General features: G+C 41.0%; 2 protein-coding genes across 2 annotated transcripts in view; one reads left to right on the top strand and one right to left on the bottom strand.

The window, feature by feature from the left end:
• Nucleotides 1-20,890: 20,890 nt before the first annotated feature.
• USP12 (ubiquitin specific peptidase 12) lies at nucleotides 20,891-57,177 on the bottom strand. The gene is made up of 9 exons (XM_084287176.1): nucleotides 56,927-57,177; nucleotides 45,966-46,046; nucleotides 39,880-40,093; nucleotides 36,620-36,846; nucleotides 31,671-31,747; nucleotides 31,382-31,465; nucleotides 27,671-27,868; nucleotides 25,587-25,665; nucleotides 20,891-23,592 (listed from the first exon to the last, which is right to left on the bottom strand). Exons 1-9 carry the CDS (start codon nucleotides 56,972-56,974, stop codon nucleotides 23,491-23,493), a joined length of 1,110 nt encoding a protein of 369 aa, XP_084143302.1. The 5' UTR covers nucleotides 56,975-57,177; the 3' UTR covers nucleotides 20,891-23,490.
• A 14,512-nt stretch (nucleotides 57,178-71,689) lies between these two features.
• The window catches only part of RPL21 (ribosomal protein L21), a 4,522-nt gene continuing 4,122 nt past the window's right edge, over nucleotides 71,690-72,089 (top strand). Inside the window, exon 1 of the mRNA XM_084282934.1 lies at nucleotides 71,690-71,775. The gene's annotated coding sequence lies outside the window, so the exon portion shown is untranslated. The remainder of the gene's footprint in view (nucleotides 71,776-72,089) is intronic.

The raw sequence follows: 72,089 nt of genomic DNA on the forward strand, positions 1-72,089 counted from the left end.
TATCCTTGGATGAACTTATTTCTGTCGGGCACGCTAACAAAGATATTTCCTTTCCCTTGCAGGAAAAATGTCAAAAGCGGAGGATTGAGAGGCTTTCTGGCCTCTGCTCCGTGGCACGCAGCGGAGGAAGTCCTGCTCAGACGTTGACCTGTGGAGGAAGCATGCGTCATTGTCCCCCTTAGACAGCCTGTGTGCAGGATGATCAATGCACCAGGGACACAGCAGGGCACAGCAGGCTTGGTGCAGGCATAAAATATCCCCAGATATGCTGATTTCTAAGAAATCTCTGGGGAACATGAGGAATGAGAAATCAGAGGCTAATAAATTTCAAAAACATTGATGATTTGTGGTGGTGTTATGAGCCCAGGACCTCTCCTGTTACGTCCTGCAATGTACAAAACAGCCATCTGCAAAACATTTCCTCCTACTTTAGTTCTTGGAAACAGCCGAAACACCACAACCCTGTTAATAACAATAAGCTCAAGGCAGACCACCAGCAAGGGAAAAATCCGTTCGAGTGGTGGCTTCTTTGCAAAATTGTAAAGCCACTAAAATCCCTGTGATGGTGTAAATGAGAGCCTAAGCTACAGGTGGCAGCGCTTAAAACATGCTCTGAAGTGACAGCCACAAGTCTGCTAGATAAGCTAGTGCCATAATGCTCACTTCATCCTTGACATCCACTAGCAATGAGTCAGTAACAGCAATTATTTAAGTAAATAAAACAAAAAAAGAAAACAACAACAAAACAACACAATACACACACACACACAAAATAACCCACACAGCTAAGCATCCCTTTATTAAGTCATCAAAAAGCACATTTTCCCCAGCTGAGTCACCCCTGAATGACTGTCCTTCTGACTAATGAGGTTCTTATGCCACAGCCCCTGCTGCAGGATCCCTGCTCCACAGATCTTTCTGCTGGTTTATCCTCTGCTGGCTTTCATGTGCAATGAAAACCGAAGCGAGGCCGGGTGAAAGCCGTGTCTGCACTGAACACCAAACATGGTGTGGTTTGTGGTGGTGCTTATCAGCAGTGTGAGGTATGCTTTCTGGATGGGAACAAGAAAGAAGCAAATAGAAAGAAAATAAAGCTAGTTCAATTCTGTGTCTGTTTACTTACTCAAGACAAAACACAGTGCTCTTATTCATTTCCAAAAAATGACATTTTCCAAGGCAAAATGTCGTTCCCAATCTGCACCACTGCAATCTGCTTCGTCCCCCTCCTTGTTTGAGAAGAGATGTGCCACAGCTCGGGACAGTCCTTTGCAGGCAAGGCTGGGCCTTTCCCCACTGTATAGACAATTCCTGTTGGGAAGCTTTTATTTGTGTCTCAGTTTACCAGCTTTAACTCTGTGCTGATTTTTTTTTTTTCAGGGTAGGTATTAGATTCAGGAACAGATTGAGCTAAAATTGCTTCTCCTCATTTCCAAGCATGAAACAAGGGAACTATCACAGTCTGCACCATTACCAGCTTCACAGAACCTGCTTCTGGAGAAACTTTTGCACCCCTGAGGCTGCTAGATGTGACCTGCATGTCAGGGGTATTTATATGGCTTTAAAACACCAGGCTGGTGGGGTTGTGGGGTTCTGAGAAGGAACATGAGCACACTGAGAGGAACAGGGTCTGCCAAGAGTTATTGGCACAGACAGCCTTCAAGCTGATGATTGCTCGCTTCTCGGTAACCTGCGTGTTCTTCTACCTGAGTGGCTTCAGTACGCGGTGTTTTTGCATAACAAATTTTCTCAGATGATCTCTTATGGTATTTCCTGTAAGGGCTGAGCGTAATGGTCTGAGTGCCGTTTAATAGGACCAGCTTTTGAAGGGATAAGATGTACCTTCAACTAATTGCTTGTGTGCTCAAATTCTCTCCTCATTTCCAAGCTCCTCGAGCAGTGGCCTTATCGGGAGGGCAGAAGTACTCGTTAGAGTTTTCAAGGAAATGATACAAGGAACCGGCTGACACACGCACACACAAACACCCCCTAGAAAAACCTGCTTCAAATAACATCATTAAGGGCTCCAATTACTAATTATACTTTATTTGTTGGTGGGTACAAGTTTTTGAAAGAGGCAGCACAGGTAGAAACATTGCTTACACCAAGGCCAGAAGCACTGCTGTGAATATTCTGTTAGCACATGCAGTGTATGGCTGAAGGTTAGCAGCAGCAAATGAGAATGGGGTCTTTGTTTGAAAACAAACAAATCTTTTTATTCTTTTTCTCCATTTTCCCCTGTGCAGTGAAAACATCAGTAGGAGTGTCACACTTCTGTTAACATGTATGTTCACCAGCAGAGGTTTGAAAACCTTTGCTCATCTAAAGATACAGAAAGGTACCCGGTGCTTATGCATAAAAACTTGTACATAAAAAGTCCTGCTCCCGTGGATGTGTGTGCAATCACATCATCTGTATCTTTAGGTACTGAAATATCTTGGAGGACTGAGCCTTGGAAGGCTCATACAACCTATTTGAGGTTGGAAGGGATGTCCAAAGGCCACCTGGTCCAACCCCTCTTCTCAAGCAGGGACAACCAGAGCAGGTTTCCCAGGACCATGTTTTTTTCCAGTTTCTCCCACTAAAGTTGTTTCATTTTGCAGCAGAAATCTTAAACATTCCCTTGGGTTGGTAAAAACGGAAAGAAGAAGCATAACCCTCTCCCCCTGAGCTTTGGGTGATTGCCTCAGAGAAAGATAGGTGTGGTGCTAACCCCATGAAGGTAAAAGTATCTGTGAAATGTCTGCCGGACTCCCTGAGTATGCACATCTTTAATCTTATGACACTTAATAAATAAATAAATATGAATCTTTTGAACATCTGAGGCAAATTTGACAAGAGATCTGGGAAATTCAGAGGTCACAAGTGATTTTCATGTCCTGAGTATTTCCAAGCTCTGAAGCAGCTTGGTCAAAGAGCCACAATGGATGTGTCTTCCTGAGTGAGAACCGGTGGCCTTGGCTCTGAGCTTGGGGAGCTTGGAAGTAGCGGGACATGGGCTGTGAGATTATTCAGTATCATTTCAATATCAATATATGTATTATATATATATATTAGGTAATATTTCATATCAGTATCAGCTGCTGGTGGCATTGCCTCCAGACCAAGTGAGGACAACCCGTGTAAGCCAGCCAGTGCTTCGGGTGCCACCTGAAGGAACAAAAACATTAAGCTAAGGAAAGACTTGAAGTTGCTTGTATAATTTGTTTTTCAGGTTTCCTTTCTCATCAGATCATACCATAAAAGGTTCATTGACTTATGCACTGGGACTTCTCTGGAGGAAGGTATTTTCAGAGAAAGAATTGGCCATGGTTGTGGGCAGGCATCCCTGGATTCCCCCCAGCATTTCTCTGCCTGCCTCCGCACAAGCAAATCAGCAAAAGAGGAAGCTGGCTGCTTACTGGGTGTGCTCAATAAGCCCAGCACCTCACACATAAATCTCTGCCCTTGTATGATTTAACAATATTTTCCATACAAGCAATAAGGGCACATCCTCTGTGTAAGGCAGCAGAGCTGCTGGAAGCCTGCATCTCGCACACGTCACGGGAGCAGGCACGGCTCTGCCGTTCCCACACATCCCCAGTGGGTGATCCTATCCCACGCTGCTGGTGTCCCCATGGGCAAGGAGGGCTCTGGAGACCCAGGAGAGCTGATGTGGGGTTTTCCCTTCCCCAAGGGAAGGATGAAAGAGGTGTGGTGAGGAAGAAAAGAGAGGGTCCCTGCTGCCTGCAGCAAAGCGGGTTTGCCTGCACAGCTCTGAGCCAGCTCTGGCGTTTCTGAAGCTGCTGAGAAGCAGTTTCTTGTTGAATAGATGTGCTTATGAAAGCAAAACCATTACCCAGATCCCTGAGGGTGGGGAGACACAGGCACATTTTAAAGTCCACCAGCTAAGAGCGATGTGCTTCACACCTCCAAATACAACTCCGGGCTTGTTCCTGAACCCAGCAACCTCACAGTAATATTTTCTGTGGCATCATATTTTCAAGAGAGCCACTCCAACCCTCCCCCCTGCCACACACACACTCTTTGCTAATTCTCTTTCTGCTGGTGCAAATCATTAGTTAAAATGCAGCTTTAAAAAATTCTAAACAGATGAATGGAAAAAAAAAAAAAACACTACCCATGACATCAGCAAAACATACTAATAGACAGATATCAAAGGGATGCTGCCTTCAGCTACACACTTGAAATCCTGCTGACGTCAATCTGGGGCACATTTTAGCCTCCTGTGCTTTGCGTTTAGGAAGCTGAAGCCCATTACCTATAATTGGTTCCACCTACATGTAATTTGTTGAGGAGAGAAAGCAACAAGATGCAGATTCTCCCTGGGATCATGGGCATGAGGTGTGTTCCTGATGGCCTCGCAGCTCTCCTGCAGAGAGGCTTTGGGTGGGTGCCCGTGGGGAATGCTCCAAGGAGATGTTGCAGTTCCCAGAGCCGGTCCTGAGCCATGGGCAGGGGCTGACTTCAGTGTGCACCCCCTATGTACCCACACCACACACAGCAAGTGGAAGGGGGATGTAGTTTTCACTTGTGTTTTCAGCCTAGAAGCGGAGCAGGTAGTATCTCAAACATTACAGGTCCCTGAAGAAGGTCCCAGTGCCTGCTGGCACTGATGTCCTGGCTTGGACTGGGGACAGGGGGTATCTGGTGGGCACAGGACCAAGAAGAAGGCACACTTTGGGCACCTTGGTGCATGGATCCCAGGTCTCTGTGACTCAGCTAACAGCATTAGTGATGGAAAAAATGTGCTGAGGGCCTTGCTGATGAGGTGTGTTGGTCACTCTCAACAGGAAACAGGTTCATGGCACTAAATACTATGGCTATTGTATTTATAGCTGTGCTAATGCCATCCCAGCTGGCAGGTCAAGATCCTGTGTGAGGTGATGGGAGGAAAGGGAGGCAGGCAGGAGCATGCTGTTCTGGTGGTGGAGAGGAGCAGGGATTGCTCTTAGCCAGGGGATTTATGCTGGAAGGGATCTGGAAAATACTCTGGCTTGCTAATGTCCCCCAATTTTAGGGGGTCAGGGCATAAATGGTATATATATTTACAATATATATCTATATAGATGTTGGATTGCTCTGAAACTGGCAGAGGAGTAGGAGAGTCCGTGATAACCGTGAATTTGTTGCTGAATTGGGTGAACCCTTTGCTTCATATGGATCTGGTGGGGATGTGGTAAGGCTTGGTGTGGTATGTACCAAGGTATGTGCCTTAAAATAAACATGCTGGTTTAGCAGATTTGGGCTAAATCTGACCATCTCTTCAGGGAAATGATCGCCACTGCGCAGGAAGGGAACACCACTGCTGCCCTGTCCGTGGAGGGGAGATGCTCGCCCTCCTCCAGAGGAAAGCTTGGAGACTGAGGCATGGGCACAGGGCAGCAACAGGGATTTTAGGGGGCTGTAGAAATATGTGCCTGCCTGTGGATGGCCCCTGCTGTCCCCTGTGGGCACTCCCTGCCTCAGCACCAGACCTCTCATTTTTTAATTAAGCTCTCTCATCACATACCTGAAGTAAGGATGTTTCATGCACAGTGGAAATAACTCATGGAAAGGTCCCGTGAGTGCCCAAGGCGGTTGCAATCTGGGCTCCCAGCATCTGTCCCCGCTTCTCTCTCTTCTCCCAGAGGAACAAAATTTGCTCTGTGGTGGCAGAGGAGAGCAGGGAAAAGGCTCTCAGACACGGGGCTGCAGGTCCTGCCCTCCCAGCAGGCAGCTGCATCACACAAACTAGTAAAAAAGGCTGCAGGGAGCAGCTTTTAGCATTTCCAATACAAACTGATCCTCAGAGAGGCTCTGTCATGGGAGAACACGGCTAGCAGCTGTGTCAAAGGCCGTCCGTGTTACCAATGCTGGGATCAGCCCAGAGACCTTTTCTTGCCATCGCTGTAGTATTGCCACCTTGAGCAGCAGATTCATCCATCTCTACGTTCTGGTCATTTGGAAAACATCCGTCAGTTAACTAGAAGGTGGGTTAACCACAAGGACCTAAGACGTGCCAGGCTGTCGTATCGCTGCCTGCAGCACTTCCCAGCACCCGCTGATCCTCTGCGAGTGTTTGCCAGATGAACGGGTTACGTTTTCCAGAGTGAAAGAGGGGAAAAGTCAGCTCTGCTAACAGCAGCACACAGCCCTCAGCTGCTTGGAGAGCTACCAGGGGCCCCGGTCTCTGCTTCTGCTGCATATCACCATCTGTCTGTCTATCTGTCCCTAGCTGGTGCTCCTCTGAGTGCCTGTGGGGCTGGTGTGACCCCGCAGATGTTGGGTGTGCCAGGAGAGATCCTCAGACACGGCCAGTGAGGATTTATGGCTGGAAGTCCGAGTCACTGCTTACTCCAAACGAGCCAGCTGTGGAAAAGTGGCTGAATAATTCATATTAAGTGGAAAGATATTCATGGATGCAGAATCCCTTCTGTGGGTTTATCATCAGCTCTAAAAATAAATAACTGCCTCCTGGGGTCTTTTTTTTTTTTTTTTCCTTTGATTACGGCTGTAATATTTTGGGATGTGTACCTACGTTTAGCCTCAGAGCAGGAGGTGCGAGGTAAGGGGCTAGAGGAGCACCTGAAGACGTGCAGGCTGTGGCCAAGGTATTGCAGGTGGATGCAGATGCTGGCTGTTGTTTCCTCAACACTGTCCACAGCCCAGAGGTAACGTCATATTTATTTATTATAGGATATTTGCTTGCTCCGAGGGCATGCCGAGCTCAGGATGTTTCTCAGAGTTACGCACCAGGGGAGCACTGCAGGGCAGATCGGCCACAACCGCCGCTATCGCCGGTACCAGGGTTAATGTTTTTGTACCAGGAACAAAAACACCCTGAGCTTAATGAGCCCTGCCCCACCTGTGACCATCCTCCCTGTGATGAGCTTTAAGGGCCCCTAATGGAAGCTTCTCAGAAAAGACCCGGTGTAAAGGCAGTGAAGGGCAGTAAATAATCAGCAGAAATGAGTGCTGATGTGTGTTTTGATAGAGCTACTGGAGGAGGAGTTTTTTGAGAAAATTGTGAATACAAACGTGGATGGAAACAACATGGGATTCAGCCTACAAAAGCACAGTCCTCTCTGGACTGAGGAAAGGGCTGTAATAAAAAGCTGAACTATTTGGAGAGGGTGGGAAGGCAGGGACATGAGGGAGACATCCCTGGGACTTGGGGCAAAGTTACTGATGCTTGGCAGGGAGCTGAGTTTTAAACCTTCAGCTCCAGATACAGTTTTCACTCACTAGTACCTCAAGGAAAATGAAAACTATGGACACTAAAAGAAAAAAAAAAAAAAAAAAAACACAAAAACAAAACAAACAAAAAAACCTAGTAGAAATGTTAATTTGGGGCTGCTCCTACAGCCACCTGATAGGAGGCATGAAGCACAGAGACAAAGGATGCCCTTTGAGATGCACCTCCTGCCCATGCTTGGAGATCTGGATGCTGTTTGTACACAAAATGAGCCCTAGCCCAGGTTTCCCAGATAAATTGTGGAGCTTCCTCCTTGGAGATGTTCACAAGCTGCCTGGACGTGGTCCTGGGTATGATGCTCCAGTGGTCCTGCCTGTGCAGGGGGTGCACCAGGTGCCTCCAGAGGCCCCTTTCTGATCTCAGCCATCCTGTGGTGCTGTGAAACGTCAGGGGAAGCTGCTCACCCCTAGTTACAGGCTTGCAAAGCCGGGTAACATTGGACTTCTCCAGTGCAGGTCTGGCTGCAGCTCTGCAGGGAGCCACGGGCAGGGATGCTGCACGGCCACAGCCCCGCCAGAGCTCCCAGTTTTTCCCACCTGTGTCCAAGAGCAGCAGTGCCAGCTGGCTGGGTTTCCATCACTTACAGTTTCCAAATCTATAACTTGGCAGGTTGAGCTCTTCTGGCTTGGAGGACCTTTCCAGCACGCGTGTATTTGTTCTCAGATGGAATGGAAAGGAAATAAAACCTCAATACCAAAACCTCCTACAAGCTGCCGACATCCATTTTGACCAGCGCAGCAACCACCGAAGCACAAGAAAAGGCTGTTACGGCGAGTACCAACATCTTCATCCTACCTACAAATTAGAAAGCGCGGCGTGCCCGTCTCTGCTTGGATTAATCCCAGGCAATTAGCACAGCCCTCCAGTAATGCTGCGCAGGCAGCAGCTGGAGCGATAAATTACAGCTCCGGAGCTGATTTCCCCAACAAGCCGCGGCGTGCAGGCTGGGGCTGGAGGCTGTCCAGGCGAGGAAGAGCTGCTGCTGCCACGGGCTGCGGGGAAATAACAAGTGCAATTTTCAGTAACTGTTTACCAAGGGGAGAGCGATGTATTGGTGTGCTTCAGCGTAATTGGAACGAGCCCTCTTCACTTTGCCAGGGACTGTTCCTAGATGTGTAACGGCCTAAAATGAATGGGCTTTGCCATAACTTTTCGGTGATTACAACCAAATGTCACTTTATTTACCCATCAAGGTGGATTTGTCGGGGGAAGAGTGTCACGTTTGGAATTATCGCTGCGGAGAGCTGTGCTAACAACGGTGCTTGGGCTTTTAGTGCCCAATTAGTAGTGTGCTGCAACTGCACCTCCCCTCATTACTTGCTATCATTTCATTCTGCAAAGAGTTAGCACAATGGTTATAAAGCCCTTCCTCCACTGAATACAGGTGCGTCCAACTGGATCGAGGTGAGGTTCGGGCCATGCCAGCCCACTCCTGTGTTCCTGCTGGGCAAGGCAAAACAATAAATTGGCAACACACTGCACGGAGCTGGGGACTGGGTGGAAATCACCACCACCACTAAAAGGAGGAGAAAACTAAAGGAATTAGAAATAATATCAAATGGGTATCATCACAAAATTAAAAAATGTAGTTTCCATCGCTGCAATGGGGAGTGCAACACCAGTTAGGAGCTCAACAGTCATGAGTGCCTCCTTTATGCGTGTCTGACATCCTCCCAGTATAATGACTGCTGTGATTGCCCTTACGCAGCTTATAATAGGGCTCCAGCTCTCCTTGGCTTGTCCTGCATAAACAGATGATAATAACCTGGTTCACACCACAATTTAAGGATAAACAATTACTCACGGGGAGGTATAAACAGATGAGAGAGGTAAAATTTAAAATTAGAGATTTAGAGAATTATGGTACTATCGGATGTATCAGTACATCTGATGCCCCTGAATTTCTTGGCCTTACTTAGGGATCATTTTACAGGTGAGTTTCAAGGATAATTTTGCTTTGGAAGAAGATAATGATGCACCTTGCTGATGCATTTGGTTTACAAATGACTAATTTTTAAGCAGAGCACTCAGAGTATGCATAAATGGAGATGAAGGGGAAGGCATCATGACTTTGTTAGGGAGATTAAGCTGACGTTGCTGTCCAGGCCAGAAAGCAGATAGAGGTGAGGGGAAAGGAAAGTCTTGAAGCTACAGCAAGTGAATTTGTGTAGCACAATAATAACAGTATGGAGGAGAGGGGTTTGCAGGAGTGGCAGCATCCCCTCTGGCAGGCAGTGCTGCAGGGTCACCCCACCTTGCCCAGCCCAGCTCGTCTGTGAACCCGTGGCTACCAAAAGTGGGAATCATGAGTCACAAACCAGGTGCTGGGGCTGGGTTTAGTCCTGAAGCTGTAAGGAGAGCATCCTGCGGCTGAGCCTGGGCAAGTAATTCCTAGTTTGAAAGCTGAGGGAACCCGAAAAGCCAGAGGAGAGAAGAGAGTGGGGTGGTGGGATGAGTTGGAGTTGTTGGGAGTCGAGGCTGAGGAAAAAGGGGGAGCAGAGAGTGGGACCATATGGGTGAAAAATCTGTCCTGAGAAGCAGGTAGAGTTGGGAGGTGGGGAGCAGGTCATATAAAATCTGAGACTCACACCCACTAAGAAATTGGGGCCGGAGTCAGGGAGAGTGAGGTGGGGCTGAGACAAGTCAGAGGGGAGGGGAGGGAGCTGCTGTTAAAGGCTGACCACTTGTCAGGTAATATGAGAGGTGTGGAGGCTGGAAAGGCACCAGGAGAAGGGTGCCGAGTTCAAATAAGTAGCCTGGTTAGAAACTCCAGCAAGAAGCACCTTAAATGAGGAGTCACGCACCACTTAGAGGTGCCCCGCAGCAGCAGCTGGAGGAAAATTATAGCTCTGTGGTACATGAGAGGCCACAAGGAAAGCTTAGTAGGAAACATCCTCCTCTGGCCTGGGGAATCAGAAGGTTCTTCCGAAGTCATTTATTTTCTTCAGAAAGTCTCTGTTAAGTCCACTTGTGACATCATGTGGCTCATCTCTTTTCATGCCAGACTGTTCCAAAGATAACCATCATAAATCTCGCTCTGTTAGCTCAAACACCCAGTCCTTTAACACAGATATCCAAGGGATGGTGACTCTACCACTTCCCTGGGCAGCCCATCCCAATGCCTCACAACCCTTTCAGTAAAGAAGTTCTTCCTAATATCCAACCTAAACCTCCCCCGGTGCAACTTTAGCCCATTCCCCCTCGTCCTGTCACCAGGCACGTGGGAGAACAGACCAACCCCCAGCTCGCTACAGCCTCCTTTAAGGTACCAGTAGAGAGCGATAAGGTTGCCCCTGAGCCTCCTCTGAGGACACAACTGCACAGACATGGCAGGAGATGTTCCTCTACAGATGCACCATACCCCACTAGTGGCTTTTGCCCTGGACACTGCAAGGTTGGCTGTCTCCTTTACCCTAGGCTCTCATCAGAGGGAGAAAGATCAGATTTGAGAAGTCAAATATCAATATCAGTTGGTTGGTAGGTGGCCCACTGCATGCTCAACGAGCTGGAGCTTCTTCAAATCTCCCTCCTGCAATCCCACCGTTTGCCTGTGCAAATGGCTGGATTTCATTTTTGACACTGAAAAAAAAAAAACGTTTCAACACCATTAGACCCTCTTCTCTCCAAGCAGCCCTGCTTTTAAAACCACATGCCACTGACGTGAACCTAACTAATTTTGCTCACACAACAGCACTCTAAAACAAACAAACAAAAATCCATAATGCAGAATTAGCCCTTGGTGAAATTCCAGCTGACAATCAACTACTTAGCACATATCGTAGGTGGTGTGGCCCTGGCAGGACTGGTTTAACTGCAGTGTTTGAATTCTGCAGCAATGTCCTCCCTCCCACAGACACCCAGAGCTGTACCCGAGCCCGAGTCCTAGCGTGATCACCGACCCTGACTGCTCTGGGTGGCCTGGAAGCAACTGAAGGTAAAGCCCAGGGTGACCTTCCAATTGTCTTTGCATCTAATTATGACCTCGGTAAATCTGTTCCACAACTATAGTGATTCAGGTTGTCTTGTTCTTGAATATTATGGGGTGGCATTTACCTTTGTGTCACAGCCTGCATAGAATTGAGGACACATATTATGCTACAGGCTTGGGGCACAAGTCCTGTGAGGAGCGGCTGAGGGCACTGGGGTTGTTTAGGCTGGAGCAGAGGAGGCTCAGGGGAGACCTCATTGCTCTCTGCAATGCCTGAAAGGAAGGTGTGGGGAGCTGGGGTCGGCCTCTTCTCACAGGTAACCAGTGATAGGACCAGAGGGAATGGCCTCAAGTTGTGCCAGGGGAGGTTCAGGTTGGCAATGAGGAGACATTTCTGCTCAGAAAGAGCAGTCAGGCACTGGGACGGGTTGCCCAGGGAGGTGGTGGAGTCACCGTCCCTGGGGGTGTTCAAGGAGAGGTTGGACGTGGTGCTTGGGGACATGGGTTAGTGGGTGACATTGGTGGTAGGGGATGGTTGGACCAGATGGTCTTGGAGGGCTTGTCCAACCCTAATGATTCTGTGATTCTACAGCGGCCAGTACTCCTCTTTGCTTACTAGTTCTAATCCAGCAGAAACACTAAATTTCATTTTAATCTTGGGGCTCTTTGAAAAGAGCACAAGAAAGGCATTAGGAAAGGCCAATATTTACATCTGGCAACCAAAACAATTTACAGAACCAAACCAAACACCAAGCCCTCCAGTCAGCCAGCCATTCTGTAGCTCAGAATTGCACTTTATTAAATCAACATCATAAATGTTTATTTCAATAATTTTTCAAAGATATATACAGTTTCACAGAATTATATAAATTATTATATATTAAATTATTATAATTTGTAATCTAGTTTATTATATGGGGTTACGTGTGTGTGTGGGGGGAGGGATTTTCGTCTCTAGTACCATGTATATGTACCAAAACAAACAAAAAAGGTCAACTGTATAACAAAACAGAATCAGCACAGTTCGCCAAGTACTATTAATTCAGTTCTGAAGATTTGAATTTCTATATGTAATGAACAAACTATTGGTGAGCTGTGAATGAACTAATCATGACTTTGTTTGGCTGCATTCTTCAACTCAGTTTTAGTTTGAAAAATTATTCATTTGAATTTATAAAGGAATAAAAAATGTTTTCCAAAGACTATTTAAAGAAGATAGAACTTGTCTCCCACACTTAGTATGTGAAAGCTCTTGCTGTTGATGTTGATATTTCTGTATGAATAGCATTAATCATCCATAAACACAAATCTGTGCCCACATAGGTTTCAATGCACTGTGTTATTATGGCACACTTGGAACATTTTTAAAGCTTTGACCATTGCTATTATTAGCTCCATTGATTTTAAGATGACTGGGATTTAATTATGTGAAAACTTCTTTTCTGTTTTATGTAGCTGTGCATTGTCATTGCAATCTATGACATGGATCCTTTACCATATGTGAAGCTATTGAAAAATTCTTTTAATAAATCGAGCCCAAATTGTCAAGTCTATGTAAAAAGTTACACTTTCAAATTTGAATTAGACACCTATATTAAAATAACCTACGACCTTTCCAGAGACACTGAAAGTATGTAGCTACTTTTTTTTTTTTTTTTTAATTTTTTCTGTTAATAGTGAAAAATATTTAGCAGACAAATAGAATTTTAATTCATAGTGAGACAACTGTCTCCGGGCACTTGCATTTCAAAAGCTTTTGTTTTTAAATACATAGCCTGCTTGCCAGCATAAGAGTAGCAGTCTGAAAACATCCATGCTTAGACACTGCAGAGTTGAAGCATTTCCATGTCTGCATTCAACTTCCATTGGCACGAATGTGTCAAAATGTTTTTCAATTCCTCCTCCTGCTCTAGGAGAAACATTCAGGAACTGACAAATTTGTAGTAAATAACCCTCAAGGTGGCCATTAGCAAGAGTCGGGATTTACATATAATTATCTAAACATCCACAACAGACCACTCTGCCAAAGAAATGGAGTGCCAAATGTGAAAGCTGACTTCTAATCTCCAGATCTCCCGTCCTATAATTAAAAAAGTAGCAGCAACAATGGGAAGCCAGCACTGATCTAAGTAGACCTAGAACTTTATTCACCAAATGTAGTAATTTGTGAGAAGTATTTCATTAAATTATTAATCACATAACTTCAAACTAATTTTAAATGAGAAAGAACTTCAGCCTCAAAATTTATGCAGACCCTGCTCGCAGAATGAGAAAAATGCTTCATTGCTCCTCATTTCACCAGAAAATGTTGCTATTTGCATAGAATCAGCTTCTCAAGGACAATGCACTGGGAGAGCTGTTGTTTTTTGAGGGTCCGTGTGCTTTTATGGAGCATTTGAAAGGTTTGAAATATTCAAGAGCACAAGCCTTCAGTACTCCTTGCTTCTGCAGCTTTTACAGTATCCTATCTGTGTTCCATATCAACAAAGGTATTTAAAATCCACAACTCCTATTAAATGTAATGATTAATTGGATTTTTCTAGTCTCTCTGCATGTTGACCCCTACAATCTTGGCTAGCCCTCGAGGGAGCTAAGCAGAAAATGCCGTGCTGCTCTTGGCACTTAAGTAAATAGCCACAAAATGTCAGAAAGTCTTTCCTATCCATGCACTGCCAGCGATGGAAATCAGAGTCAGATCATGATTTAATGAGATTATCTCCATGAGCAGATGCTAAATGCCCCTCAGTTAGAAACCACCAAATTGAGCGTGTCACAATAAGGATGACTCGAATATAAAAACCAACAAGGTTACACTTCAGTCCTAAAAGCTGCTGTACCTGTTGCACACAAGCAGAAGAACAAGCAACCAGTTTATGTAGCGTTTTACCCAGTCTTGCTGCCAACTTTGCGAGGATTTTTTTTTTTTTGAGATTCAGTTTTTATGTGCACTTCATGTCTGGGCACAATGCCAAATGCAACAGTGATTGCAATGTCAGACTATAGGCAGGAGTCCTCCACAGGAGATTTTTGACAGCTCTCTGAAACACACACATTTTCTTGAAGGGAAACACCGAAGCAGGACTGGATTATCCAGGACTCCACAGTGACGCTCTCAGTGACTTGAAAAGGGGAAACATAACCCCCATTTTTAAAAGGAGAAAAAAGGAAGACCTGGAGAACAACAGGCCAGTCAGTCTCACCTATGTGACAGGCAAGATCATGGAGCAGATCCTCCTGGAAACTGCGCTAAGGCACATGGAAAATTAGGAGGTGGTTGGTGACAGCCAACATGGCTTTGAAAGGCTCTGGGGAGACCTTATGGTGACCCTCCAGTACCTAAAGGGGGCTACAGGAAAGCTGGGGAGGGACTCTTGGTTGGGGGATGTAATGACAGGACAAAGGGTAACAGCTTTAAACTAAAAGAGGGTAGATTTAGACAGGATATTAGGAAGGAATTCTTCCCTCAGAGGGTGGTGAGGCCCTGGCAGAGGCTGCCCAGAGAAGCTGTGGATGCCCCATCCCTGGAGGTGCTCAAGGCCAGGTTGGAACTGAATGGTCATCAAGGTCCTTTCCAACCCAAACCGTTCTATGAGTCTATGACACCAAGCATCCCCAGGAGGCCACATTTCTCATTTTTAAGGACATGTGGCAGCTGTTTTTTCACATTATTCCCTTTCAAAGCATTTCTAATATTGAAGTTGACATTGCTATAGCTGAATATTCACATGCTGTAGCTGTTATCACAGGTATGTTAAGAAAGTTTTCCATTGAATGGCAAGCTGTGTCTTCTGATGGATTTGAATATATCTGACATACAGCACAAACATTAGAAGATGCCATTTTTGGACTTGGAGGCTCATAGTGCAGGCTGGTAGGAGGCAGCATGTTATACAGACTATCAGCCTGCACAGCTTTTTTTCTTTTGTTTTATTCTTTGCACACCCCCTCCTTCTCCCCCCAGTCTAGCAGGATGCTCATTGTTTTCAGATTTCAAGTGTAGGACTTTTTTCGTCTCCCTCTAATCCTTATTAAAAAGCTTACAACATTCCAGTTAGTTTTACTTTTAAAAGTTACCAAATTTAGCCCAAAGCAGTGTTTTGCTGCTTTATATTCTTTAACAATTACTGTTACTCACTGAAGCACGAAATTATCATGCACTGTAATTTTTCTAAATGCTGAAGTTCTTTTTTAATACATATTTGGGGAAAGAAAAGGTTGTCTTGCACACAATCCCATAATGTAAAAAGACTATAGACAGCTTAGAAACTGTAGTCATTTTTGTCTCAATTCTCCTCTGGTGAATTATGATTTTTTTCTGTTTGTAATATAGGAGTCTAATTGGTGTTTCAATATATGTGTGGAAAACAGCTCATGGTCTTAGGCTGGGGTCCCTACCACTAATGCTTTGCAATTTAGAAAAAAATACCAGAATCCTACATCAGAAATATGAGTGAATATCAAAATGTAGTCTTCGATGTGGTGTTCCTGTTGTCCAAAACAAGGGAACGCAGAGGAGCCACAGGCAGTCTCAAAGCCTTGTGTAGACCTAGCAAGCCCAGAACTGCTGGATGCAGTTGTTCTCCCAGTATTTACTGCAGGCTCTTGGTAGCTGCTCTGGAAATATCATAGAATCATAGAATTGGGACTTTAAAGCCCACCCAGTCCCAACCCCCTGCCATGGGCAGGGACACCTCCCACCACACCAGGTTGCCCAAAGCCCCATCCAGCCTGGCCTTGAGCACCTCCAGGGATGGGGCATCCACAGCTTCTCTGGGCAGCCTGTGCCAGGGCCTCACCACCCTCATAGTCAAGATTTTCTTCCTAATATAGTCCAAACCTCCCGTCTTTTTGTTTAAAGCCATTCCCCCTTGTCCTGTCACTGCACACCCTGAGGGAGTCAGTCCCTCCCCAGCTTTCCTGTAGGCCCCTTTAGGTACTGGAAGGCTGCTGTAAGGGTGCTGCTCTCCCCAGAGCCTTCTCTCCTTCAGACTGAACAACCCCAGCTCCCTCAGCCTGATTTGTTAAGAGAGGTGCTGCAGCCCTCTGATAATCCTCATGGCCCTCCTCTGGACTCGCTCTTAACAATCCAGACGCTGCCCCATGTTAGATAAAGGCCCTGCTGCTGGCCAGAGCCGGGCCTATAAGAAATGTTGTTTGTGCCTCCGTGAGAGCATATTTAATAAAGGAAAAAAAAAAAAACAAAACTGCAGCTCAACAGCAGGAGGTGCTCCAGGCAGGCAGCAGCAGTTCCCCTGCGGCCCGTGGAGAGGCCCCTGGTGGAGCAGGCTGTCCCCCTGCAGCCCATGGGTCCCACATGGAGCAGATCTCCATGCTGCAGCCCCCCCATGGGTGGAGGAGCCCCCGGTGGAGCAGGTGGATGTGGCCTGGAGGAGGCTGCGGCCCATGGAAAGCCCCCGCAGGAGCAGGCCCCGGGCCGGAGCTGCAGCCCGTGGAGAGGAGCCCACGCAGGAGCAGGGGGGCTGGGGAGAGCTGCCGCCCACCCGTGGGGGACCCGTGCTGGAGCAGTTTGCTCCTGGGGGATGGATGGAGCCCGTGGGACGGAGCCGTGTGGGAGCAGTTCCTGAAGAGCTGCAGCCTGTGGGCAGCCCCCACAGGCTCAGTTCGGGAAGGACGGCATCCATGGGAGGGACCCCACGGGGAGCAGGGGCAGAGAGGGACCGTGAAGGAGTGGTGGAGACGAATCGCCAGGGACTGACCGCAGCCCCCATTCCCCTGCACTGGTCAGGGGGAAGAGGTTAGATGGGGGGAAGGTGTTTTTTTTTCTTTGCTTTGTTTCTCGCTTCTCTAGCTTGTTAGTAATAGGCAATAAATCTTACTCTCTCCCTACTCTGAGTCTCTTTTGCTTGTCACAGTAATTGTTGAGCGATCTCCCTGTCCTATCTCAACCCTTGAGCCCTTTGTATCGTATTTTCTCCCCTTTCCCTTTAAGGAGGGGAAGTGAGAGAATGACTAAGGTGGAGCTCCACTGCCCACCCAAGTAAAACCGCACCGTGCCACCAACAAAGATGTTAAATATTGCCAGTCCCACTATTGACCCCAGAGGAACACCACTCATTACTGATCTCCACTTGGACATTGAGCTGTTGACAGCAACAGTTTGAGTGTGGCCATCCAGCCAACTCCTTACCCACCAAGTGGTCCATCCATCAAATCCATTCCTCTCCAATTAGGAGACAAGGATATCATGCCGGACAGGGTCAAATGCTGTGCACAAGTCCGGGTAGATGATACCATGGATAGAGATATCCCTCAGTAAAATTTTTGTCCTATTAGAATACGCTGGGATTCCCAAATAGAGTAAGGTATCAAAGAAATCTTGGTATCTAGCTCCTAATGGATCTGTTGCTCATTCTGATAGATCCCTGATGTAATAGGGCCATGTCACCACACTGAACTCAAGCAATCTCAAAATAATTTGAAGCTACCTTCTGTAAAAGCATATCTTTCAATTTTCAGATATATTTCATGTTCTGTAACAATGTTAAGGACTGCTTCCACAGCTTTTAAAAATAGGAAGAAAGGGGTACACCACGGTTGTCACATTTGTTCAACCCCATGACTTCAAAAAATCATTTTTGCTGTTGGAGAACCTTCACCACAGATGCATAGGGATTAGAAGACAAAAAACCTCCAGCTCTTTTCAATGCAAAAAAAAATCTTAAATATTGATCTAATCTCTGAAATACTGTTCACTAATTTAGCAGACATTGCCTGTATCTATGCACCTGCAGTCTTGCTTGACATGAAAGATGCAGAGAGACGACTGACATAACGTTAGGATAATCAGTTCCTAGAAACACAAATAAATGTGCTCACATGGAAGTATAACTTGAGTTGAATGTCATTAGCACAACTCGTAACAAGACGATTAAAACAGCCTTTACAATAAAGCAACATTTAGTGAGAGTTGAAATAACATAATAATCACACTCGAAGCAGCTGATACATGATTGCTTTATGACGTGATGACATTCAGACTCTTAAGAGTCAACGCTTGACAGCAGCGAGACTTTTAGGCATTCGTGGATATTGCATCACTGAATAATATAGCATGCTAGTAAAGTATTTAGAGATCTTGAGATTTTTATTTTTTTTTCTACCTTAAAAACAGTAACAGGAAATACAAAAATGAAAAATACTCCTAGCGAAAAGCTGAAAATGCTTTCTGGATCAGACCGCTGCAAGATTATACTCCATTCAGCTGAAACATACACATAAAGTGTTTCTGGAAGAGCACTAAGTAATGTAGTCATATCGACCTCACAAATATGTGTACAAGTAGAAAATTTTGAATTTAGATTTAACAAATTTTAACAAAGCACACACATATAGGCATGACTAATTAAAGCAACAGAAGGCGAGAGTATGGCTGGATGTTTTGGATACACCCTCAGCACCTGAGATCTTCATTAAATTTAATATTTTACCTTTTAGGAAATGTTGCTTTTCTATCTAGTATTGTAGGGAATAATTGCAAAGTTACTTCTCCATTTTCTCTGTAAGATCTCCACTCCGCATACTCTCTCCTGAATTGCATAACCTGTGGAATGCAGATCAAGGGCATGACTGATGATCCTTCTGTAATTAAAGCTCCCTAATGCTGCCAGCACAAGCTCTATACAAAGAGCTAGGGAGGCAGTACCTCTGCCCTTTTCTGAACCCTTAAAATCTCTTGTGAAGGCAGCAATCACAAGCTGTTAGAGGGAAAGGAAGAATATAATCATTTGAACTTTTGGGAAGAAACTGGGAGATATCCTTTAGTTCATTTCAAAGCTGATGATGTCTGCAAACAATCCTTCTTACGTATCCAAAACACACTTATACAAACTCCCCCAAAAGGAACTCAATGACCATAATAACAGATTTCTGAGTGTTAGCCTGAAAATTAACTCACTAAAAGAAAAAAAGAAAAAAGAAAAAGGCAGACAATTTTGCAGATGTTTTTGAACATAAGCCAAACAAAGTTTATTTCTGCCTCACCAGACTCCATCATTAAAATGGGAAACAACAGATTTCAGAGATCTCCATAGTAAAAAGATGAAGCCAGTGTTTGTTTGCATGGTAGTTGACCTGCATAGTTCAGTTATAACAACTGATCAGCAATGCTGCTGCAAAATGAACAGCCCTTGAATACAGATGATGTAGAATATTAATTTTGGCAATAATTGAGTACTTGGAGGCTTGCATGTAAAGAGACAAATGTATTATACATCTCACATTACACTGTGAGAGGTTAGAGGATTTTTGAAGCCTTACAGGACAGAAACCATAAAATGTGCACATTATATTATCAAGAGGGAAGACAAAGACTGAATTTCAAAGACATACAATCTTGAGATCAACCCAGACAAACATGGGGGGAGGGAGTGAACAACTCAGACTATAAAGCCACTCTATGAGAGCAAACAAACCACATCTGGATTATTTAAACTTCTGGAAAAAAAGTCACATAAACATTTGCAATGTAACGCTGCAACCCACAGATTTAACCCATAGTAAGATTTCTCTTGTACAGGCAATAGGAAATTTCTGTGCGAAAAGATAAGAAATAAAGCTAAGGAAGTTCTGTTAAATGAAGATTGAACATTTCACATAACAACATTTCTTTTTAAAGGGTAATCTTAATAATAACTGATCATCTTAAACCCACAGCTGAAAGACTGGACCAAATAGAACATAAAATTCTTTTCATTTTAATAAGGGAATTAAAAAAGTAACCAGAGGCCTCAGAAAAGTAACGAAGTGATAGAAACTTTCATCTTTATATGCACCAAGGAGGGCATATGCAACAGTGCTTGTGAAAATGCTGAGACAAAGACATGGGAAACAAGCCGGGATGTCCTGTCCAGCCTTAAGCTGCTGCTCCAGAAGGATGCAGATCTTTTGCAGGTCTTGTGTTAGATCTGCCAGTCCTACGCAGATGTCTCTGGGTATGGCAGTAGATCTGAAACGGCATCACATCTCTATGTGCTAGCATCTGAACGTCACCTAAACCTGATTTATGAGTAACTTCTCACAACAGAGTTCATTTTAGTCATCCATACATGGACCTGAACACCTTAAAGTCACAATTTCTGTACACTGAAAGACCATGGATGTGGTATGGTTGTCACAACTACAAATACGGCAGGGTATGATCTTTATGATCTGTTTGTAAAAAGTACATACATTCATTGCAAACAGCGGCATATACTCCAAGTGAAAATTAACGTGATACCAAATCACACATAGATAACAAAAAGAGATTTTTACTAAAGTAATGCACCTTTTTCTGCTGATGGTGGACTCCAGTTCTTTGGTCAGTCTCTCTCTTATGCTAATACTGTAAGCACTCCTATTTTTCTTTCTGTTTCCCCTCCCACAAAGTGGCAACCAAAGAAATCAATTAGGTAACTTGAATGCACATTTTGTAGTAACATAAAGATTTTCAGAGGAAATGGAAGTCAAGAAAAAATGGTATTTCAAAACTTTCCCTCTTCTCTGCCTCAGAGATCAACAACTGACTTAAAAACTAGTTTTAGAGAAGTAAGTGCACCACCAAAAACATTACTGCCACCAAACCATATTTGTAACAACAAACAGAGATATAAAATGCACCATATTTAAACACGCTTCTCCCTCCATGGCTAAGGGCAGTTAACTTAATACAGGAAGCTCCAGATACTTTTTAGGTTTGAAAACACTGAAAAACACAAAAGACAGCAGACTGACCATTGGGGCTCTGCAAAGGATGCAGTACTTACCTTTAGAGAACATACTTTATTTAATAGAAGTTTTTTGCTCCAATATACAAAATAGGGGACTGCAGTCCCAATTAACATTTACATAGGTACACAGCAAATCATTTCCACCATTTACAACAACTGACGACTTTCCCATACTCCCCTCTGTACTACAGCCAAGAAATAATCCTATAATGCTTCACATACCAATCAGTCATATTTTGCACTTCCCTGCCTCTTTTCTTTTTTTTTTTTTTTTATGAAGTTGCAGTTTCTGATAATAGTTTAATTGAGAACTTCCGATTATTTCAGCTGCACTAAAAGTAAAATGAAATATATAATTTGGAATACTATCTCAAAAACCCTATATAAAATGAAAGTCAGCGCCTTATAAAAATATGTGGCAGGAATAAAACCAGTGAATAAAATGAAAATGTTTTGAATTTTGTTAGGGTATAAAGTATTTAGCAACTAGTCTCAGATTTTGACTACACTAAGAAAAGAAAAAAGAAAGAAAAATAACAAAAAATTGTCCATTAGCAAAAAGTAACATGACAGTTCTTTTACAATACTGTACCTTTAGTATGCAAAGGACTTCATCCTTCTAACATGCACCATTAACCAACTGGCTCACTCCTCAACCCTTTTCCCACTGAAAGCTGAAAAAAGGTGTTAAAATTACTTGAATCCCTTAAGAAAAATCCAATCCTATTTCTGCATCTCCCACAATATTTGAGCTTTACTTTACAGTGCTGGTAGTTTAATCATGATACATAATTTTATACAAAAGAATTCTAGCCAAACCAGGGCTTTAGAAACTTTGCATTTTACAAAAGCAATTTGTTACAGCATGACAGTTGCTAAATAGCCCAATTTATTTAGTGACCCTGTTAAAGATTTGTTCAACTGAGCGAATAGGTGAAGTCATTTCCTGAGCTAAAAGATACAGGTAAGTAAATAGTCAGTTATAGCAGCAGACAGGAGACATTCTTTTCAAAAGTTGTAACAGTATCAATAAAATAACCTTAGAAAACTACAATAATGTAAAAATCACTAGCTGAAGAGGGGTGACAAGGACATCCAAGACCTGATTGCCATCATCTGGAACATATATCCCCTGACTTTCCAGAAATTACATTCAGCTACTGTCAGACAAAGTACTGTTAAATGGAAGAATGTCAGTCAGATCACAGTAGTTCACATTTATTACAGATCAGGTGTTTTGTCAAGAGTTAGTTCTTAATGCTGTTTCGTAAACCTAAAGCAGGGTAAAACAGCTGGTTTCAGTGAAAAACCCTACTTTTCATTCTACTTTTAAAGGAATGCAGTATCTTCAGTCTCACTGAATTTTAAGCTTATTTCTTTTAATTACTTAGAAAAAAATATACTTGAGACCTTGAGTGGTTTTTGAGACAGTCACCCATGTTATTGGTAACATAAGTCGATCTGTTTTTAAGAAAGGGAATGATATTCTGAAAACAGCTTACTTTGATCCAAATCATTCTAATTTGCTTAGAGTACAAGATATTAATAAATGATTAAAGAACTATAAAGACTGGTATACCACCGCTGCACCATCGTTTTCTTTTGATATGCATTCTTAAAAGTCTTCTGTGTAATATTTGTTCACTTTTTTCATCCATTAATGGAAAGATGATATTCTAGTTTAATTAAATCAAGTACCTCACTTAGATACCAGTTCTTCCAGAAGGAAATCTCTCTCCTATGTTACTAATCTTTTTAAGACATTGTAGACACTGTTTTTAGAATTTATATTGGCTCTTCTTTAACATTTTAACATAGTTTTAATTCAAATTAATATATAAAATTCTCAATACTTGTTAGAATAAAGGACAGTCAGTACACAAGATCCTAAGTTACAATAATTTATAAATAAAAATAAACTATTACAAACCAAACCTTTCCCCATACGGAGATTAAAAGCCATAATCTTGACTGATTGTTCCCGATCATACATTATAAATAACGTAAGCTTCTTCAGAGAAGCAAAACATACTTGCCTCCCTGACACCAGTTTACATCTTCAGTTAAACTACTACCATCAAGAAGGCAATTGGGCCCAGATATATCTTCTTCCTTACATGTTAACCCTCCCAGCCTCATTCTTTCAAACTTAAGCACAGGAAACTAAGTTCACAAAGAGTCCTTTACTTTTTATATGCGAAGTCTGTATAAAATACAGATTTCTAATGCTCTTATTGCACCAACCTGGCAGTGCGGTTAGAACCTGACTCAAATTCCACTGAAGTCCATGTAAGGTTCTCCAGTGAGCTTAACGGGCTTTGAATTAGGACCACAGAAACAGCATTACCTAATGGAAAGCTCCTGCAAGAGCGGTTGGTATCTCTTTTTTGCTTACGGGATGCAGTGAAGACATGTAGTCAGCGTGATACCTGAGCAAATAAAATGGTAATGATATGAAGGTTTTAAAAATCCCAAACTCTTTGCTTAGTTGTGTGCAAACTGTGCTACCGCCCCCGGAGCTTCCTGCTTTTCTTCAGTGCTTGCTCCATTCCAAGATAGAGATGCGAGGCATAACAATCTCTCTTCGCTACAGTTCCCCCTCAATCCCGAGACTGATAGAAGAGGATGTAACCAGACTCAGAGTTCTTTGAGATGTCTGATGTCAACCCGTAGAATTCTTCAATAGCTTGTGCATCAATTTTCTGCATGTGAAAATCCAAAATTTTAACGTGAGATTACCTTGCATAACATACACATCACATTACGTACCGCTCTAAAATATGTTCTCAAACAAAAATAACTTTCACATATTAAATAAAATAATCAAATCCCAATAATTCTTAAAGTTGCTATGTTTTCAGTCTGTCATCAACTGCACAGATGGTAGAGTATACATATGTTTATGTATGTATGTGTGTGCAATTTTAAGGATTAAGTGAACCTATGAGTGTAACCCAAGGTGCATTGTTTGTGCAAATTTCACACAGAAAAGCTTTAAGGATAACAATATCCCACTAAGACTTCGAATTCACAATGAAGAACATATGTACAAGACATCATTTCTCACTCTAAGCAGTGTAAGCCAGTCAACTGCAGATGAGAACAGTGAGAAGGCAAAGAATGAAGGCTGACTTTTTCTTAGTTTTTCATACAAAGTTTGCCTGTCATCCTGCCAGCCTGGAAAGTCTCCTATATCTCCTATATCTCCAAGATTTTTGGGGAAAGACTTGAAGTGTCTGCCAAAACCAGACATTTTTGAAATGAGTATAGTCTGGTTTTCTTGTCATCGCTTTTTATACAAAAGAAATTGAAATTAAAAGCAAGCTCTCTTGCTGTATTTTAAACCAAGGATAATTATGCTACAAACAACAAAAAGGTGGAAAGATGAACTTTCCTTCACTTAGGCAGACATTATTTAATCTCATTCCTATTATTTGAAATGAAACCTCTCTCAGGAAGGAGTAAGTCATTCCAACTTGACTAACCATGGGCCAGGTGTTACTGGTTTGGAATTGGAGAGATTGTCCCTGATATTTGTGAAATCATACAAGATCTACCACAGTGGCCTCTCTTTTCCTTGGAGGAAATTGAACTTCTGACCCTATTGAGACATTTCAATTTATGGTGTATCTTGATAAGACACAGAGGCAATCCTTCTACTTTCCCAGCAACCCTGCGTATTTCCATGTCTGTCATTTCCTGTGTGAAAAACGATCCATAACGTGGCTTGGAGATAAGACTCCTTAATACCCGTGACTTGTCCTGCCAATTAACACACTAAGCCTAATACCTGTCTCACTCATTTTTCTTCTTTTTAATTATACAGTACTTTTATAATGTAACAAAAAATGTAAACTATTCATTGTACTGGCTTAATTAAATCTAATAAAGGACATGGACAGCACAATCATACTTCTGTTCATGCGTAGGCATAAAAAAAAAAGGAAGATGACAGAACAAGCAAAAAACCTAAAACAGTACAAAATACAGACATGAGCAGTTTCTGCTCTTTTCCTCAATGAAGAATAAAAAATAACTGATGAAACAGTTGACAAAGCAAAAACTGGTGAAGGGATTTTTTTGTTTGTTTGAATACCACGAATTCCTGGAAGCATGGCTAATACTAGCAAGAATACCAGAAGCAAAAGACTCCTGTTTCAGGGACTAACTTCTAGATTTTACGCTGAAACTCAGGAACTCACAGTTTGTCTACTTTGATGCTTGTTGCAGCTTTTTCTGAAACAATCCAGGACATTGTACAAAACAGATGACCAAGACTGATCCATTCCAATAATTTATAACCTCTTAGAAAATATGTACAAATACATTCCTCCAAAAAATTATTTACTCTCAGAGAAGAACTGCAATAAAACTGATTTATCTGTACCTTTATTTGCCATATACTCTGGCCACAGGATCAGCTTACTAAACAAAGGTGAAAGACAATGGCCATAAACAAAGAAGCTTCTTTTCAGAAATATACAAAACAAAATGCAATTAAACTTACTGTACAGTCAAATTGCAAGGTGCATCTCTGCCCCTTGATGATCACAGTTATTGATCATTTAGATTGGGATTGAATAACTCTTCTCATTAGCGTATCAGTCTTTTTACTTTAAATAATCATGCACACAACAAGGGCTGCAAGTGCTCAGGTTGGTATGAGAATAAAGTCCAGAGTACACACAAAGCTTACCTCAACAATATCATCATCAAAAAGCAACCAAAAATCATGACTTTTCACTATTGCAATATAATGTCCTCTGTTAGGGCCACTGTAAAATAAAAAAAGAACACAAACTATAACACATGTATGTATAAACACATTTCATTAAAATGTTGTTTTTTGTTTTTTTTCTTGTAGAAAAGCAGTATTTAACAGTAATTGAGATGGGTACCAACACAATTTCTGCTTGCATGTTTTTTTTCCTCTTCCACTTAAATTAATTTCATAACAATGTCTCACTTATCTGTATTAAATATTGTGCTAAAAAAAGGATTATACATAACCTGAGAAATAAGCAGCACAGGCATGAAAATATAAATGAAGGGAAATAAAAGAGAGACAGAGAAGTGAAATCAAGAAATTATTCTGATGCTTCATAAGGACAGGATAGATCCCACACCAGTTCTGATCTTCATAAAGAAGAACACGTAGAGCTACTGTTCATCTACAGGCTCAATCAGGAATCTCTTCATTTGCTTGACTGCAAACAAAAACTGAATGAAACTGGCAGTTTAGAAGTTTGAAGAAGCAAGGAAAGCCTCCCATTTAAACTAAAACAGCTCTAATGTACAGCTCTTCTGTTTGTGGCAGACGAGAAATTTCTCTACAACCACGACAGGAAAAAAAACTGTAAAAGTGTCTTACTAATTAATCAGATTTCAAGTAAGAAAATTATACATTTTCCAAACTAGCTGAACCTTAAAACTGAAAGTGGACAACTACTTAAAGTAGTTCTGGAACTGCCTGAACCTGCTAATGACACTCATACAATTTGTGTGTTTGTATCAGGGAGGGAAGGCTGCCATCTATGAGGGACATGTTTGCGTACCAAATTACACAACCCAAAGTAAAACACAACTAACCTGACATGGCTGTGAGAATGGGTATGTTTCCAAGACTGAGCATATGTAGGGCTGTACTGTTAGAGTGATAACTCCCTGCTACTCTGCACTCTGGGACCCAAAATTGGACATTGAATTCCAGACACTGCTTGGTCAATGCAACAGAGAGACTGATAAACTGGAGCAAGGCCAGCAGCAGGCTACTGCATTTGTCAGAGAACTACAGCACCAGGTGGGGTAAGAGAGGCAATGGTCACAAAGCATGAAAAGGGAAATTCTGATGTGACATAAAGGGGAAAGAAAGTACAGTGAGAATGTTGATAGACTGAAACAAATTGCCCAAAGAGGCAGTAAAAATCCCCATTCCTAGTCATAAAACTGAACTGAGTACAGCCCTGAGCAACCTAATCAAATGTCAAAGTTAGCCCTGCTTAAAGTAGTTGACCTCACAGTATAAATTATTCTGATTCCAGATGTTAAATCATCTTTTTCCACTTTGGCGCTTTTATTTAGTCAATAAGTAGTTTGTACAGCAGCCCTAATTTAAAGACTTGAAACCGTAAGAACATTTATGGAAAACAGCAAGATCAAATTTTCTTATATCTGGGGGTGTTTTACGAAAGGTTGGATATGGTGCTTAGGGACATGGTTTAGTGGGTGTCATTGGTGGTAGGGGTATGGTTGGACCAGATGATCTTGGAGGGCTTTTCCAACCTTAATGATTCTATGATTCAAATACAAGTCTAACAGTCACATTCTGAAAGCAAGGAAATAAAGTAATCAACAAAACTCATACCATATATTTCAGAAAATGCTGATAAAGTCTGTAAGAAACACACAAAACACTTCATAAAGCAGTATCTGTTCTAAAATTCTTTCCCCTCTCTGTTTTTTAAAATGATCCTATGATCCTTAAAAGTTATTGCTTATATGACAGGGGGTGTTTTGTTTTTTTTTTTTTTTCTTTTGACATAGATAGGCTCATACAAATAAACCTATGAAATATACTGCTTCTACTTTCCACAATGAGCTGTCATGGCAACAAAGCCATATATTACCAGGATTGGTAGCATCTCTTTACAATGCTTCCCTTGCTAATAAACTTTTAAGAGATCTTTAAATGCTATTAATGACGTGGTATTGGGTGTTTTGTTTTTGTAAACACAGTTAAGCTTACACAAAAATCGCTTACATAAAATATATTGTTATTACCTTCCACAATGAACTACCACAGCAACAAGGTCATACATTCTGTCAGGATTGGTGGCATCTCCTGAGGTGTTAAATAAACGAAGCTCTAAAGGAAAAACTACTCTATAAGAGAGTTTTGTGTATCGATGCAGCTGATCCATGTATTTAAATCTCTTCAAATGGAGAGCTAGAATCATAGGAAGCTTTTTTACTTTCATCCTGAAAAACACAAACATAAAAATGCAGTATTTCCAATATTGAGCCAAATCCTTCAGCTGATATTGACTAACAGAAAATGTATCTACTGAGGTCTTTAAAAAAATTTACATGCATTAAAAAGATACTAAGATTATCAGCCATCTTAATAATACAGAACTTCCCCCCTGTTGCTAAAGTAAAGGTGGATTTTAACAATTGAGAGAATTGTAAATTTATTTAGAATAGTAGCTAAATGAAGACCCGTGAACAACCCATACAATAGTTTAGACATAAAGGCCTGTATTAGGTTTATGAAGCGAGGTTTTGGTAGTGGGAGAGCTGCAGAGGTGGCCTTTTTGAGGAGCCCAGGAGCTGCCCCACATTATATAGGAGCCACCTCCAGCCAACTCCAAAAGGAGCCCACTGCTGGCCACAACCAAACCAATAAGCGATATTGGCTGTGCCTCTGGGAGAGTGGATTTAAGACAGGGAAAATCTGTTGTGCTACAGCAGCTGGGAAAGAGAGAAGTGAGCAGCAGCCCTGCAGCCCCCAGGTGAGTGCAGCAGGAGGGCAGGAGGTGCTCCAGGCAGGCAGCAGCAGTTCCCCTGTGGCCCATGGAGAGGCCCCTGGTGGAGCAGGCTGTCCCCCTGCAGCCCATGGGTCCCACATGGAGCAGATCTCCACGCTGCAGCCCCCCCATGGGTGGAGGAGCCCCCGGTGGAGCAGGTGGATGTGGCCTGGAGGAGGCTGCAGCCCATGGAGAGCCCCCGCAGGAGCAGGCCCCGGGCCGGAGCTGCAGCCCGTGGAGAGGAGCCCACGCAGGAGCAGGGGGGCTGGGGGGAGCTGCCCCCACCCGTGGGGGACCCGTGCTGGAGCAGTTTGCTCCTGGGGGATGGACGGAGCCGTGTGGGAGCAGTTCCTGAAGAGCTGCAGCCTGTGGGCAGCCCCCGCAGGCTCAGTTGGGGAAGGACGGCATCCATGGGAGGGACCCCACGGGGAGCAGGGGCAGAGAGGGACCCTGAGGGAGAAGAGAGGAAGCATCTTGGACTGACCGCAGCCCCCATTCCCTGTTCCCCTGCACCACTTGGGGGGAAGAGTTAGCAGAGGGTGGATGGTGGGAAGGTGTCTTTAGTTCACTTTTAGTTCCCACTGCTCTAGTCTACCAGTGATAGGCAATAAACAATATTAATCTCCCTTACTAGTTTGCCTGTTACAGTAATTGGTGAGTGATCTCCCTCTTCTTACCCAACCCACAAAACTCTCCATTGTATTTTCTCTCCCTGTCCTTTTGAAGAGGGGGAACCAGAGCCTGCTGTGGTGGCGCTTAGCTACTTCCCAGTATCAAACCACCACAAGGCCACGTAGGACAGAATTCATTTTTAAGACATACCTCCCTCGAGCTTTTCTGAGTTCCCAAATGCAAATCCTATACCTCACTTGGTATACATTGGAGGTATCGCAACAATGTTGTTTCAGAGATCCTGTGCCAGTTGAACTTCCCAATAAATTGGCCAAGTTAAATAAGAATTTTAAAATAGGCAATACCACTTTGTCACATTTCTGTCACTCCACGTTTTCCTATCAAGCCGTTCATTTAACATTGCCAAGGGATACAAACAGCACACTGTTATTCAGCCTACCTGATGCTGCCAAAATAAGATAATGCTATGCTCTAAGCGCAATGATTTTGTATACATGTTGCAGCTTCATTTTATTGAAGTCAAAGCCAGAAAGTGATAACCTAGTTTTACTGAAGACTCACCGCCCCCCTTCCCTAGTTTGAGGTATTGAGATCTCATGTCAGTGCTTACAAATCCTCATCAGCCAAACATAGCTGGCCTGGCAACAAACAGAAACTTCCACCCTCTGAGCGATAAATTTGCCCACAAAATAAAATAAATTTGCCACAAAAACAGCTACCAAGTTAGAGTGCAGTGCTTTTTGGCACAGCTTATTACCTTAGATTAGCACTGTGCAGAATTTGTCAGACTTTAGCCTTGAAAGGTAGCTCAAAAGTCTCAGCAATACAGCTCAATGAAGGCTTCAGATGTGTCCAAGACTGTATTTTCAGAATGTCAGTAAGTATGTTTGTACAACATAATCCTCTTCTAAAAGATAAGGGACTGGGGACAAAAACCTTGAAAACACACCTTCCTTTTCTTTTCTCATTAAACTTAGACTTGATAGTAACTGAAAAAACCTGCTAGACTCAAGTTTTCTCTTTGTCCTGCAAGGGAACTAGGAAATAAAATGCTGAAGGGGTGGAAGATGACAGAAGCAACTATTTTTCTGGACAGTTACTTTTTGTTATATTACTGAGATATGGATATAATTTCTGCTCCAGTTTTTTCAAAATGGAAGTCCTCTTTTTTAAAATGCAGTTGTGTTTGACAATAGGAGCTCTTTCACTGGCCAAAAATTCACTTTTTCTAGTTGAACAGACACTAACATGGATAAACTTTATGATATAGAGAAGGAAGAAAATTATGACTGCAGTGAAACTGACCTTAAGGGCCACATGAAGAGTAAAGTATAAACAATAAAAGCTGTGTTTTGCCAATATATCAGTGCCTACAGTACAGGCTTATGTCAACACATCTTATTATTGGTCAGGGATCACATTGCCTCCCACACAGAAAAAAAGCTAAGGCAACAGAAAACAACAGGACAGACCTTGCTTCACAACCCTCTCATACACATCAATTAGTAAGCTTATGCAATGTGTAAAAGCAAACTTGGCAGATGAGATATGCCAAAAGCCACGTGTTCAATCTACGGTAAACCAAACAACCAGAATCAGTGGTATAACCAGTAGAGCATGTCAGTGTTCCCATCCCTGAAGCTCATCCATATAAGCAGACAAATACTTTCTTAGGTAATAAATAAATACACAGTACACAACATCAGAGTTTTTTCAAAGGTGTAAACAAGACTAAAAGAAATATTAGACAAGAAATGTTTTTACACAAAATAAACTACAGGCTTCCATGGAACTTCAGATGCTTTTCAGGAGCACTGCCATGCAGATGTTTAGCACAGCTAATCAAAATCTCAGTTAGCAAAAAGTGTTATTACAAACATCATTCAGACTGAATCAGTAAAAAAAGTGCTATCAAACTGTCTCTTGCAGCAATCGTAAAAAACATTTAATTATTTAGAGAAAAACAAGCTTAAGAAGTCCCATGAAATCAGTAAATTTTCATTACTACCCAGAATTTTTACTAATTATTAGTAGTTTGTTTTAGCTTGTCTTTTTATCTTATCTTTGGTCTTAAGACCATTATTTTTGTCATTCTTAAAATAAATAATAGGCCTCCCAAAACACTTTACATGGATTCTCATTACTCATGGAAGTAGCCTCGATGAATTCAAGCACGAGGAATGTAACCAGGTTATTCTTAAATGGAAGAAGTGTGAAAACATTTAAGAGAGACAGAACTTTCTCCTCATGCCTCATACACACAGAAAAGGAAATATTATAGTATTTTCAAGAAATACTTGTGTTTTTTTTTCCTTCCCTGAATCTGATGTACCTTTTATGTGCTTCTTGCTTACTGCGACATTCTTCACAATAATATTTGTATTCACTGCACAGAGTTTCTGTATTGCTGAAACCCCTGAATAAAAAAGATAAAATTATATAGATACTAGTTTCTTACCAGAAATATATATATAAACATACATAAATAAACAGAAATATAATTTTATTACGTTTACATAAAATAAAATTTGCTACATAAAATGACTATGAGTTTTACTTCCTGCTTTTATAGTTAAAAAAACAAAGAAACAAAATATGGAAGTTCATATTTTTGCATCTACCTTAAACAGTGAGTGATTGAAGTATTCTGCTCCACATCAACTGAAAGGTCTAAGAAGTCTTCATCTTTGCTGCTTATCTGCAGGAAGAAAAGACAGGCAGATTACAGCTAAAACCTGTCACACTAATTTACCTCTTTTTCAGCATCATTTTCTATTGACAGAATGCATCATTGCCCTTGTAATAGCTTTCAAAAATTGCTACAAGTGCAATGTCTAGGAAATGTTAGAGATTTGCGAGATCTGTTTCTGATTTTGTTCAGAAAGAAGAAGAAGGAAGCGTGTATGTGTCCACGGAAGTATACAGTGCCAGTGATTATGCTGTGATTTTAGCTCAACAATAATTCCAGGTTCCTTCTACACCTCAGACTTTTTGAAAGAATATAATTACTAGGATTTTTCTCCTACATAATGCTCTCACCTCTTCTCTTCCCCTATGATTTCCTCTTATTGACAGATATGTATTTGCCTAGCATAGCATTCCTAATAAAGAGCAGAAATGCTTTGAAGACTCCTGTCTAGATTCATAAGCAACAGATGACATATTTGTTGGTAAACAAGAGCTTGGGACTTAGTCTGATAGAGGCAGAACTGTGGATAACATCTACACCACTGCACACAGCATGGGAAACGAGCATGGTGCAATTAGAAAACTATGACCTTACTGCAATCATGGAAACTCGGTGGGATGAATCACACAAGTGGAACACTGGAATAAAGGTCTACAAGCACTTCAGAAGAGACACGCAGGGAAGGAGGGGCAGGGGTGTTGCACTCTATGTTAGGGAAGAGACTGACTGAGAATCAACCGTGTTATTAAAATGTTTAGGAAACAGCAAACTGCAACCTTAGCTTTTGTCTGCTAGTGTTTCCACTTTGTATCTAGAGATACTTGGTGTCACTGGTGAGAATGTCTACTGCCTTTTATGGCTCCTACATACAAAAGTGCGTGCTTTCAGAAAAGGTGCCCAGCTGCAATTTCTTGATTGAAAGCAGCTAGAGCTAAATATCTACAAGAGAACAAATTAAGGTCATCTTTAAAACATATGAGATTTGTGTTCCCTAAGAGAAATTTTAAGCTTTTCTCTGATTATCAAGAGATGAGAAGCACACAGTTCCTAAGGGCAGCAGACATGGAGAATAAAAAGATAAATACAGCTGTTCAAGACAATTATTTCTGAAAATTAACATAATTGGGCAAATCAAAAGAAAAAAAAAAAAACACTTATGAAATTAAGTTAAAACTTTCTCTAAATATCTATGAGAGGACTGGAGAAAGATTTGTCCCACTATTCTATAATCTTTGCAAGAATAAGCATACATACACAGAAAATATGCCACTGTGCCAGTATGTATCACGTCTACAACAACATTCAAATGCTTAAGTGTAATGTTTAGACTTCCAGAATATATGCAGAAAACTTCCAAGATGTTTTTAGGGCAGGCAAAAAGAGCAACCAGCACCTTCAGCACGTTGCTCATTTCCCATTCTCAGAGTTGTAATGCAGTTTAGGTGTACGGAGATAACAATTCTTCAAAAGATGTCATTGCAAGCCACTTTCAGAATTACCAATTTGAGTTTGGAACACTAAGAACTCTGGTGGAAATCACTGTAGCCTAGGAATTAAGAATGGCTCAGAAAAAAAATCAGTTCTAGAAAACATTCTGCTGCAGTCTTCAGTGAGGACAGCTAGGATTAAGGTGCTGTGTGATCAGTGTTATTCAGACATGCAATTAAGATATTTCTTTCTTTCTTGGTCTAATCAAAGAAAATTCCATGAAAGAATGAAAATTTCATAGGTGGCTTTATCACAAGCAGAAGCTGTAAGGGCAGGGAGGCAAGTGGGGAAGAAAAAAGGGATGTATTACAGTTGGATGAAAAGGAAATAGGTACTGAAATCAGAAGTTTGCAAAAGGAATTTTTCCATTGTTAGTGATAATATTGATATACTGCCTTCAAGAAGCTCTCTCAGGTTAGCTGGTCATTGTGCACTTTGGATCATGAAGAACCATTACAGGTTTTATTGAAAGAATAACTAAGTGTTTTTTTTCCATCTAGGCTGATAACTTAGAATATGCTATTCTTCATTTTTAAGATGTTTTCATGCAGTTGTGTTTGAACAGTTAATTTATGTGTACAGTTTTACTGAAAAAAAAAATCATTTCACACTCTAACCACGGTCTCTTCTTCTCTAGAGGTTATATTTTCCAATAAACATCACTAAAATCCTTAGACTAAAGTAATCTCATTTCAAAGCTATGTATCTCAATCATCTATAGAATGAAAGAAAACCAACCCTAGAAACAGACATGGTCATCACTTGCAGAGCAAAGCCCAGATGTATTCAAAAAGCCTTTTGAGTGCTCCTAGCACAATACATGCATCCGAACAATGATGTACCGGAGTGTTCCAATATTCTGATGAAAATGCATGGCACATTGTTCTCACATGATGGACATAATCTCCACTCAGACTGCACATCTGTAGTCTGATGGCCAACGCCACACAGAACACAAAACCCAGATGGCTGACACCCAAGGAATCTGTATTTCTTTCAGTTGGGAATTTTGCTAGCAACGTGAATCGGCTTGTGGACAAAAAATCTTTTGCAGCTGTAAGCTCCCATGTGTGCTAAGACAGAAACTATTTTTAAATTAAGCTGAAACAAAGGGCATGATTTGTTGTGGGGGAGGGAAGAGAAAGTAGGACATAGTTAAGTCTTCGATACAACTCCTGTAGAGAGACCACTGAGTTATTCCTTACTGCCTTCCCTCAGTCTAAAGTAGAATTTTTTATGTTGATGAATCATACCAAAACAAGAAGACCACCAACTGAACTAGAAAACCCTTATCAGTATCAGTCTGATGCTTTTGATCCAAGATCATTTCCCCCTTTGTCAATTCCATTATTGTATGGTTCACTGATATTCTTTCCTGAAATCTTGAGGAAAACTCTGCAAAACCAATGAACTTCTAGAACATTTTTATCAATCAGCTACAATAAAATTGTAAAATTCACTTAATCATACTTCGTATCTCTATCATGGAAGGGGGAATGCATCATGACAGGAAATCACATTAAAAGAATATAAAGACAACTTACAATATGCTTTGTAGTTTATTTAGTTTCTAGTGTAGCTTTACCCAAGACACAAATCCTTGTTAAAGAATCATATCTATGTTTCTGATATTCCACTGACCATATTTAAACTGAGGTTAAACCTTTAAATAGTATGTTAACTTTTTAGATCAAAGGAGGGCTAATGAGACAGTGTGTCCTGGAAAGAAGCTCTATAATCAGGACAATTAAAAATACAGTAAAATCTTTCCATGCTGGCTTTCAGGAGCATCTTAGAATATGTTCCTTCTCACATGGAAGAAAGATTGCATTTTGTATTTAAAAATGCATGAAGTTCTACATTTAAATGATAATAAAAATTCTAAGGTTATTTTCTTATCATTAATAAGCACTAAATCATCCCTTATTGCTGGGTAAGTATGCAAACTAATGCAATGTAAATCTCAAGTCATCTGCTACATGAGTTATATTCAAGTACTCGTTACATTTTAAGTTATTTTTCTAAAAACAGAAGGACTCTAAATACCAACAACTTCAATAAACATTAAACCAATCCTATATACTCACTATATTTGAAAATAAGATACTATTCACAGTACTATTACCTATTTAATACGTGTAAATGTGTTTCTAAGTGCTGATTTTCAGGTCATTGTGTTTTAATTAGAAGCTGATACACTGAGTAGACAGAAGCTGATAAAATAGTTTCCCAATTGTTAGGGGTTAGAATACAAAAGCCCTAGTATACAAAAAGCAATGTGTATTAAAAAAAAAAAATTGGCTTGTGATAGATATTCTTTAAAATTCAATTAGTCAAGGAGGCATAGCTGTGAACAGCCATGACATATCTCGTTCAGCAATAACGACAGATAAATAGAACCAAACAATATCAGTAAAACTCAAAATTGTGATAGGTCTGATAACTAATAAAATAATGCTGGTAAATAACATATCAGCGTTTTTTTATTGTGTTAAGGACCATACCTAAATCAAAATCCTGACAGGTATTATTCACTATGCCACAGTGAGGAAGCGTAATGACATTGGTCATTAGAATAAGCTAAACTCATGTTTCAGGAAGAAAAAAACACAACACAGTTTAAAAACTAATAGAAATGTGATTGACAGTTGCCATGAGGTAATAACTAGGGAGGAGAAATGTACCAAAAAAGAAAAGATTGTAAGTGGAAATCAGCACTTAAATTACTCAAAATATCATGCTCTACTGAAGTCTGAAGTTGCATTATATATGACGTTAGTAAACTTTTTTTTTTTTTTGACATCAAAAAGTGGTGGGATTTCTAGAAGACGAAAAAGAATACATGTGAAATATATAGATATAATCTGACTAATTCCTCCTTTCCAATGTCATGCTGAAATATATGCATTATGTAATTAAAGAAAATAGGTATGAAGAGCCACACAAAAAAATGCAGTCATTTAGCTTTTTACTATATCTAAGGCATAGACCGTGACAAAATTACTGTAATTTTCAAATTGTGCTGTTTTTTCTCTTTCTCAAGGAGGTAAAATTCAATTACAAGTTTTTCTCTGAAATATATTCTTTCTCTTACTGTAGAACTACTCTCAAAGAAATTTTGGTATAGCTCACTCAAAGAGGGAGTTTATTTATCAGGGTTGAGTAGCAGCAAAATACCCGTGGACAGACATTTAAGTAAAGATTACTTTTCCTGTATTTTATGGTCTTTGAGTATCCCAGTCTAATGCCTCAGTGCCAACTGGCATCCACAGTATGCTCATACAAATGTAAAATTTCTAAAGAAAGAAACTAATTTGTTAGTCTGTTAAGATAAATTCTTCATGCTTCAGAACTTTGTTTCATCATTCATGTATTAAGTAAATAAAGACTTACAGTTTCACATGTAAGACATCTGGTTTCATTTGTTAATGTTCCCTGAAAGATTTCATGAACCCAGGTTGGGTCTGGTGGGCTGTTATTTTCATTATCAATGTTGCCATTGGGTAGGCGACCATTTTGCTTCTCTTGTTTTCTTTCCTCTTGCAAAATATCCGCAATTGTATTTAATAGATAGTTTAAGAACTCATGTGCATCCTGCTGCATGTAGTTATCAAAAAGCTCTAAAAGATTAAAAATAGCAAGAAATTGGTTAGTGTTATACTACATACAAGATTTTAAAAAATGGAAATTTCAAAATCAGTCTTTGTTTCAGGTCTTGAATCATTTCACAGTAAACACTAAAATCAGTACTTCACATATTAAGCCAAAAATATAGCAGGGGGGTGGGGAGAAACTCAGCTTACATATACATAAATATCTCAACTGATCAGAATTACCAGAAAAGTGAACCATTCTGCAAGAAAACTAGAGCACTATTCTGGTAACTAAACATTGGTGTACGTATAGTGGCACCTGAAATTTTACAGATTTTAATGGTTTGGATCTCCTACAGGGGCTATGCTGTTTTAGACAAACTTAAGTCAGTGCGTTGGATAACACAGGACATCTCAAACACCATTAGATGTTGATATTTTCACAATGAACTCAGAACTTATGACAGGAAATATTTCATTGTTTATATATTCTATCAAAGAAGAACACGAACAGTAAATGTTAAAAACATTCCTTTATTGATTTTTACTTTTAGGGGTTTAAGGCCACCATTGCTCTGTCATAAATGCTTTGCTGTCAGAAATAGCAATGAAAATAAGATTCAAATGTCAGTATCTCAAGTTCTTAAACAACATTGGTTTTTGCAGATCGTTTTAAGGCAGTATTTGTAAGAGCCATGTCACATTAGCCTGAATATCTACCCAAGGCAAGAACAAACAAGCTTTTTATTAGGACTCGAAGTAATAAACAGATCTATCTTTTAAGATCTGGAATATTGCTTCTAGAGATTGGTGTATGTAGCAACTTTATTACTGGCAGACTTGTTGGACAGATAAAAACACAGTCACTATGTTTTGCAGTTCACATTGGTTTATCAACATCTCTAAGCATAACAATCATAGAATTAATTCAGTTGATGGGAAATAGTTTCGCCGGCACATACTTGCAATGTATAGCAATACTACAGATTAAACTCTCTTACAAGTCTATTATCTTGTTTACATTCAGACTGGTACCACCGTGAAAACAGTTTATTGTAGCCCCTTGAAATACCACCTTGAGACATCCTCTGCTTCTACAAATCCTCACTTACAGACTAAGAAAACCTAAAGGGCATTGAACCAGATTTATTAACAGATACTTCTCTCCGACCAGGAATTCTTCAAAGGAAATTTTCCTATCAGTTTAACAACCACGCTATTGGCTAATATCATACATGTTTGGGTTTTTTTAGCATTCACATCAGTTAACTGTAACTTTCAATTTGCTCTTGATAACACTAAGAGACTGGCCTTAACAAGAGGAATAGTTCTTAGAATTGGAAAGATGAATGAAGAATATCCTCAGTGATGAGTAAGTTTTGAAATGAACACAGGGACTACATCAAGGCTTTACTGTTATTCACTATCATTCACGTTGATACCATCCAGGAGTAAACTTCGAACACACCAAAAAAATCCTGAGTTATTAGCAAATTAGGAAGAATATGATGCTAATCTGTATCATTTGGTTAAACAGTGCAACAGGGCAGCCAAGAATATGAATCAAGTAGCCTATTTAATGAACTCCTACACTATTTTTGAGAAGAAAAAGTTCTACTGTGAATCTAACCACCTACAAGATCTTTATTTAATCAAGTAAATCACGGCAGAACAAGAGCTACAAGTCTCTTGAGGTAAAACACTCCAGAGGTTCCTCACCATGATACATCACAGATCTCTCAGGGATATCTGCCCAGCCAGTAAATTAACAACATTGTTCATTTTATGGTTAGAAGAAATTTAAGTAAACGTAACAGTATTCCTTCAGGTGGCTTCAAGGCAGTTGCTGCTTCACAGACAGTTAAGCTTTAAGGTCATTAATATATGTATGTTGGATTCAGGCTTGGAAAACAAAGATTGAATAGCAGCATTGTAGTGTGGAATACATCAAGTTTATGTTCTCAGTCATCTCCCTGGTACAGCTGGATACTGACTGGAACAGAATTTTGATTGGTATTGCATACCTATCTGATTCTTTCTTAATCCTACCCTTCTCTAAAGCTCAAAATTGCGTACAATAAGCTTGTAATAGTATATACAAAGTCCATGAAGTCACTGCTCAACAATTTAGCCATTTAATTCAGTAGAAAAGGTGAGAGCTTCATCATTAAGAGACTCAAAAAGCCAACAAGAGCTGAATTTTCACATTTTTTCTCTCTGAATATCTTCCAGTTCCTTCTCCTGTGTAGAATTTCAGTGTCATGACATAATTAAGGTTTTAAAATAATACTTTCTATAAAGAATGTAATGGTTCGTGTGTTTTGCTCTGCTTTACATTTGAACCATTCTCCCCATTTGTCATAGTCAGTCAACATTCATTAACTAATGAAATAATAATGAATAATTTCTGTAAATGCATAAAAACACAAGGACACTTACTCAAGTACACTTACTGAAGAACTTAGGGATTGTTTTCTATTCTGCTTAGCTAAGACAGTTCTTTCTTCAGATAAGAAACAAGAAATGTTAAAAATCTCTGGCAATCTCTTAAAATTTGGGATATCTATTACAGCAAACAAATTAGATAAAAAACACTTACTGATTTTAAAATGCACTAATTCTTTAAAAAGTAGGTCAAGCTAGGAATTGTAAAAATGCTAACTGAATATAAAAATTCTCTGGATTTAAGCTAGATTCTTGCAGGGATGTCTCAATGTCTGCTCCATACATTCAATTTGGCATTCAATTCTACGTTCAAAGGGTAATGATCTTTTAAATACAAAATAAAAGCATTGCAGTGAATTTGGATGATAAAATTACAACTCTTAGGCAATATTAGCAGGCAAGTTAGAAGCAGCCTTTGACAATACTTTAAGTTCTACACAAAGAGAAAGAGAAGAGGATTCTCTCAAAATGGTTACACCCTCATTCTAGGGTCTCCTCATTTTTACCCTACAGCACCAAGAACACTTTTTATCCCTAATAAATATGTAGGTATTCCACTATTTCAACTTCAGAAGCAAATCATACTTGCTGTTACACAAGAAAAAAAAAAGTTACCATTTTCTTTTCGTAATCTTGTTATAAATTTCTTGGGAGGTATAACTCCAACTTTTTTCTTCTGGGTGGCTATACTGTGGAAAAGATCAGCTAAGCATGTAAGGAGGTTCTCTTTTTTTCTTGGTTGACTCTTGTATGCTAAGACTTTGTCTCGAAATGGGCGACAGAAATAAAGTGCCTGAAGAACTGAGTTGCAGTAGCATGTATTCCCAAACTATAAAAGAAGAGAGACATTTATTAGCTTGCATTGTATTACTATAGACAGGTAAAATTAAATCTGAAGTATGAGAAAATTCATAAGCATGGCAAATTTTCTGCAAGTCATTTATTCTTGACTTTACGATGTTAAAGCATATTTCTGTTGTGCAAAGGATTAACAAGGACACTAAGTAAATGCAAAAAAAAAAAAATGTAAATTTGAACAATGCTATACCATTTTGTCCTACCTGTAAATGTAATTAGTTAATAATATTTTGCGTTAACTTGGGTCAAAACGTGCAACAAATACCACCAATTTCACAGCTCCCAAAACGTGGCCAAGTAAAAATATCTATCTATTGCATCTATCCATCTAGCCACAACAGCGAAGAACAGGCACAGCATGACCTTGTACTGTGAAGAAACTCAGCTGTAAATTAAGAGAGCTGTTCAGACACTTCAGAAATTGGATTCTCCAAATCTTATTATTTGTGATCAATGTCAGAAATAACTGCTTTAACCTGTTTCTGTATTTTCAATTCTCATTTTAGGGTGACAGGATTGGCATTCCAGTTTTCTTCAAACACTGAAACGTGGCTTGTTGAGGATCTGAAGCTATGTCACAGGCGGTAGTTTCAAACAGAGATTAGAAGGAAAAGGACACACAATTTGGACATGGGCAGTCTGAAAGAGGCAGGCCACTGAATTGAAGTGGGGTAAGCAGAGTCAGCTTGAAGAGCATCCATAACTCCCTTTGTGCCAAGATGCTCTCTCTCTTCCTCTTCCCTGAATTCCTTCCAGCTCTTAGGCACTGCTTCCTTTGAGTCTTGCAATCACTGACACTGTCACCAGCTCACCCCAACATGACAAACCTCCCCGTCACCTCTGTGAAGGCATCATGAATTGTCAGTGGTGAAAGTCGCTCTCATTTTATGCTGCCCTCCTGCAGTGAAGCCCATTATCTAACACTGAAAGTGTCAGAAAATTCTTTATAAAGCCCTCAGCAAGTAATCCAACCTTTCAGCTGCAGTCACTCAACCTGCAAATTGAAGCACATACCTACTAGGCACAGCCTGTAAAATGTGAAAATAATGTTTTTATGCTTTATATAAAAATATTAGCATATACGGGTACCAAATTATATTGCGATGGGGAGACTGTTACACAGCAAACAGAGTCCATTTAGAGGTATTAAGAGCAGCTTCCATCAACAGAGAAAAAGCACTAAAAGCTTTTACATCTTAGGAGTAATGGGGAAGTAACTGTTTTCTGCCCTCTACCAATTGAGACAATGACAAACAAGAGCACTATGCAATTTAATCAGAAAGCTGGGAAGGAAAATGTTTTTTTTTGTTGTTGTTTCGTTTTGCTTTTAAAATAATGAAATATGGCTTCCTAAATACCCAAGATTCACTCAAAGAAGGAGAAGTGTATTTTTTTAAAAAGACATGAAGAAGTCTTAAGATCTCCATATCAAAAAGTGAGGAAAATAACATCTGTTAATTTTACTTTTTAAGCCAAGGAAAAAATACGAGCTACATTAGCTTCTCTGAGGCCCAAATCCGCACTCAAACAGGTTAATGAATTTAAGAGGAAAAGAGGGATTTTTTCCTTATAGAAACAGATGAAATCGTGCATTAGCTTATGTCAAATCATTTAATATTATAAGCTAGCTATTTATGACTTTAAAATTAGAAATAGCAATATACAAAAGAAACACATTAAAATGTTTAAAAAGTTCCAGTTAAATCAAATGGAAGAAGTGCTAAAAACCTCTATACCTGATGTCAAAAGATGAAAAGGTCGTAAATTAGAAATTTCATAACATTCCCATTTCAAGAAGGCATGCTTTGATTAAAAATTAATTACAATGACAAGCATGCAGTGAGAGGCAACCAAAATATGAAGCAACAGGGAACACTGAACAAAATTGTGGAGATTAAATGCAACGTGAATGTATGTTAACCTACACGTCTATGGATTGGAACTACAAGCAAGCAGATCAATTTCATACAGTTTTCTCCAACCAAATTCAAAACGACAGCAGGCAAAAGAAGACAGTTTGAAAACAACTGCCTGAAGACAATTTTATTAGATCATGTTTATTTTTTATGTAAAGCATCAATCCCCATAGCTGCAAAACCTGATGTATTTTTTTAAAATACAAGCTTCCGATAGGGAAATGGGGAAAAGGTGGGGAGGTTTCCCTACTAAGTAAATAGGAAACTTTGTTAAGCAAATAAATGCTGGTCTTACCATCATTATTACTTTACACCTCACTTTCCATCTTTGACTCCAACCCAAAAGCACAGCTCTAACTTCAAAAACAGCCAAGACCTTGCTGCAGTCCTCTCATCCTCCCATCATCAACTGAATAATGCCAATCTTGGCCTTTTAAGCCTCAAGATTACACATCACTTTCTAATTCTCCTCCTTCCATACTCAGCTCTCCTGCTACCTTGGTCAACTGACACCCTCCTTCTCTCCTCACTTTCCAGCTAACAAAAGCCAGTTGCCTCGGAAGCACAATACTTGTACAGAGCAATGATTGCACATCTCTTTACAATGAAAAGTTTGTAACCATAAGCTGTATGTTTTGTAGTGTTACTGTCAGCACTCCAGCACCACTCTGAAATAGGAAAATGCACAGCACTGAGCACCCATCCAGCTATTCAAAACAAGAAGGGTATTTAGCTTGGTTTATTCAAAATACAGCTGTAGGAAAACAAATGCCTTTGTAGTTTGCATCAGAGTAACAGTAGGAAAATGTAAGAAAATACAACGATGGTATTTGTTATCTTAAACTTTCAGCATGTACAGGACACTGACACTCCTCCATCTGTCCCTTTGGAGACACTTAACAGAGGCTATATACAGGGGAGTTATCTTAACTGATATTTTCAAGTAGTTTATTATTTGCCTCCTTGTTTCTGTGAGGAGCACCTTAAGATGTACATACGTAAGAAAGGCTATTTTCATAGCCCATCCCAATCTTGCTTCCTGATCCCATTCTTCTTTCCTTTGACAGCTGCACAATCTTCGCTGTTACCCCTTCAGCTTACTCAGCTGACAAAGGAGCAACGTGCTGGCTGCACTGGGACAAGTGTTGTCCACAGGTCAAGGGAGGTGATCTTTCTCTTTATTCAGCAGCAACGAATGCACACCTGGAGTGCTGTGTCTAGTTCTGGGTCCCCCAGTACAGGAGAGACACAGAGTTACTGGAGAGAGTCCAATGTAAGACCATGGAGATGATAAACAGACTAGAGAATCTCTGCTGTGAGCAGAGGCTGGGAGAGCTGGGGCTGCTCAGCCTGGAGAAGAGGAGGCTCAGGGGGATCTCCTCCATGTCCCTAAACCCCTGAAGGGAGGGTGCAGAGAGGCCGGAGCCAGGCTGTGCTCAGTGGTGCCCAGTGCCAGGACAGGAGGCCATGGGCACAGCCGGGCACCCAGGAGGCTCCCTCTGAGCACCAGGCAGCACTGCTGTGCTGGGCGGGTGACGGAGCCCTGGCACAGGCTGCCCAGAGAGGCTGTGGGGTCTCCTCCTTGGGGAGCTCCAAAAGCTGCCTGGACGTGGGCCTGGGATATAGTGTGCCTGATTGAGCAGGGAGGTGGATTAGGTTACCTCCAGAGGTCTCTTCCAACCTCAACCCTTCTGTGATTTTATGGAAGCTGTAAAGTTTCAGCAGCATGACAAAGGTTGGCCAGAGTTGGAGAAAGGAATGAGACAGGACTGCAAATCAGCAGTTTGCCTGATAAAGCCTGGAATTATCCTTAAAAAAAATAAAATAAAAAGAAGAAAAACAAAACAAAACGAGCTAGATTTGCATTTGGAATGGTGAGACTACAGCTTTGGTAAATACCATAATACATATACCGCATTAATGTTTAGCTTATCTATTTGAGCCATGTCTACATAGGCAATCTATACTTGTTGAATCTCTTACGTAAAATCTCACTTCAGGCAAGAAAACTTTCTCTGACCTGCTATTAAGTGTCATTCCTATGAGTTCAGTCCCTCCAGATCACACGAGGAACGCGAACTTTATTTTTCTTTGTATTTAGCATTTGGCTCTACAGGAAGTGAGAAGGAATCAGCAGCAAGTCTGACATGCACTACGGTTTGACCCCAATCGGGCAATCAGATTTAACTGAATAAAGTGCTCATGTCAGGCATTTTTAGAGGAGTTGCTACCTCTGACAGATAGTTCACAAAGATCTTCAGTTTAGTGGATGCAAATGGCAGCACTTCATGCTACCAACGTTTTGATCTTACCACTTACCTAAAATATTTCCTGCTGATTTAGTGAATGGTATTGTTCTTTCAACTGTAACCTGAATTTTCCATGTAGAGCTTTCACTTACAGAATCAAACACCCCATGAGCCACCTGTTTTCCACACGTTTAAAGTGGAAATATATTAGCATCATATAGTTACCCAGCCTAACATCTGAATTGAGGTGGTTAGAGAACTGAAATTTCTAATATGTGATCTGCAGGTTGATCTCACATTAGTTTACTGACTACTTGGGTCATTTTAAGAAGAGTTAATATAGACACATAACCAAGGTGGAAGACAAAGGCTTAAGCTGAGCCATTGTTCCCCTCCAAAAAAATAGAATAATACTTTTACACTTTATTTTACAACATGGCCAAGACAGCATAAGACCTTTGCATACTACCATAGATCATGGGACAAACTTTTAGAAGTGCTGTACTCTTGAGAGAAAGGGTGGGTAGTATCTAAGATATCTGTTTAAGATTACTAAGAGGACATCGCAAGATATAAATTGCCTCCTGTCCTGGCACTGGGAACCACTGAGCAGAGCCTGGCTCTGGCCTCTCTGCACCCTCCCTTCAGGGATTTAGGGACATGGATGAGATCCGCCTGAGCCTCCTCTTCTTCAGGTTGAGCAAAATCTTATGGGGAACAGTGTACCCCCTACAATACGTAGTAACACCTAAACTCTTCTATTTCATCTTTACAGAAAAAAAATAAAATAAAAAGCAAAGCATCATTTTGAAGAAAATTCAACTTCCACAGGAAAGGAATAAATTACTAATTTAAGCCATGGCAGTTAAGCTGCATCTAAATCAGCTTATCAGTAAGAACATTTAATGACTGCCCAGTGGATGCCGGGATTTTAGACTCCTAAACCATCTCAGTGCTAAGAACCTAGAGACATATGCTGTAGTAGCAGGACAGCGTTACAAGTAATTAGTTTCATTACAAAAAGGAAGATGAAATCCACCTGGTTTTACTACTAAATCCACCTGGTTTTAGTACACACTTTCAAAAAGCCCCCAAAAGAAAACTATTAATAATTTATTTCAGGCAGAACCATGTAACTTCAAACAAGATACACTTTTCATGGGTAACACCAGGAATTAAATTTTAAGTTATTCCTGAAAACTAAGAAATGAATTGAACAATTCAGTGTGTTTTTCCACACGTGCTTTCCCCTTTGGGCTCAGTATATTTTTTTAACATCTCAATAAAAACAGCAGATGTGAAGGCTTGATACTTTCAACAGCTTCACAGATTTTTTTCTTTTACTGTATTTATTCTCTTAGATTGGCAAATTACCAACTACGTGCTATATAATTCTAAACAGATTTTTCAATACTTCTACATTTTAGCTGCAAGTGGTTTAAGAACTATCTTACAATAAGTAAAATGAAATAAAATATTAAATAACTAGCCCAATTTCAACTATTATTTCAGTAACCTATTTCAACAAATACGCTGATAATTAAAATCCATTTCAGTAAGTGTGTATATTCAATGTCTGTATATTTCAATGTTTTAATTATTGACCCAGTCACAGTCTTGCAATTTAACAATCCAGTCACAGCATTTCAAAGCAATCGAGTTAGGAACTAAAACTTACATTAACCAAACCAAAATAGTGTTCATTAACTGGAAATTGTTCCGGACCAATCTCTTTCTCCAAAGCTGAGGCATTGGCGCCCTAGAAAAATCAAAAGCAGAAAAACGTTAGTGTTGCAACTGTGTCCACAGGGAGTTTATCTGGTTGAGAAAAAAAAATCTAGTGATTTTTTTTCACAAGGATAAATGACTCAGATCTGAAAATTGTAAAATGAACAACTACAGCCATGAGTGGCAGCTCATACACATCAGAGACATCAAAAACACAGTCACAATTAAGAGTCTGACCACAGCACACATCTGGGGAAAAGAGCCATTGTTCAAGCTGTGTTTTGTATCATGTGTACAGACCTTAGTTATGCATTTCACATTATATTTCAATCCTGATTCTCACATATGCATGCTGGACAGTTAGTTCAAAGATTTGTATCCCCCAGGCAATCACTGATTTACTTCAATTTATCTGTGCTTGTACACACACAAGATTACTGGTTGCAGCTGTAGACCTTTCTATACCAAACCTGCAACTTCAGATCTCAGATTGTAAGGCTCAGATTTTACTGAATTTACATATACTGAAGCAATCCCTCTAACCAGGAGAGAGGAAGACAGAAATAAATACAGACTAAATACAGAGAATGAATGAAACACCTTCCTGCTTGTACTCCAGAGGGGGAGAGGAAGTGGAGTTTGTGATCCAGGTCAATAATCATACATGGCAAATTAAGAAAACATGTTTAATTAGCCTGTTTCTTAATCCAAATACAAGCTTATAGGCAGGATAACAGTACTCATGAATGCAGGAAAATCAGTCCTTTGAGTTCTCTGTTGATCTGCACTCTCAGGATGTTTAGATTGGCCACAAAATTGTTTAACTCAGATCTTAAAAGCAGACAGGTCACCCAGCAAGAAGCTGTGCCACAATATAATATTTACATGCTTATGATGAAGAACCTAAAACCCTTTCACCACCAGAATTTTATTTCTACATTATCCAAAATGCCCTAGATAACATGTTTCCAAATATGTTCTGTTCAAGAACATCTCAAAGTAAGCTACATCATTTTTGTGTATTTTTATGCAATCACATTGTTGGTGTGCTGTATTTATTAGTTTCAGAGTGTAGCTTCTTTAATAGCAATCACATTAATATAATATTACAAAGTAGATAATAAAAGGCCAAATGATGCTTCCCTCAACAAGCATAATTCTCATACTCAAGCAATGTATCTCACACAAAGTTAAGAAATGCAGATTGTTGTTCATAGGAAGCAGACTGGATGGTTCCACTTAAAATGAAAAATATAAAATGTTTAAACTGTTTTGTTAAATACCTTGACTTTTGTAAAACTAAAAGATAGCACAGTACAGCTAGCCTTGATGTGCATTAGAAATGCTGCAGACTTTGCCCAACACATTTGTTGGTTTTGATCCTCAAAGAGAAGTCAGAGAAAGTAACTTTGGTTACTCTGTGGTTCCAGCTGATGGCTGTAGACTAAACTGGTGCAATAAACAGTGGATTTCAAAGGAAGGAGATTTTTAAATTATTGTTATTTTTTATTTAGGGATAGAAAAACCTCTGCTCTGGAAGATTCAGAGAACAAATAACTGACTTTCTAGAGGTCTCACCCTGATTGCTTTTAGTGAAAAGCAAATATAGCCAACCCTTTGTTGCATAAAACATTAACATACATATGCCCTCTATCAAACTAACACATAAGCATGGATATTTCAATCTAAAGTCAAGCCTAAGTGAATCTTAAATAGCACATACTATAAGGTAAAAGAATCTTAAAAACAAATGCAACTCCTTCCCAACTAGTTCTTTTCGTTTGTTTGTTTTTACACAAAAGATGTAGCAAATGGCCCTGGACATAACAACAATAAAACTGAATCAAAATCACAAACTGCATTAAAAATATCAGTTAGGATTTCAAAACTGCTCTCAAACAATGATGTTTTTTGATAAGGAAAAGTTGTATAAACCCTCATTTAAGATTAAAGCGCTTCATGGCTTCTGAATATTTGGTGTTGCAGTATTATTGAAATACACCCATGAGTTCTGGCAAGGTGGATATTATTTACAAATAAATAGGAAAAAAAAAAAAGGAAAGGCCTTTTTATCCTATTGTTAAAATCTCTACTTCATTAAAAATAAATTCAAGGGGTTTAGGAAATTCTTTCTCTTTTCAAAGCTAGGGTGGAGTAGCTACTCTATTCTATCTTTGGAAGGGAGAATATTACGATATAAACTTTGATGTTTCTGTTTCATACAGACCTGACCACTGTATTTAGATTTCTAGCACAATAAAGATCCCGACTTGTCAGTAAGTAAAATGTGCTACGACAGGCCTATACTAACAGTACAGTTTTCTGATTATTCAAGGCTGTTTCATTCGAGGCTTAGGCACTCACATGGTTTCAGAGCATGGCATTACTTTTGTTTGAATGCAGTTGTTTATGAATGTTTTATCAGTACAAACCAGCACGGATGTTTGATACCAATATAAAAACCCACAAGTTACTAAGACTTCCTTCTACAGCCCTCTTTTTGTCTATCATAAGAGGATGTCATCCCTCCCCACACAGTAATCACTTATCCTGTGCACAGCGTGCTGGCTGCAGGCGGGGAGGACAGACACAGCATGCAGCAGGAGCTTGAAGAGCGTGCTGAAATAAATACATCTGGCACGTAAGAACTATTTTAAAACCTAACTAACCCTCACTCTGAGTGGTTTCCCATTTAATATCACAGTACACATTATCAGTCCCAGCTGATAACATATCAAATACAGATCACAGAATGGTTTGGGTTGGAAGGGACCTTAAAGCCCACCCAGTTCCACCCCCCTGCCATGGGCAGGGACACCTCCCACCACACCAGGTTGCCCAAAGCCCCATCCAGCCTGGCCTTGAGCGCCTCCAGGGATGGGGCACCCACAGCTTCTCTGGACATGTAGTGAGGAAGCACTGTGACACCACCAAATAATATGGTACCATATGATATTTTGGACAAGAGGTCAGCAGTGGTTTAAAGCAGAAGTGGAGTTGTACCTTTTTACATCAGCCACGACAGATTTACTGGACTTGGGACTAATGGACTTGCAGTTTATGATGTATGATGCAGAGTATAAAAGTTCTTCCTCTGCCATCTAACTGGGATATGGGAAGATCCCAAAATGATTCTCTTCTTCTCGGGGTTCACTGAACAACCCGTACAACTGGTGCTGGAAGGATGTAGTATCTTTAATCAAGTACAGCTAATTCTCCTGATTTTCAAGTTTTACAGATATAGGTTCTCTAGAAGTTCTAAAACAGACAAAAACAAAAATTTCATAACATTGAGCATTTCAACAGGAAAGGAAAAAAAATCTAACATGCAGTTATAAGATGGGTTCCCTTTCTTTTTTTCTTTTTTTTTTTTTTAAACTTGCTAAAGCAATAACATTGCTAAGTATTTCCACTTTTATCATTGCCTTCTCTCACTGCCCCAGAGGTCACACTACTGTGGTACCGCAAGCAGTGGGTCTCAGATGCACTAATTCTAACAGCTAACATATGGATAAGCTTACAGCAGCAGATCTGGAAAGCACATCAGTGGGTGTTTATGATCTGACATACACACTAGTTGAGTTTCAGATGTTTTTTGCCAGATTGGTTTTAGACTGGCTGTGTGACTGAACACTCAGCTGTGGCTGAACTATGCTGCTTGATTTAGTTTCCACCAGAAGGAATTTAATTTGTGCACAGTAAGATGACTTCAAGATGTAAACCAAAGTATGGTAAAATTCAGATGCCTGGAGGAATCAGTTCAGAAGTGCACACTGAAATACTAATGTGAAGGCACTCAGCACTTGTCTGAAGAAAAAAAAATAAATATCTACCCTGCACTGAAGTACTGTCTAAAAACATGTCAGTGAGCAGGCAAACACGACCAGTTTTCAAGTGTCCTACCCTGTTGTTATCACCCAGCCTAGCAGACAGCTCTTCTCTTACAAAGATTGACTCACAACCAGCCTAATGTGCTTTGGAGATTACACTGGTGTCAGTCTTAGAGGGAGGGGGGATGCTGATCTATCCCTTTCTAGAATAAACATCAGTTGGTAACGTGGTGGGTCATCTTCTTAGTAGTTTGCTGTAATAGTTTTATTCTTTAGATTTACCGAGTTTTAAGTTTCCTGAGTAAAACCAATGATTTAACTTTTAAAAGAAATTTCTTACCTCAGAACTTACATTTGTTGTCAACATTCTGAAGATGTCTTTCTCCCTTCACATACACTCTATGCTAGATCTTTGCCCACAATGCTTTCTACCTTACCCAAGAAGCAAGGAACAACAAAGACAAAAGGTGACTGACATAACTAACCACGTTACATAGGTATATATAAGCCAAAATTTTCCAACTTGACTTAGCTGTAGGCAAGTGAAAGAGTATTGTATTAGAAGATGCTTCCTTGTCTGTGTCACTATTGCAGCTGTACAGAATTTCCTAGTCTAAACTAATTAATGCATGGTGACTGATGGAGTCTTCTATGCTAGAAGAAATACAAAATTCTACTCTTCAAGTCAGATTTTATTAGAATATGTAAAATCACACTTTTCCATCTCTTATATTAGTCAGGACTAAAAGCAAACAGTACAGCTACATTAAATCAGTTTATATCGGTCTGTTCAACTGCAACCAAAATGGAAACACATTTCTTATAATATTGTTTCTGGCCCAGGAAGAAGCAAAATATGCTGAGTGGGCTTCAGTACTGCTTGTTGTTAATTTATTTGCAGAAGAACATGCTCTAGCAATACACAACTTGATAATCTAATTGGATAGCTTCAGCTCATGCTTTTAAAATACTTACAAATAGTATTTTTTTCCTTAATTAATTGGTTTGAGACATAGTCCCATGTACTCTAATCATACTCAATAGTATTAACTCAATAGTCTAATTGAGTCCATAGTAAAACATCCCTGCACAGGCAAGGAAGATGATTGCACAGCACGGAATTACCTTCACTTCCCATTCATCACGTCTACCACACCTGTCTTTTTGAGCCTCACTGGGCACACACAACATGTTTTCCTTCACAGCAGGCAGACAGACAGACAGACAGTCATACTTCCTTCTGTTTTGAACACTGAAGTCAAACCTAAGATACTCCCATACACGAAGCTGAGAATCTAAGAATTAAGGCTCTGGGCTCGGCTCTTTCATGGAATGAATCTTCAAAACACAGAAAGCTGCAATTTTTCCCAGGTTGCTGCCACACTTAAAAATGGATTTTGACTGTAACCCTCAAAGCAGAAGGAAATCATATCACAACAAATTAAACACTGCCAATGCCGTATTTATCTTGTATAATTCCAGAAAAATTCCCGGGATAACGCTGTTCATGGTATCTGGTGATTTTGCTACAGGTTCCTCCGATCAGATGGATTTTTGCTAGTATCAATACAACACCTCTTATGACACTTATTAAGCAGGATCCTAAAAGGCCAACACTATTACCTTCGTAGACTTCTAGTTAAAGGTTGAATTATACATGGACAAGACAGGAAGTCTGTGAGATGTATTTAAAAGAGGATCTGACAGTGACCTTAGGAACCTTTCACTGCCTATAAAGACCAGGTAGTTAAAAGCATTATCCCCCTGTTAAACCAAACCAAACCAACAAACAAATCCTATCACCCAAAATAAAGAAGGGAAAAAAATACAGTAACACATCTGCTCTAAAGATTTTCTTAACTCACACTATAGTGTATTTTGAATACTCTTTTAATCCACATAAATTCCTGTTTAATAAAAAAAAAAGTTCCTTTCATAATTTCCTATTTTCATGTACTTATTAAAAATCTTGAATTAAAAAAAAATGGTAAAAAACATATTTTCCAGTTCTGTTATATTTATGTTAATATACCACCTCAATGCATTTATGCTAGTACATCATTTATGTTAATAAAACATTCTGGTTATACACTACAAAAGTTATCTAGGGTTGTTTTTTTGTTGTCCTGTTTTTTAAAGATCAGATAGATTTTATTTGAAATATGTCTTTTGTTAAAAGCACTTCAATTTATGAAACTTCTTAAACAAGGAATACAAAAGTTACTCCCAATACAGGCCTTTTATCTTCCTCTTTCCTTCAAAAGATTTGAGAGAGAATAACAAAGAATGGCAATTCATGGGCATTAAGCCTTTTACCACATTTTAACAGAATCATTCCTACAAGGCTTAATGCAAATTAAGACTTTCATTAAGTCTTAATTGTTGTTTTGCTAGTTTAAAAAGTAACAAAGACTACTTAAAAGACCAATCTGAATAATCAAGCTTTATGTAGTAATGGGATCAGTTGGTCCCACTGACACAGCTAAAAATTCTCACTGTTGGAAAGATGAGAGTCCAAGTTTGTATTTTATCGTTTCTTCATGCTTAGAATGTACAAAATGAATGTATGTTTGCATACAAGTAAAAAGACAAAGAAACATTTATATAATTGAAATTATCCAGCTATGTAATATGCAAACTAAGTAATCCTCCGTGCTGGGACAAATACTGCTTTATAGCTACACAACTTCAGTACTTTTTTCTTCATGTCTCATATTTGACGTTTTTTTTCTAAGTATTTAGAGTCAATTTTGTCTAAATTAATTGGTGTATTAAAATGAACCGTAAAGACAGTGTTTTAAAGAGCAAATGTGTAGACTTTTATTACTTCACAGTAACGTTACATCTACAAGAATGATGATGACAAATGCCACAACCACGGCTTGAGTCTTAGTGTCATATTCATCAAGAAAAGCTCTCCCAATTAGAAATCCAACCCATGGGTGAACCTCCCTGCAGCAGTTTAAGCTCTTAACCTAACTGTCTAACACACACTTCTCCAAAAATGAATGTGCCTGCAACAAAACCAGTGCCTGAGCGCTCCAGCCTGCTGATCGAGGCAGGTCCAGGCCACGGTGCCAGAGAGCAGCAGAGCGGCTGGGAGGCAGCACATGTTCTTCATGTTGTTTCTTGCCAGCCCTGCTACATAAGCAGGGCAGACAGCCGGATAAGGAACTCCACAGCGCTGCTAATTCCTCTGCACTACTTCACTTTAGCCCTCTCACCCACTGCTTTCCTTCCGATCACCTCCTCTCTTTGAAGCTTCCTTCCTTGCTGCTACTTGCTTCTTCCAGCATGAGTCCTCCTCACACTTTTCTGTGGAATCTCTTAAACTGATCATCAATTACTGTTGAAGTATTGTAATTTGTGTTTCAGAGGAGACGGTGCAAAGCGAAGGAGCCGCAGTGAGTACGGGACAGCCATTTCTAGCTGACTGCAAGCTCTGGCAAACATCAATTTACATTAAGTGCGGATTTCACAATCAGGCTTGAAATGCCTATTGTAAACAAACAGCTCCTTGAGCAGTAATGAAGCCTGTGTACATACACCTACCTCAGAGTTAACTATAAGCTGCAATTAAGGGTTTTATAAAGCCTCTCCACCATGACATCTGAGGTAGGCTGCACTGCGGCCTTCCCTCAGCGGGGCGCTGGCAGGGGCTGTTCCCCTAAGCAGCCTTTCCCCACATGCGTGTACGAGCTCAGGTATCTCTGAGACCTCTTCTTCCTTGTCAAATGGGACTGAAATGGGCGCGAGGGTACTGGTGGGATAATAAGGCAGGCAGGCAAAGGCCAACAGCCAGGCATTCACTGGGATTCCCCTTACTGCTTTCAAAAACAAACCTAAAAACGAGAATTCAGACTGTAAGACGCGCAAACTCCTCACACAGAACACACTATTACATTATAGAAGTCAGATTTCCTACAAAGTATGTGTTTGATGTCAGTTTTTGGGCTTTTAGTTGATTGCTTAGGACATCCAGTGGCCAAGTACACTGACCCTGTAAATAAAATGTTAATCTAGCAGATAGAGAAGGAGCGTTTAGACAAATACCTGAAACATTAAGCAAAATCTTTTCGTGTCTAGCACTACGGTTTACAGATTAGCATAGTTTGTAAATTTCATTAAGCTTTTTCAGGTCATGCTAACATAATCAACCAGTTTCTAGAAGAAACACAGAAAAACAAGTGCTACTACTATCCTAACTTCCTTCTCTCTGTCTGAGACTGACACCTTTCAAACTACAGAGGTAACTTCTGTCCTCTCCTTACCAGCCACTACAAGGCTTGATACCTTCCACCCACTGGTAAGTGCTTGCTGGACTCTAGACAGCAAAAGCAAAAGTCAGAAGAACTAGATTCAACCTTTATTTTATGGCGAGTATAGCTCAGGGCTCATCTTGCTGCAGTTAACGTAGGTTATTTTACCACTTCCCAGAAATGCATTAAAAACCCAATATCATTCAGTCAGGTAAGACTTTGATTGCAGGTCAACGTGTGGATGAGGGTGAAAGGCCAGGTTCTACTTCTACTGCAAAGACATCAAAACCAACAACAAAGCCCACCTTATAACCTCATCCACTTTGCAACAAGACCAGTGACTAAACCAGGAGCAAAGGTGTTTTCCAGTGCTCTTCCACAGTCTCCAGCCATGTAATTAAGACGTATTACACCACAAGAGCTGTGATAGAGAGAAGACCAAAGGGGTAGAACAGCAGAAAACAGCACTACGGGAAGAGCTCTGGCATAATTGATATGAACACTGGAGTATAGATAACAAACTAATGAAGGAAAAAAAGTCCCCTTTGTACACAGAACGTGCTCCTGCAAGATCATCTCCGAAGGCACTGTGGCTAACAGAGTAAAAATCCTGGACGTGATCACTCTTCGCTGTATCTACACAACCTGGCAGTGCTGGAAAACCTGGTTTATTATTTTCCAGTATTCAGAGCTTGAACAACAAGGGTAAAATGCATTGAATATTAGTGAGTGAGCGGAAGCGAAACTAATTTGGGTGCAAAAAAAAAAAAGAAAGAAGCCATAAAATGTGGGACTGAGATGGAAGAGCTTCTTCAACATTGCTCCAGACTGCAGGTGTACGTATGTGTTAGGTTTGTGTAAGTACCAACTGTCTCTTGGCAAAAATTACCTGTTACTGGTTTTGTACTATCCGAATCCAAGACGGGAAACAACAGCCTGAGAATTCTTTTAAGAGGCATGGGCAAAGGGCAGGAAAATTGTGAGAATTTTCAGGAAGCTGCTGAGAGCGTATCAGACGGTGGGTAGACACAACTAAGGATTGCCAGGAAAAGAAAAGTATTGCTCAGCATTTATATTCCTTTTTGCTTTTGAAAAATTAATGCTTAAGCATGATTACTGTATGACTGAAAATTAAAGGAGTCATTCTGGACAACTCCAAAGTAAATATCAAGCGCTTCTTCTCACTATCTTTACTGAAATATTTATAAGCACAATGCTATATAAATTAGTGCCAAACTTTTACATCCTATTCTAGCTACCACGAGTCTCACTATTAAAGCTTAAGCATCAGAAAGGTGCAGGAAAAATCTTATGCCCACAGTTTATCCACTTCAGTGCACACGATTACGACAGGACACAGAATATATAATTGACATCAGAATTTCAGCTTCACGGGTATAGACGCTTTAGTTAATCATAAAATTTTTAGTTGAAAGCCTTGTTTAGGTATTGACCTGCATGCCAGTGACATATAATTTCTAATAACCACAGATACACAGAATAATCTGTAACTAGCTACTTGGCCCATCCAGACCTACAACTTCCACACTGTGATAAGCAGAGAAGCATTGTCCCGTACCGGACCTAAATGAGGGGACCAGCACTGAACCCATGCTGACACAACAGGCAGTGATCAACTGTAGGTAAAAAATGAGTTAGCTACAACTGCACTACAACCAGACTGTCCTAGCTCAAGGATCACTTTGGCTCCTCGACAGTCTTAACCTGAAATGTAAGTGCTTTAGAAAATGGAAACTCCTGGTCCTACATTTGGTCCTAAGATCTTGGTGGACAGCTCATGAGGTCAGGACGTCTGGCCCTAAGAGTCCAAATGAAAAGATGTGATCTCCCAGGTCACCAACACCATTACTCCAGCTGATCAGCACCCACCTGAGCAACCCCACCCCACGGGCTTATGGCCACTCATTCCTAATTCTCAGAGGCCAACTCCAAATTGCCTGTTGGAGATATTAAAGACTCTTTGCCATAAGATTTATGAAAATCATAAATCAGTTTCCAGTTCTGCACGCATCAGCATTTCCCACTCCTTGACACAATGATACATTACAATCCCCATTCAGCAAATTAACAAACGGGAGGACACACAGAGAGTGTTTTTCCCCTAAGCCATCTCTACCCCCGTGGAAACACATTTGGGAACAAGGATTTTGATCTGTCCATGGAAGAGTTAGAAAAGAGCCCAGTGCAAGATAAATCTTGACCTGCTGACACATCTCTTCTATGACTTGCGGTGCCTTCTACTGACTAAGGGATGTTTCCTTCCCTAAATCCAGCATTCCCTCATCGGGCAGCCTACAGAGCTCCCCACCCCTCGTTACAAAGGAACTCCAGGGGAGCCTCACCACCTCTGCAAGAGAGCCACGAAGAAGCAAGCCTGCTATCGGGACCCGGAGCGATGCCCCAGTGACACCCCAATGTGTGGGATGCCACCACTCCTCCAGGTCCCCAGCACAACACCCACCTGCCAACAGCCTCTCGCCACCCCACAGCACGATCACAGTGCTCTGAGGGATGGGGACCAGCAGAGGGAAGCCACACAAAGCCACCTGAGGCAGCGTCCTGGGGCTCCCCCATCCCTGTTTTTGGTACGTCTGGGGGGTCAAGCTGCTCCCCAAAGGCAGCCCAACCCCAAACACAGCCCCAATCCCAATCCCAATCCCAACCCCAAACACAGCCCCAATCCCAATCCCAAACACTGACCCAATCCCAGCCTTAATCCCAGCCCCAATCCTAGTCCCAGTCCCAGTCCCAATCCCTGTCCCAGCCCCAGTCCCAGCCCCAGCCCCAGCCCCGGCTCTCACCATGGTACAGATGGAGGCGATTTTGGAGACTGTCATTAGGATTTCCATCCGCCCAGCGCCATCTTCTGCCCAATCACAGCTCCGAGCCGAGCCGGGCCGGGCCGGGCCGGGCAGAGGGAGGAGGAGGAGGAGGAGGAGGAAGAGGAGAAAAAGGAGGATGAAGGCAGCGGGGCCGGGCAGCCCGCGCCCCCCCCGCCCGCCGCGGGGACGCGCACGGCCCCAACGGCCCCAACGGCCCCAACGGCGGCCGAGGGCGCGCGGCCGCACACGCACGCGCGCACGCTCGCTCGCGCGGCCCCGCCCCGCCCCGCCGCCGAGCAGGCCACGCCCCTCCGCCCTGGCCACGCCCCCTCTCGGGAGCCGCCGGGCACGCATGCGCAGAGGGGAGAAAAGGGGGGCGAGGCGCTTGGGGCCGTCGCCCGCCAAGATGGCGGTGGTGGGCGCGGGGTGGGTGTGAGGGCGCTCGGCGGCTGCTCGCAGCGCTCCAGGCGCTGCATTTCTTAATGTTTCAACCCCCTTTTTTATTTATTTTTTTCGTCTGTGCCCATAGGTTTCAATTTTAGGGGTTGCTGGGTGCAATTCTAGGGGTTGCTGTGCAGAATGGAGAGGTTTGTGTGGAGCCATGTCACTTTCCCACCCCTTGGGTTCAGCTTCCTTCTCTCTCTTTCTTTTTTTTTTTTTTTTTTTTTTTTTTTTGGTGATGAAATGTGCCTGCCTCTTAGGTTCTCTTTTATTTTTTGTTTATTTTTTTCTTTTTTTCTTTCTCTCTTATTTTTTTTTTGTGGTGAAGTTCACAGCCACATCCTACATTGCTAAGGCTCCATTTCATTTTATTGGCTGAATTGGCTTCTATCTGCTGAGGAATGGACTCAACATGGGGAGGAAACAGGGAGGAAGAGAACTGAGGGGAGTGAGGACGAGCGAGCAGCTTCCTTAGTGCGGGTGCTGAAAAGAAGTGGTTACCTTGTGGCATGGGGAGAATGGAATTAGGCACAAATCCCAGCTAAGCAGCAAAAGCAAACTGAAAATTGAGCTAAGGAAACTCCTCTCTCCTATCAACATCACTATAATTGCAGGTTAACTTTGGAGTGGCTTCTGCTTCCAAGCAGCAGCTGTTTGTCAAAGCCATTACTAAAGGGTCCCTCATGGGATGAGGGGTGGGGAGAGTCAAGCACAAAAGACAGACATTTGGGATCCTCTCTCCTTTTCTTAATCAGCCTCTAGATTAACAGCTCTTTGCCTTCGTTGAATCTGAGATTTGCCCAACCTAGTTTCAGACGTCTCCAAAATGAAGTTGACCTGTAGAACAGGCATTTATATCAACTGCTTAAGGTGTCTGCTTGGGAACGAGGTGAATCATCTCCTAGATGTGCCTGTTTGTCTGAGGACTACAACGGAAATCTGGATGACTAGTCCAAGATGTTCATATCTGCATTAAGGAGGCCTAAAATTAGCTATGTTTCACCCTGGCTTTTTTCACATTTGGGAAACATATAGCAGATTGGGATGCATTATTATTAATGATACTATTTAATAGGACCTAGATCATAAAGACATCACTGAAAAAAAAGATATTTTAATAACTATAAATTTAAATTATGATACATCTGTGATTCCGTGGTTTTCAGAAGTAAACATTTTGTAGCAACTAAATGAATGGAAAGAAAGATTAAGTTTTCCTTCATGTGAAACATATTATTTATGTCTTTTAAAAGGTTTCTATCTGAGCTATTTATTGAAACCTGAGATATGCTCAAGCATTTCTTTTATATAATAGACATGGTCCAGAAGTGTGTATTTCATAAGTACAGTATTTGAGAAAATGAATACCTCCTGGATGACTACATTCAGAAACTGTTGCCACAGAAACAATGGGGGAGGACAGCATCAAGGGGATGAGAAATAAAAACAAAAGAAGTGGATTGGCCACCCATGAGCAAAAAGACCAAGGGAAGATACATGTATTTGACCAGCTAGACACGCCAAGCCATCAGATACCCAGCAATTCATCTATTGAAATACAAAGCTGCAAGATCCATATTTAATAAGACTCTTTTACAGTATTAGGCTCTCTACAAAAGAGAGTCCTGTATAACGTGGAGTGGACAAAGTATTCAAAGAAGGACACGAGGACTGTATGGCAGGATGCTGTCTCCCCGGAGCAAGAATGCAAAATGTGATTGCACTATTGCAGAATTCTACAAGATTATCTGGGAGATAATTCAGTTTGCAGCCAATAAAGTGGCACCGAGTGGAACCGTACGGGCTGTAGAAAGCTGAATACTGAAACACTGTCACTGCCTATTAAAATGTGAAGAAATGATTGGACATTATCGCTTAATTGTCACAATTGGGATTTAAAGTTAAATATTCCATTATTTTGACTGGTTTGGGTAGGGTAGACTTAAGATTGTGTGTGTGTGCATACTTGAGAAGGCAGAGCTTTGAGAAGAACTACAGAGTTGATGTAATGTGTGTAGATCAGGATGGTAACTAACCCTGTCTGAGAGGAGATATCAGCTGTATCTTGTATCTCCGGGGAGAGACAAGATCCACCTGACAAAGTGAGACAAGGGCATCTTTGCCAGCCAGCCTGGACAGGAGAATTTTCAGCTGGGGACAGTGGGAGGGAGGCTGTGACACATGGGGAAGAGAAGAAATGGTGATCACGGGTGGTAAGAAAATGGTGCAACATGCTGGGAATAAGAGAGACCACAGGAACGATGAAACAGGGTGTGAGGGGCCACCCACCCCAAGGGTATGTGCACGAACGCCTACAGCCTGGGAAACCAGAGCTCTGCAGGGGTGGCGTGGTGGGAGTTCAAGATTACCTCAGTAGGCAAATTAAGCCTTCTTTAAAGGATTTTTGGAAGTCTCTGATCACAGACCCCAGGTTTTAGGGGGGATTTCAGCCCACCTGACATCTGCTACAAGCACAACACATCACAGTCATGATTTCGGAAGGGCGTCGGGGATGATTTATTGGTAGTGGATGGGCCAGCCACAGGTGGATCTGCCACTTCAGCAAGGAGGAACCAGGGGATGTGGCAATCGGTGGCTTGGTCTTCAAAGCCTTGGCCAGGAGTGGTGTTCATGATCTTGAAGGAGAGCAACAGACTGCAGACACTATGCTTTAGGAGAACAGGCTTCAGGTTATTCAAGAAACTGGAAGGTGGCATCCACTGGGCAGCAGGTCTGAAGGGTGAAGTTTCTCAGGAGAGCACAAGGATGGTCCGTGCTAATCCTGAGGAAAACAGATAGATGTATTAGGATTTTCAGCTATGGGAATGCAAAGCTGGTGTGCTCTGAGGAAAAGGAGTGGCTAAATGGAAAATTAAGTTAAGGTCGAGGTTATCGTAAGATCTGTATTGCTTGGTAAATTTATTCCATTCAAAGGTAGGCACAAGTAGAGTTACTCAAAAATACAGTGAGCAGGTCATACCTGTGGAGATGAGCTGTGTTATGGAGAGCAGTGACTGAATTTACAACAAAAATTAGTTTCCAGTCCAATGTTACAGCGTAGATAAATAGGGGAGTCTTTGGCAGTATAACCAGGGACGTGGCAAGCAGCAAGAGATGTTGTTTTGTCTCTGCATATGGCATTGGTGAGATTCTTGTGGTAATTCTGCACCAGCATCTGGTCTCCTTGTTGTCGAAAGAATGCTGAGAGGTTGTTTGAGGCCAGAGAAAATTCTTGATGTGGGGAGACTTAAAGGACACGATCTTACTGCCTGCCTTATCAAAAAGAAGACTGGGAGGTGACCACAGAGATCTTTAATCTTGCACAGTGAGAGGCGTAACAAGAAAAAAATATCTGTAAATCAAGCAAATTAGAATTAGAAATTACACACTTTTTAAGAGTGGATGGTGACATTAATGGTTGGGATATGCTGCTGAGAGAACTGCTGCTTTCAGCATCTCCTAAGGGTTTCAGCTGAAGAATAGGTGCTTTTCTCACAGAAATGTATTAGTTGAGTAGATAGAATTAGTTCCCTGCCCTTAAAATCTATCACACTGCATGGTGGTTGTTGTTATTATATAATATTCAAATTACCATGACACCTGGAGACACAACTCAGAGGCCAGAGCTCTTTATCAGTCCCTATATAAGACAGAGAGAGAAAATCTGTTCAATCCTCTGAAGAATTTACAATCCAAATATATAGAGGAGTGAAGAGAAAACATGGCAGGTATGAACTGCTGCTGCTCACCCCGTGCCTCTCCTTGTTTCGTAACTCATGGCTTGGCAGGAGCCCAGCTTACTCTAGGGTGTGTGTGTAGGTTGGCTTGAAAAATTGAGGAGTAGGCATGGTACACGGGTATGTTTGTTCCCGTATCGTCTATCTGCAACTGCAGGTGGTTCTGCCGAGGCTGGGGCACGTCAGGTTTTTGTTCCTGTTGGCTGATGGCAGGATTGGTCCCATGAATCTGCTCGCCCTGTCTGCTAACCAGTCAAACCACCGAGCAGCCAGACTGTGGCTGCAGTGTCTGAATGCAGACGTATTGTGTCTGTTGTCAGAGCAGTGTGTAGTATGACCACAGGATCATAACCTAACAGGACCATAGGATAATTCGGGTTGGAAGGGACCTCTGGAAGTCTCTCATCCAACCTCCTGCTCACAGCAGTCAGCTCTGAGGCCAGAAAAGCTTGCTTTCTGTATAAACCTCTTTACTTGTCCTGGAAACGTAATTTTAGATCCAGACATGATAGCACGGGGTTCTAGTCCTTGCAAAAAGATCATCTAAATTCACCGTCTGGATTTTTACTGACACATAACCCAGTGAAGGTCATCCACCATCCTCGTGGCAGAGTAAGCAGCCCTGCTCTGGCAATACACCTTACCTCGTGGGCAACAGGTGTTACAAGGTTTGTGCTACGAGGTAGTGGAGTGAGACATGAAAGAAATTTTTCCTCAACTTTTATGTCACGAGTCCAAGAAAACCTGAAGCTGAATGCAAATTATGCAGAACTGGAATCTTAACCCATTATGTGAGTGAAATTGGATCCTTCTTGGGAACAGCAGAGACAAACAGGAAATATATTTTAAAAGTCGTATCAAAATATCTCGTATTCACCGACAGAAAGTTAAATATCTGGATTAGTAGACTAATCTTTGTAAACTATGTTGTTGGTACATTTTCAAAAATAATTATTTTCAGAGCAGCTGAATGTGCTCTCTGGGAGCCGTGACTGAGGGGTGATGGCTGGCCAAGTGAATATGGAAGGATCCAGGCAAATAGTTAAAACAGGTGAGGCGATACATTTTATTCATAGTTTCAAAATAAATAGTTCAATCATAAACAAATTATTAATAAATTATCACAGAAAACTATACTAACTATGGAAAATTATGAAAACTATACTTGTACTAAAGACAAATATTATTTTGTTCCTTACACTTTTCATTGGTAAATCCTGGAACATTTTACAGAGAAGTAATGAGAAGTAATCATTATTAGACCAACTTTGTAAACAGAAAACACTGGTGAAGGAGAATTCTCTGGCAGAGTAAAACTGGCTCACAATGATTTATACCTTACGATAGTTTCAGAAGACCAAAGCTTTCCTCAGTCATTGTGGCTTTGTTTTTATGCAGAGAGCAATATTTGTTTCTTGCAGAGTTCACAGATAAAGATACTTGGGTACCTGCATTTTTTTACTGCTCAGCTGATACTGGCATCTTGCCATACATATAGCTGGCAAACAGTTAACCTTTTATTACGCAAAGGATTACCAACATCCAAAAAGTTAAAAGTATAAAAGAGAAAATATGCTGCCAAACTGAATATGAATTTCCACCAACAGAACTTAAAATACACATTAGGAAGAGAGGTGTCCAACAAGGCTGTAAAATAAAATCATTTATTTGTGCTGAGATTAACAGCAGATTTGTAAAATGTTATCACACTTTGATTCTCCAGACTCCTTGAAGAACGTGGAGTTCTGCCTGAGCCTGAGAGTAATGCAGTCATTCTTAGAAAAAGAGTCCATTTATACAGCGATAATGTTTTTGAAAGATGTCATATTCTGCAAGATAAATGTGTATAGTTCGGGTCTCTGTGATCTCAATATGAAAGTACGCAAGCTAGGGATGGAAACAGCAACCGTGTGCTTTTTGACATTGTTCTGAGCATCTGCAGAGGCCTCTGCAGAATTCTTTGGAGAAATAGGGCCACAAGTATATCTAGAAATAAGGCTGTTTAATACTGTATCAAAAAAACTTTCTTTTATGGATTTTTTTTTAAAGAAAATTAAATGGATTTGATCCTTGACACAGGCACCAGGGGAACCATTGTTACCAACTCACTTCAGTTTCTCCATAGAATGAAAACCTCAGAAGTCAGTGACAGTTCCTAAGTGCGCTAAAACTAATTTGGAAAATCCATTGCCAGAGGTGAGAAGTACAGGATGCTGCTTCGGTGCGTGTGCTCCCTACCAGAGCACCAAGCAAAGCTTCCCACTGCAGTCAGCAAGACAGTATTTTTGTGATCTTTGCAGCATTTCTCCAAAAGCAAGATTAGCTGTCATGTACTAACAACATTGACGCACAATATGACAACAGGCAGCCTCCAGGTAAGGAGCCTTTGTGTAATTTCAGCCTCCCCCACTTGGTTCTCTACAGCACCAAGATATAAAGGAAGCTGGGGAGGAGTATGTAAAGCAGCATGCATATGGCAGATAGTTACGTAGTGGAAAAAATGATCAATAAGAAGTGGAAAAAATGCTCAATACAGCTTTGTGGAGATAATAAAATTGCTAAAGAACGTTTACTGTTAATAGCCTGTGTTTTTCATGACACTAATGGGTGGTTCATTATTTTTGTTTTAATTGAAACATATGTCACAGTTAGCAATATTTTGTGCTTCCGCTGATCTGAAGCTATTGTTCAAGTGCGTGTTGCAATCAGTTCTCTAACAATGCTCTCTTTGTCAGCAAGACAGAAGTAGAATGATTTTGGTTTCTTCTCTTGGAAGATTTATACCCTGGAAAACCCATAGTTTCCCTCTGTACTTGCAGATGGTCAGTTAAATACTCCCATCTGGTTATACTTACAATTACTTTTCTCTACAAACTGAAAACAGGAACGTACACAGGTTATTGCATGTGCAGCAGAACTAATAAAGCTCAATTTCATATGGGCTTGTGCCCTGTGTCTTTACACTGCAATAACCCAGGCATCACCTCTTTGTCCCAAATGACCCCATTGCCTCCTTCTATTTCCCCCGTGCTTTCATTTCATCTTCCCCCCCCGCAGCACTTCTCCTTGCCATTTGACCTCTATTTCCTTAGCCTTTTTTTGTCCCTTCACCTGCACTGTCCCTCTCGCATGGATAAGCTTTGGCTGCCTTAGAGGGGCACAGATACTATTTATCTCACATTACTATTTTACTTACATGTATTCCATTAAGGATTCCATAGTTGTCACAAATATTAATTAATTGATCCCTAACTGCAACTCTGATCCATAAATCTGTGCTATGATTCCCATTTTACATATGGGAAAGTCAGTCAATGTTATCCTTGGTTGGTCACAGCTTGGTCAAGTTTATCCCTTGCTAATTCCTAGTTTCACTTCTCCTTGACTCGCCGTTATTTTGTTCTTTTTTGGCTGTACGTATTTGTTCGGTGCAGCTGCTGTTGTCTCATGGACAGGGGTTGTCAGAGCGTAGCTAACTCATTATGTTATCACAAGCCTTGTGATAATTTGATAGCTCCCTTCCAACTCCAGTTCCCGGGGTCAGGAGATGAGGATTACTTGAGAAAATCACCTTTTGCTTCTTACAACAAGTTTCTAGCTCAGTAAGCTAGAAAACCTAAAGATGTGAGAGCAGAACATTGAACATGTCCAAAACACAGTGAAAATAAAAGCACGTGCATTTTTTTTTAAAATGCAACTGTTTTAAAGCAGCTGTATCTTGTGATACCAAGGAATCGACTTCAGGTTAATGATTTAGGAAACTGTCATGTGTAAGACTTCAAATGCTAAGGACCATTTCACGTTTTAGAATGGAGGCTGGCCTGCAAAAAGCAAATCACTCAGTGAAGGCTGAAGCTTGCTGAGCACAAATTCCAACAAAGTCCTAGGAAAGAGCATATAATTGGAATTATAAACACATGCGAAGCGCCTGCATGCAGAGCACAGTGTGCTTTTTACTCCTGTGGTTTCTGAATTTGATTCTTCTTTTCTTCCAAGAAGAGGCTACGAAGGCAGAACAGGATTTTCTTTTAGCATCCAGAAGATATGTACAAGTGCAGTAAACACAATGATGTTTGCTGAAAGACTGTTGCAATCTGCTCAGTACTTGAGTTTGCAATAACTCTGCTTACTTCATGCATTATTAAAAAGTGTATTTTGCAGCACTGTTAAAATCATGTACAACTTCGTATGTACTCACACAGCAAAGCAAATTTAATTTGGTGGAATTTGAAAATAAAATTAAATTTGTGTTTACTGGAATTCAGCTAAGGCTAAGTAGAAAACATTCCTTTTCTTGAAATAAAACTACCAATATTTTATGAAGCCCTTTCCTTCCAGCGAGACTCTTTGCCATTTCATAAGCAAAGACAATTATGTTAATGGCTCTGATTAGAACAATTAAAGAGAAATAAAAATGGCTACCTCAGATGCCAGTGAACCAGTGTAATTTCGTAGAGTACTTATGAAACAGAGAATGATTCCACCAACATTTTTACATTACTGATGTTGAGAAGTCAGAATCACAGATTAATACAATCTCTGGTACCTACAGAGGTCTTTAATTCAATCCTCTGCTAAGATTTGCTCCAGCTCAGTTTGCTCAAGACCATGTCCAGTTGAGTTTTAAATAGCTCCAAGGACGTAAATTCCACCATCTCTCTGAGCAACCTGGTTGAGTTTTTGACCATCCTTACATTAGAAATGTTTTAATTATTTTGAATTGGAATTTTCCCATGTTCTAACTTGTGTCCATTGCCTCGTATCCTTCTCTGGCTCCATCTTCTCTACAGATGAAGTGGAAAACAGAGAGAAAATCCCCCCTTTGCCTTCTCCTCTGCTAGCTGCCAAACCCAGCTCTCTCAGCTTCTTCTCTTACGTGCTTCAGCCCCATGAACATCTCAGTGGCTCTTCACTGGGCTTGCTCTGTAAGTCTACGTTGTGTTCTGGGGAGCCCAGAACTAAAAACAGTCCTCCAGATGTGCTCTAACAAGTGCTAAAACTGTGAGAAATAAATCTTTGCCATGCTGGCCAACTAGTGCCCTGGATGTAGCTGCAATAAGGGCACATTGCTGTTGTCCATAAGGATCTTTTAAAAAAGCTTTTTAAAACTGGGAGTGATGTTTCCCTTTTCCCCGTCACCAGGGACTTCACCTGACTGCCAAGGCTTTTCAAACACGATGGAGAGAGGCTTAGCAGCTCCATCAACCAGTTCCCTCAGGACCCTGGGATGCACGGCATTGGGCCCCACAGACTTGTACCTGTTCAGTTCCATCAGGTGGTCTCCAACCTCCAGCATTTCAGCAACAAAGCTCATATTCAGGTCTATGTAAAGCTGAATCTCTTTGCCCTCCAAATGTCAGTTTGCCTTGAAAAAAAGTAATTGGCATGGCCAACCCGGCATAGAGCTCAGGCTGAGCTTCTGTTAAAATTATACTTTATAGTGAATAAAATAGTCACATGCTAGAAATCAGATAAGCAAAATGTAAACTGTCTGGCCCATGCCAGCCTGCAATTTTTCCTAGTGTACTTATTTTGGCCAATCTATTTTAAAGCGATTAATGGCCAATTCTGTCCATGTCTGTTTATTCCTTATAGACATAAATTCTTTAAAGACACCAAGAGTTTTATCTGAGAAAAATCATCACTACTTAAGAACTGACTTTGTGCCACTGAAACCACCAAGAGGCCTGCTACTGCATGAGGGTTAGATTAAAAAAGTGTCCCCTAGCTCCCAGCTAGCAAGTCAAGGACAATCACTGAAACATTTATTGCCAGGGAAAAAAATAACCCAATGACCTTTGTATTTCATGAATTGTGATCATATTCTGTAATAAGAAGAAATGTCTCAGAACTAATCAGCATATTATAAATAAGGTCACTGGGACTGTTGTGTACAGCTCTGATCACTGATACACAAGAGCAATGTGTAGGAACGGGAGCAAATATATAGCGCTTGCTGTGTGTTTGGAATCCCCAAGAGCCTGGATTATGAGGCTTAGTAAAACAAAGGTGTAAAGTGGGTATCACTCTTCTGTGTAAATAATTACAGAAAAAGAAACAGAGCAAACATAATTGATCTTCCAGCTAAAAGTACACAAAAGTTCAGCTGTAAACAAATGAACAGAAAATAACAGTATGCTCCTAAAAAATATCAAGCCCCTCACTTCTTAAACTGTAGTCAGTAACTCCCCAGAAAGATAGGGAAGGGCTTAAGGGGGACTGTGAAAAATGAGATTTAAATATATGTATATAATATATACATTATCAAAACAGGATGCCAACAGAAATCTCCATATTATGCAGATTTGCTGCTCACAGCAGTTCAGTTCCTCTACAGCAAAGGAGTTAAAAGGATCTGAAATTATCATCTCTGCTAGCCAATGAGTGACTAATCATCTTTACTCCAAATATATATATATATAGCAAATCTGATGCTAACAATATGAGGAGTTGTTTGTTCCAGGTTAGATGGGTTGGACTCAGAGGAGGTTACACAGAGACAGGTGACCTCAAAAAAATTAGTGGCACTTACAAGAAGTCTGAGGGAAAAAAAAAAAGTATTAATGAAACCAGTTTCCTGAGAAGCCACTCCATTAGTGAGGGAGGAAAGGATGCTAATTGCTTTTGAAATGATGTTTCATAAACGGGAAGTTTGACAAATGGATTGTATTGTTTGGTGCCCGTGAGAAGCTGGTCTCAGTTACACGACAGGCTCTTTGTACGTTCCTAATGATTCCTAATGGCCAATAATGCGGTACTCGCATATACAAGCAGAATGCCATGTTATTCAAATAAGCAGCTGAATGACAGAATTTGTTCAGTATTTCAGATTTTATGTGGCAATCAAGAGATAATGGTGGAAAAAGGGCATTTGCTTGGCTTCAGTATCAGTCTAGCTGTATCTAGTAACACTTTGAAGCAGCAATTAATGCACAAATAACAGCAGCATACAGAAAACTTCCACCGATGTGTGATGTGCTGACCCCATCATTATTTTTGTTCTGCATATTATTATTTTTTTTTTGCCTTTCCAATGTTCTAGAAGCATATTGTCACTATTCTGCATTCCCCTCTCCATGAAATGCCTTACTGGTGATGCAGCTCAGTTACCGCACCTGCACTGGCACTTAAGCAATTCCACAGTGAGCCCACTCAAGGAGTTTGTCTGTAGTCATCTTCTTGCAAAGCGATTGCTTGCTCTGATGCAAATTTTACTCACTTAAAGCTCTGACTTTTCATATTTACAGAGTGGGTTTTGTGGATGAGGAGTTGGACCAACTACCAGAAATAACCAGGCTGGTAGAACCAGAATCATTGGGAGGCTAGAGACCTGTGAAAAGGGGACAGAAGTATGACTTTGCAACGTAAGAGGATCATTTTGGAAAGAGCGAACAATGGAACAACACGATCAGCTTCAGTGGTGGCACGTAACTTTGGATAGTAACTTTTTAATCAATGGCACAGGGTAAATGCAGTATGGATGGAAGCCTGCTATGGGGTAACCAGTCAACTTCATAATCTTGTTTTAATCTTTCCCATTTAGACTCTCGGTATTGCAGTGCTATCATGAGAGGAACTGCAAATTTCAATCGTCTTTATTTGACACCTAATCTCAGTTATTTCTGTTAAAATTTTGCTCCAGTCATAGTCAGTGGTGGTTTTTTTGTTTGTTTGTTTTTTTTCCCCCACATAATGAACGTGTAATGAATGTGAGACACAGGAAAACCTACACCCTACTGAAGGGGAATGTATTTCTTTTCACCTCAAAGCAATTTACAAACTCTCATTAATTTAAATTCCTTCTGCACCCCTGCTGAATAACCTAACATAAATGGAATGTCACACTCCAGATCTGTGTGTATATCATTTGGTCCTCTGAGCTTAAGAACAAGACAGATCCCACTGCGCATTAGAAACTCAGTGAAGAATTCCTGACAACCCCATGTGCAGAATCGTCATAGCTCATTTATTCTGTAGAGAGAGCTGTTGTCCAGACAGATGCTGCAGAGAAGTGTCAGAAACAAAATGGGACTCTCCCAAAGAAGATATCAGAATCCTGACTCTGGGAACTCAATGACTGGAAATGTTTTTCTGGTATGTTTTCAACACTAAAAAAACAAAGTGATGTTTATCTAGTCCCCACTTCTCTCACTTCCAATGGGCCCTACTTTTCAACATGCTCTCCCTAGCAACTTTCAGATTTGTTCCACCTCCAAGCCAGAAGGACTAGGATGGAAATTGGGTCTACCACAGTGTAGAAATATTTCCAGGGTACGTTAATGGGTGGAGCACCAGCCTGAGACTGGGTTTTTAGTTCTTCGTGGGTTTTTAGTTCTTCATGGGATTTTAGATCTTCATGCTAAGCTGGGTGTAGCTTAGCATGTTCACTCCAATCTTGAGGGTGGTGTTTCTGAAGTAGAACAGGCTTTTTTTTCTATACAGTGTAGGATAAATTGGAATCAGAATCCTACAATTGCAGTTTCACCAAGGAAGAGCAGTTTAGCCTGAGTTTTTGAGGGGATGAAGCATGGCAGTAAGGGGAGCACCTGCAATGTGGAATACAGAGCTGTATCTCCCCTACATCTGCTTGCCTGCTAGCTCTGGTTTCCAGACCAGAACTCACCAAACACCTTGTGCAGCTTTATTTGCTGGAGACGAAAAATATTATTTATTATTTTGTGAGGCGCTTATAAATGCTCCGCAGTCTGAGTGCTCAGTAGGCAACAGTTTTGTGAAACTGCGTGTAGAGTGTTGGTAGATACGACAGACTTCTGGATCAAACCCAGACAGCATGGCCAGTGAATGATTCTATGATAAATTCTGAAACACAGTGGTTTCTTTGAAATATTGAGTTAATTAAGAATCCTGGAAATGTGTTCACCAAGCTGAATTTTACAAATGAGAACATCAGTGAAATTTCAAATAAACCTATTGTGCAATTTATTCGGAAAAAAAATGTAGCAAATCTTGAATGTCTTACTTGGCCCCAAAGTAAGCAGAGTTCAATTAAGTTCGCAGTTAGTGCTCCCTTTTGAATTATATTTACCTGCCCTGTATGTTGAAATAAGTTTCAACATGTGGATTTTCTTCCCCATTCTTTCCTGCTTGATGTGGAGAAAAAAATTACCCTTTATGTAATTTACCCTTTATCATTGCCAAGAGTAGAGAGTTCAGCTCACTGAAAATATCTATCTTCCTTTATTTAATAGTGTCTTTTAGGATTTGGCTTCCTGTCTTCACTTTGCTTGATGTCTTTCCTGAAGTCTCTGTCTCTCTTGCCAATGTGCTTCTCCACTTAGGAGCTGTTCAGGCTCATAACTACCTCAAGCTTGGAAAAGATCCATAGCACCTAGGCTGAAGGTATATTAAACAATACAGATTTCCACTGCATAGATACCAAGTGCTGTGAATTCTAGTTGTCATGGTACAGAACCGGAATACAATTTTTTCTAAATATAACAATAAAAGAGATTTTGTGTATAGACAAGGCCTTTATCTGTCAAAACATGTCAGCCAGCTAGTTTTGCAGGTAGAACCTGATAGCACATTTAATCCTCCAAATCCATTCTTATCATCCATAGATATTAAGCTAGCTTTAAACTGATGACAGAAAGGACTTAGGCCTAAGCCTTGCAAAACAACATTAGAGTAACTGTGAAGTTAGTCAGAGGATCAAATATGTTTTTATATATCGCTTTAAGTAATCATCCCTCCCCCAAATTAAATAAGTGCTTCTTTCACTCGAAACAAGAATTCCTGCAGTAGGGCAAACTTATAGCTGAAACAAGTTTTGAACTGTCCCTGCGTGTTTGGACCAAGGGAGGGAGGCTCTCTTTTGACTCACTCCTGCCTACAGCCCGCTTCCCATTGTAATTCCTGTCTGCTCCGACATCCACGCTGCACAAACACCATGAGTCACGCTGCCAGCTCGGGAAGCTGCCCACCAGCCCGCTTCATTTGCGGGCACCACACTGCTGATGCAACCTGTGGCCGTACAGAGGCTCTTTGTTCAGGATTTGCACGTTATCTGTGTGGGAAAAAAAATAAATCACAGAAATTAGACATTATAGCATTTAATAGTATGTACATATAAACGAACCTGAGCAGCCTCTTTACTTCTGATGGCTGAAGAATCCTGCTGGTTTGTTCCTCACACTGGATCTTCTTGCCCAGGACCTTAATCCTGGCACCTGCGACTGACACACAGTACCAGAAGGCTTGCAGCGCTGGAAACTAACGCAAAACACTTTATTTAACGCCGTGAAACAACTTTTGACCACTATATTCCAAATTAACAGAAGCTATTCGTTAAGGAGCTGTATTTCAAGCTAACAAAAGCCCTACCCGGGGCGCTCAGAACCCCCCACACCCTCCCCGTTCACCTCAGAGCTCCCCCCACCGCCATTCCCCTCACCCCCTCCCGCCTCCCTTTCCCTCAGGCTCCCTCCCCCGGCCGCCATTTTCCTCCCTCAGGCGGGCGGGAGGGTGGCTATTCTCCCGCCTGTCTCTTTCCGTCAGGCGCGCCGCGGGCAGCCCCGGCGAGGCCCCCTATTTAAGCACGGCCGCGGCGCCGGCCCCCTTCCTTTCGGGCCGCGCCGCCATTTTGTGGGCACACGCGGGGAGCGGCGCCGGGCCCACAGCGCCCGTCAGGTGCCGCCGGGGAGCGGCCGGGAGGCTCCGCTAGAGGGCTGGGGGGCTGTAGGAAGGGCCTTGAAGGGGTTGGGGGGTGAGGGGGGGAGTGGAGAGGCCGTGGGTTGGAGGTTGCGGCGTGGGGTGGTGGGTGGAGGGGTAGGCCGCGCCGCGCCGGGAGGCTGCTGAGGGAAAGAGATAATAAAGGAATAAAAGAAGGAGGGTTTGGGGTAGTTTTACAGTGTAGGTCTCGTCCAGTAGGACATGGGGTGCGCTAATGTGGGTGCTGAGTGTGTAGTGTGAAGGGCCGGGGCTGAGGGGCGTCTGTGGGAAGA

The sequence above is a fragment of the Netta rufina genome (assembly GCF_964035555.1).
Source record: "Netta rufina genome assembly, chromosome: 1".
NCBI lineage: Eukaryota > Metazoa > Chordata > Aves > Anseriformes > Anatidae > Netta > Netta rufina.

Bases quoted from the DNA above. Each gene is read 5' to 3' on its own strand.
- USP12 (XM_084287176.1), bottom strand. From the start codon at position 56,974: ATGGAAATCCTAATGACAGTCTCCAAAATCGCCTCCATCTGTACCATG. The intron at 25,666-27,670 runs GTAATAACAATA...TTTATTTTACAG, and splicing joins GTGGTAGTTCATTGTGGAAG to TGGCCCTAACAGAGGACATT. The intron at 23,593-25,586 runs GTAAGCTTTGTG...TTTCACATGCAG, and splicing joins TTGATGATGATATTGTTGAG to AAAATTGATGCACAAGCTAT.